General features: G+C 42.6%; 1 protein-coding gene across 1 annotated transcript; it reads right to left on the reverse strand.

Moving 5' to 3' along the window:
- Positions 1–15941: 15941 nt before the first annotated feature.
- On the reverse strand, positions 15942–46221 carry CD8B (CD8b molecule). Its single transcript, XM_040419274.1, has 6 exons — positions 46147–46221; positions 31552–31920; positions 28078–28167; positions 26838–26930; positions 19550–19586; positions 15942–16674 (listed from the first exon to the last, which is right to left on the reverse strand). The coding sequence occupies exons 1-6, from the start codon at positions 46214–46216 to the stop codon at positions 16662–16664; spliced, it is 672 nt and encodes a 223-aa protein (XP_040275208.1). The 5' UTR covers positions 46217–46221; the 3' UTR covers positions 15942–16661.
- Between the last annotated feature and the right edge of the window lie 25868 nt (positions 46222–72089).

Raw genomic sequence — 72089 nt, forward strand, 5'->3', positions numbered from 1 at the left:
CTGCAACTCTAAATAGAAAAGAGAGGCTTAAATGAGAACGTATAAGGTAAACAGAAAAATTAAACACGAAGCGCTAAAGAGATAAAATCCTTGTAAGTACCTGATATAGGCGATGGCAAAAGGATCATGTAGGTATACTATGTGCAAGGGTTCATGCAGGGGCATGGAGAGTGATCACCCCGGACCTACCTAGCTGTACAAAACACAATGAGCATAATGAGCCCTAAATGCATACATAACCCTAACCCGTATAACCCGAATAGGAGGATGCTGGATAGATACCTATTCAGTGCTCCAGGAAAATAATGACAAGGTTCGTAGCTCCTCAGGTATAGGGCTACCCGCCTGGAAAATGCCTATGGTGCACAAAGGCCTGGAGTAAAACACAGGAACTAGGCCATGTATACTATAAATGAACCATATATATATTGGATATAGTACAATAGTACTTACATGGTGACGCCGTCGGTGTGGAAAGCTGGGTCTGAGGCAGACGTACTGTGATGCCTCGCCCATTAAATACCCTAAGATCCCATGTCCTAGGATGAAACAATTACCCCCCCCCCCCTTTCCGCGGTTGTCCCCTTAGCGCTTGTGGCCTCAGTAGAAAAGATAGTTATTCCCTTAAACTTAGCCTGGGCACGTTAAGTACCCGAATGTTTACCTATTTGGGGTGTTCTTGTAACTTTCCACACCCTCTAGTGGGCGTCCTTGTTATCATCAAGGTAGCCCCAATTTTGCATCTAAGGATTTGTATATATGTAGTCATTTCTCCATTCTTATCTTTCCTGGTACATTATTTCCCCCCCGCCCATTCCCTAGTTTCCCCTTGTCCCTCTATGTTTAGCCCACTTCATTCATAATTATCTTCTTTAGCATTTACCCCATATGTGGCCTTGGTCTGGGTACATGAAGGGATGGGGATACCTTCCCCTGCTACTATATATGGCTTATAGGTGGGAGGATCATGTTGTCATCCTCTCAGTTGATTTATCCACCCTAATCCACCTCCTCTATCTATTGGAGGCATTCTTCCGATCCGGCAGTAACATAGGTGTGTCACTTCCGGTGTGCGTTCCATGCTGGAACGCACGCCGCATGACACATACCGCATTTCCGGTTTGTCAGCCATACGGGTACGTCACTTCCGGCGTGCGTTCCACGCTGGCATGCACGCCGCTCGGCAGCAACACTGGGCTGGTTGTAACACACTTACCGGATATCTGTCCAGCTAATCACCAGTGTGGACGCATCCCTGTGTGCGTTCCACCTTGGAACGCACTAATTATGGCGGCTGCACCTGAGCCGTCCCTCCCTCCCTCTCTCTCCTCCTCCCCCGTAGGGGTAATTGTTTCATCCTAGGACATGGGATCTTAGGGTATTTAATGGGCGAGGCATCACAGTACGTCTGCCTCAGACCCAGCTTTCCACACCGACGGCGTCACCATGTAAGTACTATTGTACTATATCCAATATATATATGGTTCATTTATAGTATACATGGCCTAGTTCCTGTGTTTTACTCCAGGCCTTTGTGCATCATAGGCATTTTCCAGGCGGGTAGCCCTATACCTGAGGAGCTACGAACCTTGTCATTATTTTCCTGGAGCACTGAATAGGTATCTATCCAGCATCCTCCTATTCGGGTTATACGGGTTAGGGTTATGTATGCATTTAGGGCTCATTATGCTCATTGTGTTTTGTACAGCTAGGTAGGTCCGGGGTGATCACTCTCCATGCCCCTGCATGAACCCTTGCACAAAGTATACCTACATGATCCTTTTGCCATCGCCTTTATCAGGTACTTACAAGGATTTTATCTCTTTAGCGCTTCGTGTTTAATTTTTCTGTTTACCTTATACGTTCTCATTTAAGCCTCTCTTTTCTATTTAGAGTTGCAGGTTGCATCTAGGCGGTCGAACTTACTATCCATGCCGCTGTTTGAACGTATGTTATCTGCCAATTGGCAACTCCTTACTTATTCTGGGTCTGCTGTAGCGTTATAAGTGTTTATATACACATGTATCTACGCGCATATCATGTGACTGCGCCCGTTATCTTTACTGTCACGGGCGTTCGGTCCAAACTCTACCTACCCCATATCACCCCCTGATGATCCCACTGCTGTGGGTGAAACGCGTCGGGGTTGTAGGTCATCTTTTTACATTGCTAGATTTATGTTTGTGTGCGTGTGTTTGTCTGTATAGTTTTATCCTCTCGGTGGACCCTGTACCTCCTGGCAAACTGTCACGAGGGCAGCATACAGGGGACATCTTCTCTATTTTCTAATTGTGTGCTGGGAATCTGTACGGGTACCACTCTTCACCCATCTCCCCCCACTGTTCACCTTACCAGGGACAGCTAGGAGGTTGAGATTAGGTACGTGGACAGGGCGTCCCCACCATCAGGAGACGTCCCTGGGCTGAGGACCAGTCTAGGGCATTAGTGCTAGGGACCTATTCCCCACCACTTACCCACTGCATCTGGTTTACACTGGCCCCTTACCCCGGATCCAGTTGTGAGACTTTCTTTGATTGTGTATTTTCTTACATTTCTTAATAAATTTAGTTATCTGATGTAATTACAGGGTACCCTTGCTGGACTTTTTTGTTTTCTACAATAATACTCTGTCTTGGTATAATCTTAATATTTATACTGCTGGACTTTGTTATCTCTCCTCATCACCAGCGGCATCAGTCTGAAGAAGGCCACATGGCCGAAACGTAACATTTAATGCCGCAGTAACCATACAATAAAAAGAAATCAAGTTAATCCAAATTACGCTGGAGTCTTTTTCTTCATTTATAATTGGGGCGGGAACCCTACTCCAAGCAAATCAGAACAGAGTGCGACAAGGTTGCAACAAGAATGGAGCGTCGTGATCCATTCAGTACTGCAAGTGAAATTGGACATAACCTTCCAAGCCTAGGGCGGCAAACAGTGTCTACACAAACCATCAGAAGGCATCTGCATGACATGGAGCTATGAGCCATATGTCTAGCTATAGGTGTTTCATTGACTTCATGCCACCGCTCTTAAGAGTTATCATGGTGCACAATAAGATGGCAATGAAAGCTGGAATGGAGGTCTGTGCAATTCAGCGATGAGTCCTGCTTTTGTCTGGGACGCAATAATAGTGATAGATTTGTCTGGAGACCATGTGGGCAATACCATGAAGAGACCTTCACAAGGGAACATCACACTGGCCTTACTCCCCTGATTATAGTGTGGGGTGGCATAATGTACAGTACCTGGACCCCTCTAGTGTTCGGTTCAGGTACACTAACATCTCAGCGTTACATTGATTCGGTGAATATGAGTATAATATTTCTTGCTGTCTTTGTGTGACACTCCATCATGGTCCTCCTGTGCGCCACGTCTGATACATATCTTCCATGACACAAGCAGTTCTGATGCACCAGCTCTGTGGAGCTGTTAAATGAATGAACATAGCAATGGCTGGATATTCATGACCTCCTGTAATTTTCCAGTGATATCATATGAGAGTACATTATGGTGGCTCAGTGGTTAGCCCTGTTGACTGGGGGTTATTCTGACCAAGAAAAACATCTACATGGAGTTTGCATGTTCTCCCCGTTTTGGCCTGGGTTCCATTCTCCTCCTCCGGCTGGCCCTGTCAGCATTTCAAATCCCGCGCCTGCGCCTTACGTGTCTTCATTTGGCGCAGGCGCTCTGAAAGAAGGACGCTCGCTTCCTCAGCACTCCCTCAGTGCGCCTGCGCTGATGACGTCACCTCTAAACCCGAAAGAGAAGACGTCATCAGCGCAGGCGCACTGAGGAAGTGCTGAGGAAGCGAGCGTCCTTCTTTCAGAGTGCCTGCGCCGAATGAAGACACGTAAGGCGCAGGCGCGGGATTTGAAATGCTGACAGGGCCAGCCGGAGGAGGAGAGCGCTCGCTGGCCCTGTCAATCAACAGGAGGAGGGGGCGTTTTTTTGAAAGGAGGATGCGGCGGCTACCAGCAAGTAACCGTCCTACTTGCTGGTAGCGAGGTAATTAGCATATTATAAAAGTGCGGTTTTTAAAGAAACTAAGCCACAGAAAAAGGTAAGATCACTATATATTGAATAATTGCACTATAAGGATTTTAATTTAAAAAAAGTTAATGACTGCCAAAATATGGAACTCCCAGCAAAAGGTTTATTCTCTGACCTGCTAGAAAGTGATGTCATGTGACCAACACTCTGATCTCCAACTGGCACAGGACAGGAAGTCAGTTACTTCTCTATTCATTTCTATAAGACTGACATTGAGGCTCCCATAGGAATACACAGAGAAACTGACTTCCTGTCCACACATAAGATGCTGTGTCAGTTGGTGAGTCTGATTGCTGGTCACATGACACAGATGAGAAGCAGAAGGGAGGTTATAACTCACAAATACAGCCACTGGTAAGAAAATGACATTCGCTATAGATTACATCATGTACATTTCTAGCAGGTCAGAGAATAACATTTTTGGCGGGAGTTCTTCTTTAATTTTTTATTTTTTTTTAACTGGTAAAATATAATCGATAATATATGTTTGGTATCACCCTAATCGTACTGACTCACAGAATAAGCTGTCACGTCATTTTTAGCACACAGTGCAGTAAAAACACAAAACACAAAATACTGTGGTGAAATTGTGGGGTTTTTTTTCGATTTCATCCCACAAAGAATTTTGTTTCTGTTTTTCAATACAAGATACAGTAAGTTAAAGCTATGCCATTAAAAATACAATTTGTCCTACAAAAAAATAAGCCCTTATGTGAACAGAAAATTTAAAACGTTACCGCTCTTGGAAATTGGAGAGGAAAAAAGAAAACACAAAAAGGTTGTATCTTTTTTTTTAAATGTTCACTCAGTTTTAAATTTAATCTAGAGGTCATTACAGCCAACTTAAGCCAAATGTGTTTTCATGGTTTATTTCTAAAATACATTTATGCGTAAAAGGGGTTTATACTTCCTTTTTTTATTCTTTTTTTCCACATGGAGATCTCTGTATTCCAATGTGTTAATGCCAGTCACTGAAGATGAGCGCATTTCTGGTACTTTATTTTGGGTCTGATTCTGACGAATCAGTTGGAAAATTAAATTTGGGAATTAATAAATTCGACCCAACTCAAAACTGCCCCAATTGCCCTTAAAATTGGTGTATGACTCATATTTCTTTCTCTCTTTTGTTTATTTTTTTCAAATTTTTTTTTGTCCTTTCAAGCTCTTTAACAGGATGACAGCGTTAGTAATATAGGAGTGGCAGGGACATACATAGCAATGGGTAAAAGACTGGTTGACAGTGATAACACGCTGTAGCAGCTTATTTATTATGCTTTTTAAAATTAAAAATGTTCCAAGAATTGCGCCTTATTGGGGGCAGATGACTGCTGGTGTTTATTGTAGTATTATAAAAGCAGTGGCTTGTTCTGAACAAGATGTCTTTTGGGGAAAAAGGCACAATTGGACAATCTCTGCAGCCAAAATATAATCCTGCTGGTGATGCACTAAAATACCCTTATTTGTACACTTATTAACTGTAGAAAATTTGCAGCAGATATTTTGGAAAAAGAGCGGAACTGGACAACCCCCTTGAAAAAAACGCTGTCGCTGAAACACTAAAAGAAACATATTTTTACAATTATTAACTGTAAAAATATTTGTAACAGGTTTTAGGGAAAAAGAAGTTGCAATTGGACAACCTCTGTGGCACAATATATGCTGCCAGTGATGCTGAAAAAGATGCTTATTACACACTTACATATCAACTGTAGAAGCTTTGCAACAGTTTTTTTGGGAAAAAAGGCTGGCTCCTGCACATAAAAAAGAGTACTGTCTCTTTAAAAGCTCATGTCTTGTGCAGTGCAACATATTTTCTATAGGAGCAACTCCAGCCCTGGCTACAGACACTAACTGACCCTATCCTGTCCCTAATGATAAATTCGCATAAAAGTATTTAGTATTAGAATGTATTGGCTCCGATGAGCCGAAGTTATTGGAACCGAACCCGAGTTTGGGAAATGTATTTTTACAGTACAAATTAAGCAATAACTTTGGGTCATCGGAGCCAATACACTCTAATACTGTACAGAGCTCCTGCTCCGTGTAGTATTAGAACAAAGTTTTATGAGAATTGACTTTGGATGTTTCAACTGAAGTCGATTCGCTGATCCCTAATTAGCACATATGTAAAGTCAGACAGTTTAATAACCATGTTCCTGATGACTGAAGCCCTTTAAGTTTCGTATGACCCAGAGTTAACTTGTAGACTGTACATCTCTGAAAGCGCTTTAAAGCAGCCTGTGCAGGGAGCCGGGAGCATCAGAAACATATTTGCTGACTGCAAATGAAATTTTAATATGCATTTGTGGTGATGAAATAAAAAGATTTTGACAAAAAAATGTTTGAAAGAGTAACTGCATTGAAATTCTTGAAAATTGAGATATGACGGTTGTGAACTCCAATATTTCATTGTTGTAATGTCATGTTCAAGGGACAACGAGAAGCTGGGACATGAAGAGCTGTTTAGAGGGGATCCTTGTACTGGGGAATCGGTTTAGCTATCACTTTGGTGCTCATGCACACAGACATGCAAAATAATAATATTAATAATATTAAAATAAAAAATAAGCAAATAAATAAAAATCATGCCCACAAGCAAAACAGCCATTTTTAAATATTGCTCTGGGTGTGTCTGTAATGGTTAAACTATGAACTATTGTATAAAAAAAAAAGAAAAAAAAAAAGAAGAAGATAAAGACGTCTGGCTTTCCTTTTACTAATTTTTAACTACCGTATATTTCCAACAATATAAATAATATACATTTTAATGCATCAAAATAACAAATTTCCCGGGAAATACAAGGTGCAGTAGAGCTATGTAAACCAAAACATAAAAAAAAAATGTATGTGTGCTAAGAAATGAAAGCTAAAAGAAGAAAAGATGGGCTGGTCGTATGACAAAAAATAGTCTTGCCATGTTGAAACTTTAATTAGAGGCAAATTTGTGTCATTTTAACACCTCATATGTAATAGTAATCAATACTTTACTATTTTTTTTTAAATGAAATTAATGATGTTGCAGGGGGTCCCAGCCAGGTGATAAGTAATCGTCTTTGTTCATCATCATTATCTTTGTGGGAAAATTCCTTTTAAGGTATTTGTAGGTTAAAAAGATTTCATTAAATAAAGGATTTTTCACAAAAAATACAATAAAAAATAATCAAAACCTATTTTTAAAATATAATAAAATAATGAATACAATATTTAATATTTAGATAAAATAAAATACATTTCACATATCTGGTCGTCCTATAATTGTAGCAACATGTCCTATGATATATATATATATATATATATATATATATATATATATATATACACATACATACACAAAAATAAAACAAACTTCTAAAAAAATTAAAAAACACCCAATAAAAAAATAAAATAAGGCAGTGAATTATTTTTTCCCCCCAGGTTCCTTCAAAATAACATCTTAAATGCAAAGGTGTATCTATAGGGGTTATGGATATAGAAGTCACATCTGGCCCTGGTGTCTGAGGGGGCCCCAAAACCCCTTTACCACCTAAGAAGATTCTTGTATTTTTACTAGTACATGGTGGTTGGGAATAGGGAGTTGAAGATTTGCATTAGGCACCAGCAGCCTCAGTTTACAGGTCAACTTAAATGCTAATAGATATTTGGCCTCCAAAGCAGCATTTATAGAAAAAAAAAAACAACAGGATATAATTTTGCTAATTTAATAAAAATATTAAAACATTTAGGGATAAGGTGATGAAAAAAATAAGTATAGTCCTGAAATAAAAAAAAAATAGCTCTATCCCATAGAGATTAATGTAATAGGTTGTAAAAATTACAAATGAGACATACAATATGTTGAAATTCTACACAAAAGCGCACAAAAATTCAATAATGTAAGAGTTAGCTCTTTACAGGTTCCAAAAACTTTTCATGTCACCATCTGCAGCCCCCCTAACTCCCAGACCACCAAGCAGCACATGATACCCGATATGCACAGCCTTCACCACATCACAGTACCCCGGGCTGCAGGTGTTCTGCGAATTCACAGAAGCTGGAACGAGGCTTTTATATTGTCTTTTTTGTTAATTTTTGTGTAGGATTAAAGAGTTCAAGAAACCAAGTAGCTCTAGAAGAAACTTCGGGTTTGAGGATGACACAGAATTTGGGCCATGTTAATTAAGAAAATCTTTTTATTTATATTTTTTTTTAAAAACCATCAAAAATAAAATGAGTTGTTGAAAAATAAATTCAAATATAATGGTCACTTCTAAAACATGGGGAAAAAAACCATAAAACAATTATACCATAAAGTAAATACTTTACTGATACTGACCAGTTTTGTCCAGTATGTCCACTTACCTAAAAGCAGGTTTAGGACAGCCCAGGTTCTGCTATGTTTTTTTTATTTGACTTTTTTGAAAGTCTTGTCTGAGTTTTCCTGTTGATATACAGTTGATGGCCCACTCATCTGAGCCACAACTAGAGAAGACATGACAGGGTTTACCCTTAAGCACAAAATTCTCAAAATGAATCATGTTCAATAAAGAGAAGACACATTTTACCACAGAGAGGGAAATTTTTAATAATAGAATGGCTGGGTAAGTCCTGACACCATCAGATATCTGACAACCTCAGGAATACCATAAAATAGTGCTGTAACCTGTGAAATTTGGAAATGGCCATGAATGACCTGCTTCCAATGGCAGGTTATCTGATGTCAGCTTGATGTCCATTGATCTAGTCCTTGTTCTCCAGTCTCTGTTCAATGGTGCCAGGTTCCAGTAGATTAGTTTAACAGTTCCTGATGACCAGCAGTGATTTTGAGCCAAAACCAGGTGCTGCTCAAAATACAGAACAGGTGCAGATCTTTTCTTTTATAGCTTATGTCTGTGGAGGCTCCACTCCTGTTGGCTCACAATCACTGATGGAAATCACTGACCAAAACACTGACGTCTGAATAAGGCTTTATCTGATAGATTACTAGTTGGCTGAGGAAGGCTATATGTGCCGAAACGAGTCCCGTTAGAGGACTACTTTTTTGATAATAAAGATATAAGATTCAAGCAAGCAAGGCAGCTGGGAATTTTTGATTTGGATAATGTGATAGATTAGGCAGCAGTTTTATGAAACAATCCCTTAGGTTTAGTGAACCATTATATGGTGTCCAGTGATGCCACAGTCCAGTTGATTAGTGTCCGAGTCAGGGGTGGACTTGGAATTTAAAGTGTCCCTAAAAAAAACCTTAATGTGGTCCTATGATGAAGGTAGATCCAAATTGACAGAAGGCAGGACCAACAAAAATAGACAGGGACAACAGAAGTAGATGAGGCTAGCAGTTTCGTAGTGTTGCACAAAATACCCGCCCAGCAAAACGAAATACCACAGTGCAGCTTAAAATACTGATGTCCCCGCCGCAGTATTCAACTGTATTACCATCCTGAGGACAGCAATACAGTTGAATGCAGGAGGACACCTGTGGCCATTAGCCAGGTGCACAAGTACCTAATGCTCCTAACAGGTGGCTATGAGGAGGGCTTGGGCAGCTCCCATGACATCTGCCCACATGCTAATTTCCCTGTAGAGTCTATTGCCAGTTCACCACTGGGCCAAGTCCATGGTATTCAGTAGTTTCATGACATAATCCCTGTTTTTTAGTGGTATAGTATCCCATTCTTTGGTGTCCAGTAAAGTCACAGTCCAGTAGTTTAGTACACAAGTCCCTGGTGATCAGAGGTTTCAAGACACAATCCTTGGTGTCCATTGGTGTGGTGCACGAGCCCTTGTCCAGTGATGTTGCAGTCTAGTAGTCATCTAGCATTTTGGACTCAGGTTATTGGGATCTACAGCCCAGTAAATAACCACAGCTAATATACACATTAGATAGTGGTCGGCCAAACAGCTATACCTCGCAACTCTCATATGCATGCACATTCTGCTCAAGTGAGTATGTATTCTTTTTTCAGTGGGAATAGGGAATAAGGTGATGGCAAACGCTGAAATCCAATATGCCAATCCCTCCCAACATCAGGGGACATTTGGGAGACCCCCATACACATTAATGGGTTCAGCTGACATTTATCTAATCTGTATGACCACACAGTGTCAAAGTCCTAAAATGATTTCCAGTAAATTAGAGTGTCAATCTCTTGTCTCCAGTTGTTCTTGTGCCTTGGTTCTTCAGTCCAGTAATTTACTAAATCACTTCCGTGTTGTAGTAGTATCATTATCCACCCTCATCCTCGTCTTTTTCATTACATTGGATTTGGAATCTTCTTATGATTGGTCTGTACTTCATAAAGGTGGACATCTGCATTTCTGGTGAACCTATACTCTACACATAGTTATTAGGAAGTTCTCATGGTGTGGTTCAGGTATAATTCCATGCTAAAGAATCTCATATCCAAATCAAATAGTTCCATGTTTTATCCACAACGGTCCTTAAAATCATTAGGACCAAATACAAAACATAAAATAAATAAAATCATATCAGGGGAGACACCTATTAGGATCTTTGCTGAAAGAGAAATAGTCTGGAGACAGGGCTCACCCAGGGGCTTCTCTTAAGTAAGATGAATCATTGGATCTAATAACAGTGTGCGAAGGACCATAGAACGGAAAAGTCAGAGACACAAGAGGGTCTGAGTCAAACTAAGAACTGTAAGTGCATTACATTTAGAGCAATGGATAAAATGTGAAACCTGCTACTCCCACCTTAGGCTTCAGACTTAAAGGCAATGCACAAGTTGTTTTCATTCAGTGAAATAAGGTGTTGAGATGGAAAGTGTTGTATGTTATGCAATAAGATGGAAAAATCTCATTGCTTTCTACACCATGACTATCATCCACTGTGTTTCCAGGTACGTTACTCCAGGTTTTATGGGAAATAAGTGAAAATTCAAGTAAGTGATGCTGGTCAGGTATGGCGAGTTCAATGTTGGCATCATCTTAGAAAATACCAGGATCAACTGGGCTTGGGGAGGGGGGGAGGTAGTTGATGAAGAGGAGTCCATGAACTAGTTAAACATCCTCTTTACTTGTTGACGTAGGCAGAGGACTCTCATTGGCCTTGTTGCCCAAGCTCCTTCATATGCTTGCTCTAGATCCCTGTTGAGATACTAGGTTTTTACTGAATGTACTGTATGTATTATCAGTCATGAGAAGACACAGTTAGGCTTTTTTTTTTTTACTTTGGTCTAGAAATGCAAGGATTCTGTCACCTGTGACCCCCTTATCCAACTGTTTGCATAGACACATAGCTGTGGTTCACCTGAGGAAAATTCTGTTCTTCTTTTGTTGATTTGGGGCTCCCTTCCCGAGTTACGATACTTAATCTTAAATGCAAATTAGGCCCTTGGTGCAATGAGGGCATCACCATTGCTATCGTAGCACCCAAGGTCCGCTTTACAAGGCCAGGCAGTGGCAAACCACCCAGAGAGGGGCTTGCCACAGAAAGGGGTGGTGCTTGGGTGCAACAAGAGCAATGGTGACACCCTAATTTGAATATTAAGAAAAGGTATTATACTTGTTAACGGAGAACTAAAGAGGTATTGGGAGGTCACCTGTTGAAAGAATGGAGTACATTGATCCTCATTCTTGACGTTTAACAGAGACTTCAATGGATATAAAGCTGCAGACATGTAGGGCCACCTCTTCATTAAGTCTCCATCTGGATGCAGTTGCCTTAGTTTGCAGAAGGAGGGTCAAAGGAAAGCTCTTCTTCCTTCTGGTGGGTCCAACTATCAGTCATTCATTGCATGTCCTGTGCTTTAAATATAGGGCTGGATCATAGATCACATGGGGAACCAATAGGGTCTGGGTCCCATAGGTGAGTACCACAAAGTTAAAGGTAAGGACATATATGATTTTTGGTCTATAACTCTAAATCTTTTGCCAATTTCAGTCAAAGATGAAATTTCCCCAAATCGTTCAGATCCATATTTATGGCAACAAATACAACTGCCGGTGGAATGGCGGTGTTGGTTTAGTAATGATATTCTGCCTCTGCGTATGTTATAGTCTCTAAGCCTGCTGATAACTACATTTTACTTCCTTTGAAGCTCATAAATATACATAGATCACTAGGCCAGCCTTAAGGATGTGAGTTTATTCGTTTTATTTACATATTGTTTAGTGCAGCAAGCCCAGGAGGAGCTGGAGTGGAGGATGGGAGTGGTAGTGGCTCTGGCTGTAACAGTCACACTGGCATTCCTCACATTGTTGCTCCCTAGGGCAGTGCACCCTTTCTTCCCTAGGGGCACATCCTGGTTCTGAGGCTCCTGCCTGATGGCAGCTGGGGTCCCCATGATGTTAAGTGTTTGCATGGGTGCAAGGCAGAGCGTGTAGAATTTAATGGCTAGTGTATGTTGCAGGAGTCAGAAAACCAGGCCAAAGGTAGAAGAATAAAGTCTCTCTTTGCTGTAGTGCAAAATAGGAGTTGTAGTACATCCAACTATAGCAGTCACAGTTCCAACTGTACACAGTCCAATTCTCTCCCAGATAGTGATGTATGGATTTAGGGCAAGGATGGGAGGTCTGGCCCTTTTTGTACACCATCTTTCGAAAGTCCTTCTCAGTAGAATGTATAGTGGGCAGTAAATACTCTTGCAATAATGGCTGTAATGTTCACTGTGGGATACAGGGTTTTGAAGGATGTCTGGTCAGGACGTGTCCACGAGGGATGGGTGTCTTAACAGTGTCCCTCACAGCAGCAAAGTCTGAATGGCTGTAGTTGCAGGTTACCCTGCTGATTCCATTGCTTGGCCATGAGGACTCCAGATACCCCTTACTCTGGGATTTTGCTATAGCACTGTTATTGCATAACTAAGTACAGAGCTGTTATTTGGTCACTTTGTATTGGTGTGATTTCATTGCTGTACGCCTATATTTATATTGTATGACACCTATATTTAGCCACTGTACGGTGTGTTGTTTTACCTATCTATGACGATGGCGGCACTCTGTTATTGTTATTAGGGCAACTAACCGAAAGTTTATTTGGCACAAATTTGGCACCAAGGAGTATGGCAGATTGAACACTGTATTATGTGGCAATTTGTACAGTATATGACAGTTCACCATATAGGGGTGCCCACAGGGCCGTCTTTAACAAGGGGCAGCTTCCCCAGGCCCAGTTGCTCCTGGGGGGCCCAAGGCAGCTGCCTCTTGAGCCCTGCTAGCCACTGCTCCGGGTGTCAGGCTGTCAGCTACACAGGGGGTTGCCCTGGTGGATTGCCATGCCGATCAGCTAAGCCCCAGCTAGTCCAGATGGTGACCATCATCAGTAAGGCTGGAAGCCAAGCCAATCCAGTTCCTGGCTCAGCGTCCAATCCCAAAGCTAGGCGGGGGATTTAAGACTGCAGTTACCTGTGATTTTATTTGTATCTTGGCTTTGTTTTGTGCTATTCCCTTCTAATGCATTAGAATTTTTGGTATCTGACTTTGGCTTGTTGTCTGGATTAACCCTTCTACTGCTGATTTGGTGTTTACCGAGTCTTCTGGTGTCCTCACCGTAGCTTGTTTTCTGGAATAACCCCTCTACTGCTAATTTGGCTTTTACTGATTCTCCTAGTATCCTAACTGTAGCGTGTTTTCTGGAATAACCCCTCTATTGCTGATTTGGCATTTACTGATTCTTCTGGTGCCCTGACCATAGCTTGTTTTCTGGAATAACCCCTCTACTGCTGATTTGGCACTATATGTCTCTCTATATGACTACACTTTGCACCCCTGGTCATTCTGGTAGTTCTGCTTCTAGGGAGCTTCCACCAGTTTTCTGCCACCTTACTCCACACATATAACCTGGGTCCCTAGCAGCTCCATCCGGCCCCACTGCACACTCTGGTGAAGAACCTAGAGGTAGCCTTCATCACCATGATTGATTAAGGGAAAACTGGTAACAGTTTCTGAGTTTGACGGCTACCATTGTATTTCCTTACGGTGGAGTTCCTGCACAACATACATTTTCTACTCTAACAGTAGTTATATGGAGCAAGGCTGTTTCATGTTAAATCCCACACAGTGTTATACCTACGGCACAACCATGGGAAGATAAAACTGTGACAGACTCCTTCATTACAAAGAACCACATCTTACTCTGAAACACTGTGTTTTTTAAAAAGGCTGGGCAAGGGCAGAAGTGTCCACTAGGTGGCTCCACTTCTTGCTCAGCTTGATTGACAGATCTCTGCCTATGTACATATAGACCAAGCCCCTCACACCATAGGCCCCATAGCAGTTTTTTGGTCTGCCTCTTGGTACCCAGGAATCATGGGACAATGGCAATGTCCTGATCAATCTATAACCACTGAGTCATAATGTTGCCTTTAGTTGTTTGCCGAGGGTCTTGAGAGACGCTCTTATATTAAACAGAATGTTTATTATGAGGCGGCCCCTTTAAGTAATGACAATAAAAGTGTATACAGATGCATATTTATATAGCTGTGGTCTGAAAATTGTTGGTTTTAAAACTTTATTTCTTTCTTTAAATAAAAGCCATAGCACATATATAGCCATATATACATAGCACATATACAATATAACAATTCTGATTTGGTCCTGTAAATGATTCTATTCTGAAAATAAGAGAATTGAGCATTAGCAGCATAAATCTATAAATCCTGAAGATAAATGTATTATTGAAAAAGTTAAAATGTGGATTTAAAGCACATCAACAGGATCAACCCTAATAAACCAGCCATAATGCCAGGTAGGGTTGATCCTTCTGATTAAAAGCATACCTTGTTATGCACATTGGTTGTGCCGTCAATAAATTATATGCAAATGAGGGCTTAAATACACTTAAGATCAGGCCCTAGCCCCTCGGTGCACCTTAGCTCCGCTGCTGTGCAACGATGGTCATTCTCCATCTCCTGGATTTACAGAGTCAGTGATCATCGCTGTCCTCTCATCTAGCCCTGTAGTCCTGATCCTGTGCAGTACATTCTGCCATCGGTGCATGCGCAGTACATCTGCTTCTGCTTACCCAACAGCGCATATGACTACTGAACATTTGCCGATGGTTGAATGTATGGCCCAGGCGTTCACAGGAAACAGGCGAGTGTATGTTAATGATGCCTGGCCGTGTCAATCAATCAAGGGGTGGCGGGAGAGCAGTTGCACTGAGAGGCTAGGGGCTACCCCTTGGGGCACTTAAGCCCTCATTTACATATATATACATATAAAGGGGGTGTCCTACTAAACACATTCTATATTTTTCAAACTAGCACCTGGATCTGAATACTTTTGTAATTGCATGTAATTAAAAATGTTGTAAGGCCACTGAGCTATTCAATAAAATGTATCTGCATAGAGCCACCTGCTGTTTATTCTTTTCCTTTTTTCTTGTCCACCTCACTGAGTTGGTCGCACGCGCTGTTTAAATCTTCAACTGCCATCAGCCATATCTTCAGTTAGAAGCTGTGACCGTTACAGGTAGAAGAGCTGCAACAGAAAGGACATCCACCCTGAGAAAAGACATCCACCCTGAGAAAGGACATCCATCCTGAGAAAGAAAGGACATCCACCCTGAGAAAGAAAGGACATCCACCCTGAGAAAGAAAGGACATCCACCCTGAGAAAGAAAGGACATCCACCCTGAGAAAGAAAGGACATCCACCCTGAGAAAGAAAGGACATCCACCCTGAGAAAGGATATCCACCCTGGGAAAAGACATCCACCCTGAGAAAAGACATCCACCCTGAGAAAGGACATCCACCCTGAGAAAGGACATCCACCCTGAGAAAGGACATCCACCCTGAGAAAGGACATCCACCCTGAGCCGCCAGCCTGAAATAAATCTAACAGCACAATCGGAGCAATGAATGTGGAGATCTCTGGATCCATGTGAGGTACAGGGCTGGTTCTAGCTTTGTTGGAAAAAATATATTAATTATTTATTTAATTAATTAATTATTATTAAAGGGGTTCTCCTATTTGGATAATCCCTATTTGTTGAAAGTGGGTTAATCACAGAGGGGGAGATTTATCAAAACTAGTGTAAAGAAAAATTGACTTACTTGCCCATAGCAACCAATCAGATTCCACCTTTCATTTTCCAAAGGAGCTTTGAAAAATGAAAGGTGGAATCTGATTGGTTGCTATGGGCAACTAAGCCAGTTCAACTTTAAACCAGTTTCGTAAATGACCTCATAAGTCCAAAACTAATTAAAATAAAAGGTGAGTGAGAATTGCCAACGATGACATCATCAAACAGATGCGGGTAAAATAGATTGTTTCAGTGGCACAGGACAAGCATTTCAGCAAGAGATTGAATGAGAGATAAGATGTTGACTGGTCTCCAGATGTGTCCAGATCTCTTCTTGGGTCCAGGTATGGTAATCACTGACCATGTTGTCCATGTCAAGAACTGTATTCCTGTATAAATCATTATGAGCAGACTACCAGGCTAAAAAATATCAGCCCAGGAGAGTCCATGGAATTGGTAACCATGAGGTAAGAGAAGATCAGAAGGGCGTCAGATGGGAAAATGGTCTCAGATTTATAAAAAGTTCCATATATTAACAAGTATTTACATATCATTATCATCCATGAGATCCATGTTGTGACAGTTATCTTCTATACGACTTCAGGGTTCGTGGAGCTTTCAGGTTTTTTTGTTTGTTTGTTTTTTACTTTGGAGAACTGTGAAGAAATGAAAATCAACTAATTAATCAATCAGTTTATTTTTATTGGGGCTCCTGCATTGACCAGAACAAATACCTGTCTCCCTGTAGCTCCTTAAATTCTATGTACACATTTAGGGACAATTTTATTTATTTATTATTGCATTGTACTTATTTTGAGCTTAAAATATATATTTTTTAATTGGTCTTTATTAAAAATATGGCGTCCTTTTTTCTGTACAGAGCTGACATGCTCTAGTACCAGCCTTTTGGTTTTCTGTCTTTTCCGTCAGACCAGAAGCTGACGGGCTCCTTATCTTTGTTCTCCGACATTATAAACACACATTATAGATCAATCCTTATCTTACTGATAAGAATGTGGCTTAAATAAGTGTTTATGACCTCTCAGTATTTTAGAGATCAAGTTTATTAGATGATCGGCACAAAGTGAAAGTACCAGTCGCACAGCTAGAAAAACAGTTAACCCTTTGTGACAGAGCAGGTCAAATATTTTTGATAAAGGCCAATTAAAAAAAGAATTTTAGCCAAAAATAAATAACATGTAATCATAAAAAAAATCCTCATCGTCCTCTCAGAGGAGCCAGTAGGGGTGGAGCCCAGCTGTATCACCCACCTGACCAGGCTCGCAGGATCAGGTCAGGAGAAGTTGAGAAACAGAAGTGAAGTAAGGAGAATTCAAGTGCCGAGACTGAGGGGTAAAAATGTGCACTGAAGCACTGTGGGGAAGGTATCAATTGTTTTTAAATTAATCAATATATGCAATGGTCTAGAACATATATATGTAGCTGCCCTTAACCCCCTTCCTGACATCCGCTGTACATGTACGGCGGATGTCAGGTGCTGAGCCGTCGCCATATCCTGTTTTATACAGCAGACACCTCGTAGAAGAAGTCTGTTCACAGACTGTTAACCCCTTAGATACCACGGTAAATTGTGACCACAGCATCTAAGCAGTGACCAGATGGCTCTCCACGATGTCTTTGCAGGACCTGTTAGGTTGCTATGGCAGCCTCAGCCTTCTGAAGGCTCTGGACTGTGCAGGACTTTCTATCCGACCCCCTTCTCTGCTATCTTCTGACTTGTACTGCATCACTCAGTCCAGATTTGGCATGATGATGAAATGCTGGTTACAGGGCTGGGAGGCCCTGTACCCTGCTTCTCACAGAAAAGTCAAATTACACTGCCAGATTTCTGCCCGTAATGAGCGCTGATCGACAGCATAGCAAATTGAACGCCTGAATGATTCACTAATGACGATCGTTCTTAAATTGGTTGTGCAGAATTTTAAAATTGATGGCCCATCCTCAGGATCGGTGTCAGAACATATGGGCTCCGACCCCCCGAACTCCCATTGATCAAAAAAAAATTTTTTTATTGATATTTATTGTTCACGTTTGTGGTTATTTTAACAAATTATTTTCTTGGACTCTTGTATATTGACATTTTATGTTCCATAAAAGGGGCTTTTTCTTTAAAATTTTATTTTTAGGATTTTCTGTTTCATATCTGTTTAGCTATCTCATGTCTATATCATGGCTGAGGCCATATTGGCTGCAGCACCCATTGCGCGACCAAGGATCCTTGTAAAGCATTGGATTGAAGGGGGTCTCACGCGACCCCAAAATTGCAAAACTGGGGTCGTACAGGGGTGAACCTAACCTTTCTGCTGCCTGAGGCGAAAACTGAAACGGCTCCCCAATCCCCCAATGCCAATTTCTTAACCAAACCCCTTCCCTCCAGCCCTACTGTTAAAGGGATCCTGTCACCAGGTTTTGGCCTATAGAGATACGGACATGCACGGCTAGATCGCCGCTAGCATGTCTGCAATATATCTGTCCTATAGGGCTGTGTGCTTTTAATTTCTTTAAAAAAGGATTTTATAGATATGTAAATGAGTCTTGAATGTGTCCAAGGGGCTGCACTAACCTTACTTGTGCCCAGCCGTGCCCAGCCATACCCGCCTGTGAAGGAGCCCAGCACCGCCTATGTCCTCCGAATCTCCTCCTTTCATCAACGATAGATAGCCGTAATCTCGCGATGAGCGAGATCGCGCATGCGCAGTGCCGGTATAGTGTTCCTTCCCTGTGCTGGCATCAGCCTCAGGGAAAGAACTGTGCATTATTTTGCTCCAAGGAAGTCTGTGGGTTGAGGGCAGGTCTCTCTCACGGTAGATACGTGAGACATGGCGAGCAGCAGCGATCTATGTGGTTACTTTATACCAGGGATGCCCAACCTGCGGCCCTCCAGCTGTTGTAAAACTGCAACTCCCACCATGTCCTGCTGTAGGCTGTCCGAGCATGCTGGACAAAGATTCTAGGACAGGATGCAGAGCATGCAGGATGTCACAGACCCCGTCAGCCGTCCTTCTGAAGTTTTAGCTGTGGGATCATCATCTCATAGATTTAATCTAGAAGCAATTAATTACATAATGTGTGAAGGTTTCTCATGGAGCATGCTCAGTGGCTGCAGCTCATGGGAGCAGCAATATTCTGCACCGCCACTAAGTAGGTGGCATACCGGTACGCAATGCAGAGGCTGCACCGCCATGAGCACTGCAACCCCCTTTCGAACAACTGATCAGCAGGACTGGACCCCCACCAATCTGATATTGATGACCTATGCTAAGCATAGACCATTAATAATGGAATACCCCTTTAATTCCAGGGAGTTCACCATGATCGCATGCATTGTGGAGATCCCGATCATGTACCTGATACCAGAGAGTTGATGATATCAGGATCCCCATGTAACGCAGGGGGTTGTACACAAGGTGCTGTTTGCCGCTCTTGTGTGCTCTCATGTGGTTTTTATACCCGGTTATCAGATCTCACTTACAACGCGTTGTCACCACAAACAAACACAAAAACACTTACTGCTTTCTGAAGTACATGTATGTTCTCCTGTACACGCCTGCAATACAGAATAACACGTTACAGGTTTTATAAAACCACCACAGTGAGGCATATATACAGTATTAATACCGCCTAACTGTACCAGTGTGTTATTTCGCTTGCTAGATGCCTAGTGTAACAGCGCCCCTACCTGCCCTAATTCATACATAGCAATGACTATCGTATTTCTGTCCTGACAATGGAAGGTTACTACTTTTCTTCAGCAGGCGACATGCATGCAACTCAGGGAGCACTTGTATAGCAATAATACGTATGTGATAGTGGCTGCCTTTAGGGGCTATAGGTCCCTAATGTAGCCTACAAGAAAATAACTATATGCAAAGTTCCCTCTAAGATGTTGTGAGTGGTGCAATTTGTGATGTGGCCCTGTTCGTTCTTTACGTGCAGTGTCCTAACAGATAGCCACACAGCAGTCGGATGCACAGGGTCACATAGAACTTAAAAGGTAGAGATCATTTTGTTTTTAATGATTGCATTTAACACATTTTGGGCTAAAAATAATTTTTTCAATTGGTCTTTATTAAAAATATTCAGCCGTTTCTGAGTTACAGGGGTTAAAAATCAGTCTGCTGTCACTTTCTGGTTTCTTTGAATCCCCTCTTCTGATGGCTAATGTGTAGCTCTCATATCTGATCTCCTGACCTCATAAACACCTATTTGAGCCATATTTTTAACAGTTTAGAATTTATAATAATTGAACTATAGTGAGTGTTTATGAGGTCAGGAGAGAAGAGATAAGAGCTATACATGAGCTGTCAGATGACAGGATTAAAAAAAAAAAAAAAGTGAGCTTGCAAATAGATTGATTTTTAAACCATGTATCTTAGAAACGGCTGAACACTTTTAATAAAGACCAATTAAAAAAATATATTTTTAGCCCAAAATGAGTAAAATACAATTTATTGCCCCAAAGATGTCCATAGTAGTGTTGATCGGGTGCTTTGGCCAAACACATCGGGATGCTCGGGTGCTCTATTGAGCACCCGAGTATAATGGAAGTCAATAGGAGAACCAGAGCATTAAACCAGGCACCCCCTGCTCTGAAGAGGGGAGGGTGCCTGGCTCACAGGAAAAGGTCAGAAATGGATGGAAACACCACTGAAATGGTTCGGGAACAGCATGGGGAGGATGTCTGGATGCACCTTGGACTCCCAGGTCGCTGCTGGGAACCATGTTGTCCGAGTAGTGCGCCACTTTTACAGGCTGAAAATAATACGCACAAAACAGTAGGTAAAATCGAATTTAGAGGAAAAATTGTTAGGAAACATTATTTCCTGTATATTTACTTGTATATAAAGTGCAAGGGCTGCCAAACATTACAAGGAAGAGGCACCCTGATACAACCTGTACATCACATAATGGAGGGCCTCATTCACATTGTGGTACAATTGTTCAGGTAGTGGGACTCCTACACTCATAAAGCCTATGCACTAAGTGAAAAGGCTGCCAAAAGTTACAAGGAACCGGCACTCCAATACACCTTTTATTACACATAAAGGAGGGCATCATACACAGATTTGAAAAATTATGATTGATGGCCTGCTGGTGACCCTCAAAAACATTTGGAGCAAGGGCCTGACCATCTAAAACATTATGGGCGAGAGCCTGCTGCCGCTTTGGTGACTCTAGATAATCTGGGGACGATCGCAAGCCCCCGTGACCGCGACGATTCATTTGGATGTCTGCCCTATCAGCTTTTGATGTTATTTCAGCTCAAACCATGGTGACCACGGGTAACGGTGAATTAGTGTTCGATTCCGGAGAGGGAGCCTGGTGAACTGACCCTCTAAAAGGTTGTAGGTTAGGGCCTGCAGGTGAGCTGACCCTCTAAAAAATTATATACGAGGGCCTCCAGGTGAACTGACCCTGTAAAAGATTGTAGGTGAAGACCTGCTGGTGAGCTGACCCTTTAAAAAAATCATATGCGAGGGCATTATATGTGACGAATAAGCATGTTGATATGATGGAAGAGGAGAAAGAGGATGAGAAAAGGAAGATTGAACCATAAACCCTTTTTTGTGGTGGAAGGGGTGCATGGGAATACAGTGTATTTAGTACATTATAAACAACACATATAAAGTGCCTTTATGTTCAGCCGCTTTCCTCTGGTGGAGTCGAGAAGTCAGGGGCAATCCAGGCCTTTTTCATTTTTATAAAAGTCAACCTGTCAGCATTTTCAGTTGACAGTCGGATGCGCTTATCTGCCACCAGCAGCACTAAATACCCGCTCAGACAAAACGCTGGCGGCAGGGCAGGCCAGCACCTCCAAGGTGTAGAGCGCCAGTTTGGGCCACGAGTCCAGCTTGGACACCCAGTAGTTGTAAGGCACTGAGGGATCATTGAGGACGCTGACACGGTCTGCTATGTACTCCTTCACCATCTCCCAAAATTTTTCCCTCCTTGTGGCAGTAGGCCGCACATAATGGTGAGGGTGCTGGCGGGGTGTCATGAAACTGTCCCAGGCTTTGGAGAGTGTTGCCCTGCCTCTGTTGGAACTGCTGTGTGTTCCCCTCGCCTCCCCTCCTCAGTTGGCCAAGGAAGCACGGACTCTGCCGCCAGCGTTGTCAGATGGAAATTTTTGGAGCAATTTTTCAACAAGGACCTTCTGGTATTTCTGGTATTGCACCATTTTGCTCGTCCTTTCCACCACAGGAATGAGAGCTGAGAAGTTCTCTTTGTAGCGGGGGTCGAGAAGGGTGAACAACCAGTAATCCGTGTTGTCTAAAATGCGTATAACGCGCGGGTCGCGGGAAAGGCAGCCTAACATAAAGTCAGCCATGTGTGCCAGAGTATCAACAGGCAAGACTTCGCCGTTGTCATCGGGAGGATCACTCTCAATCTCCTCATCCTCTTCTTCTGCCCACTATCACTGAGAAAATAACGACTTTTCTTCTTCATTGATAATAAAATAATACCCCACGATGTATACAGTAATTAAAAACGTATTGTGCCACGACGCGTTTCCACAGTCATGCGAGCTGGTTCATCAGGGGACCAAAAATAAATAATGCAATAGGCATAAATGATATTGACAGCTTGGTAATGTCATCCTGATGTGGTAAGGAGCACTCACAGACTGGGGATGAGGCCTTAAATTTGGCGCTAGAAGTTGGCCCCTCCTGTTGAAGCAACAAATCGCAAAGTAGGCATTGATATTAGCTCCTCTTCTGCCCACCCATGCAGAACAGGTGGAATTAAACTTCCATGAGTACTACCCTCTGTAGCGGAGGCAACCGTCTCCTGCTCCTCCTCCTTATCGTCCAAGTCGCGCTGAGAAGACGGACGGAGGGTGGTCTGGCTATCACCCTGTGTACTGTCTTCCCCCATTTCCACCTCTTCCACATGCAAAGCCTCATCCTTAGTTGTGAGCAGTGAGAGTTTGAGTAGACACAGAAGTGGGATGGTTACGCTGATAATAGCGTTATCGCCGCTCACCATCTGTGTTGATTCCTCAAAGTTTCTTAAAACCTCACAGAGGTCAGACATCCATGCCCACTCCTCGCTTGTGAATAGCGGAAGCTGACTGGAAAGGCGACAACCATGTTGCAGCTGGTATTCCACTACTGCCCTCTGCTGCTCGCAAAGCCTGGCCAACATGTGGAACGTCGAGTTCCAGCGCGTACTCACGTCACACAACAGCCGGTAAGCTGGCAATTTCAAGCGCTGCTGCAGCGCTGGCAGACCAGCTGAAGCTGTTGATGACTTGCGGAAATGTGCACACACGCTGCGCACCTTCTTTAGTAGCTCAGGCAAATTGGGGTAGGAGTTGAGAAACCGCTGAACCACTAAGTTTAAAACATGGGCTAGGCATGGGATGTGTGTGAGCTTGCCGAGCTCCAAAGCCGCCACCAAGATACGGCCGTTATCAGACACAACCATGTCTGGTTTTAGGTTGAGTGGCAAGAGCCACAGCTCAGTCTGGTCTCTTATCCTCTGCCACAGCTCAGTCTGGTGCCTTACCCCCTGCCACAGCTCTGCGGCAGTGTGCTGTTTGTCCGCTAAGCAGATCAGCTTCAGCACGGTCTGTTGACGCTTCCCCACTGCAGTGCTACTTCCAGCTACTGACTGATGGCTGACTGGTGCTGCATGCGGATAATTTGGAGGTGGAAGTGGAGGAGGAGGCAGAGGAGGCAGAGGAGGCAGAAGAGGAGATGTGGGGGTTGGAGCCACTAACATAGGTGGTGGCGGAAACCCTGATGGAATTAGGGACCGCAATCCTTGGCGTCGGTAGCACCTGTGCGATCCCAGGGTACGACTCACTCCTGGCCTCCACAACAATAACCCAGTGCGCCGTCAGGGAAATGTAGCGTCCCTGGCCGAGTGCACTTGTCCATGTGTCCGGGGTTAAGTAGACCTTCCCAGTAACTGCGTTGGTCAGGGCACGTATGATGTTATGGGACACATGTTGGTGTAAGGCAGGCACGGAAAACCTTGAAAAATAGTGGCGGCTGGGGACTGCGTAACCCGGGACAGTCGCCGACATCAGGCTGCGGAAAGCCTCAGTGTCTACAAGCCTAAATGGCAACATTACCAGGGCCAGTAATTTGGAAAGCTGCGCATTTAGTGCTATGGCCTGTGGGTGGGTGGCTGGGTATTTGCTCTTGTGTTCAAATGCCTGGGGTAAGGACATTTGGACGCTGCGCTGGGACATGTAAGTAGATGTGGTTGCTGATGGTGCTTGTGATGGTCCGGGTGCAGGGCGGGCGGCACCTGGGCCTGTGCCTTCGACAGGGGATTGGCCAGCACGTAACACAGGGGGAGAGGAGGCAGTGGTGTGACTCGCAGACACAGATTGTCGACCCAGGCATTCGTCCCACTTATTACGGTGCTTTGATGCCATGTGGCGGATCATGCTGGTGGTGGTGAGGTTGCTAGTGTTCACCCCCCGGCTCATTTTGGTACGGCACAGGTTGCAAACTATTCTTTTGTCGTCCACACTTTCCTTAAAAAAGCGCCAGACTGCGGAACACCTACCCCTTGACAAAGGAGATTTCCGCAAGGGGGTGCTCCGTGGAACAATTGTGGGCCTGTTTGGTGTGGCTTGCCTTTTCCCTTTTGCCACCCCACTGCCTCTTCCAGCCTGTTGCGGTGCAGAAGATCCCTTCCCCTCTGTACTGCTGTTCTCGCTCGGCTTTCCACCTTCCCAGGTTGGGTCAGTGACTTCATGGTCCACCACATCCTCTTCCACTTCCTCACTCTGCTCATCCTCCTGACTTGTTGACCTAACCACTACCTCAGTGATTGACAACTGTGTCTCATCCTCTTCATCAACCTCTTGAGACAGTAATTGCCATTGAGTTATTGGCAAGTGTGTCTCATCATCATCCACCTCATTAAACAGTAATTGCCGTTCCCTACTGTCATCTTCTTGTGACTGTGGATTCTCAAGAGTTTGGGAATCAGGGCACAAGATCTGTCCCTCTTCAAGCGTGCTTGGCGAGAGGGCCAAATCAAGGAATGGCGCAGAAAAGAGCTCCTCGTAATATCCGAGTGTGAGGATCACTTTTTTGCCCAGACTCTCCATGATGGGAGGAAGGAGGATCAGGGTGAGCAGACTCCTGGCTACTGAGACTGGACTTTGTGGAAGACAGGGTGGTGCTTAACCGACTGGAAGCATTATCTGCTGCAATCCAACCGACCACGTGGTCGCACTGGTCTGACTTCAAGAGTGGTGTCCTGCGCCGCCCTGCAAACTGGGACATGAAGCTAGGTATCGTGGATTATTGTTTTTCTTGTGCTCTGTCAGCAGGCACAGTTTCACCGCGCCCAGGGCCGCAGCCTCTGCGTGCACCATCAGCAGCACAGCCACTTCCATGTCCCTTACTGCTCGCCTTCTTCATATTAAATGTTATATATGGTTGAAAGTCTGTCACACGTACAGTAGTGTAGGATTTGGAAGTGCATGCGCAATCAAATTTAAAAAGGTATTTGGGATGTGGAAACGTCACACAGGAGAAATACTGCAGATAATGTCAATGCTGTCACCAGCGGCTAATAAAAGATTACAGGGAATGTCACAGGTATTTGGGATGAGGAAACGTTATACAGGAGAGGTACCACCGGTAATGTCACTGACCGCAGCGTCTACGCAAAAAAGTACACTGTATGTCTCAGATACATTTTTGATGACACGTTACACTGCAGATGTGGCCCTGGTAATGTCAGAAGCGGACATCGTCTATTGACAAAGTACACTGTATGTCACAGATATTTTTTGGATGCGCACACTTTACACTGGAGATGTGGCGGAGCTAATGTCACTGTTCGCAGCGGTCTAACTATTGTACGCTATTTAGCGCAGGATACGCTAAAAATAGATACTGATGCCACACACAACAGTCCTTAGAAGGACTTTTGAGTCTGTAAAGTTTTAGCAATTTAGCGCAGGTTGCGCTAAAAATATAGATTGCTGCTGCCACACACAATAGTCCTTAAAAGGACTTTTGGGTCTCTGAAAAATTTTAGTGGTAAAAATATTTTTAAATCACTCCCTACACTGTCTGTCCCTTCCTCAGCACAGCTCTCCCTGACTAAGAATGGGCCGAACATGCGTCATCGGGTGCTATGTATTCGGCCGAATACCGCTATGTGCCGAGCATCGAGATGCTCGAGCCGAACTGGTGTTTGGCCGAGCATGCTCGATCATCACTAGTCCATAGCCTTTAAGTAAAGAGCATTATACATAAAGCTAAGTATTCAAGTTCACCTGCCGGTCAACCTAAAACCTGCTGGAGCCAAGAGAAAGATCAAATATTTTCTGGATGCAAGTTTATTCAAGTAAAACTGTTGGAACTTTACCAAGTCTGGACTCGACATATTCTCCACCAACTGCAACTTTCTTTTTTGAATGCTACAGAGCCTAACCGTGGGGAGCGACGATATCTAGGTGGGAGCACCGTGACACACAAACTATTTAGGCAACATGACTACTCGGCATTCCTAACACTGGGAGCAGATCGGCCCTGGAGGCGGCTGTTATTTTTGTAAAAATTGTCTCTAATTATATAGAATTGTTTTTGTAATATTTTAGTGACTGGCTACATTGGACGATAACAAACAATTTTCATCAGGAGAAGGCCCATTCATGAAACCAATATATTAAAACTGTACTGGGTCCAGAAGTAACTTTTACACTGGAGCCCTGGAAGCTGTATTACTAAGTAGCATGTACTGTGTGTGTATTTAGATGTATCTGATCAGTGATACATAGCTATGAATACTGAATCCATATGGTAAGTGCAATACTTACGGTATGTATGAGAGGCCAACAGGTAAAGGCCTATCAGGAGCATGAGGGCCACTCCTGCGAGAGGGGCCCAGATCACAGGACTGCAGCTCACACCTAAACACAACATAATTATGGGGATTATGTAATCACGTATGTGTATATTTCATTACAAAGATTAGTCGATGTCTGCCCTTGGAAACCATTTTGTTTAGTTTCATCTACATTTGTAATATATCATTATAACAGTCAGAGCTGTGTCTTTCTGGTTTGGAACTTCAATTTTTCTGCCTACATATTGGGTGTTATTTATTAAAACTGGTGCAAAGGAAAACTGACTTAGTTGCCCATAGCAACCAATCAGATTCCCCCTTTCATTTTTCAAAGGAGCTGTGAAGAATAAAAAGTAGAATCTGATTGGTTGCTATGGTTTTCCTGTACACCAGTTTGTTACATTTCCCCCATAGTGTTAAAATATAGTTTACTGACTACCAGGAGTCACTACTAGGGGGAGCTTAGGAGCACACTGTGTACACATTGAACTCAATAAGGACACAGTATGCAGTAGGATCATTGACTCCCTCTAGTGGCGGCTTTAGGAAGCGAGAATGTTAGGTTTCAAATCCATGACGATGCAGAGAATTTGGACCACTATCAAAAATGCAGCCTATGATATATTAGGAAACGACAATGTCCAAAGGTGGGCATTCCCTTTAAGGCCTGGTTCACATAGGGCAATGAGCTAGTGGTTCCTAAAGAGAGTGTCCACCTGTTTTCTTCTCTGTTGGCTAATTTTTAGCTTGTCTGCACCATTAATACACAACTATGATGAGTGGCTACATTGTCTAATCAGAGTTGGTAGGTGGTACTAAATCTGCCTCATGTCTTATCACAGTCGGAAGTTACTGCCTTGTCTTTCCACCATGCTTTACACTGCAGCTCTGCTTTATTATCTAGTCACTACCATAATGGTCCTCCTTGTGTTCACCTGATGTCACATAGGGACAAGAGACAAATGGAATCAGAGGGTCAGGAGAGACAGCACCAGGGGACTGGGATAACTCTGCAAGAACACGCAGGACGGAGTCATTTTTCAGCAGGACATGCTATAGAACACGTGTCCAACTCCAGGAAAGGGCCATTGTGGACCACCTGCTGCCGACCCCCATCCACTGACTGGTACCTGCCGAGCATGTCCAATTACTTGCATCCTCGTTTAGACTGACACAAAATGAAGGCAATGATACGCTCGGTGTGCATTTACCTGGCGGAGATGTCTTAGAAATGTTCTGTTTCTTGCATTTGCACGGCGGCTTCTTTGTGGCCGGCTTTACAGTTGTAGGTAGAGAATCAACTACAAGATAAAACCAAATGCAGAAAATGTATATTGAAATATGGTGACCGTGCTAACAGGGCAAAAATGTAGACATACAGAAGGAGGAAGGAGATAGATAGATAATAGATAATAGATATGGGATAGATAGAGAATAGATAGATAATAGATAGATAATAGATAGATAATAGATAGATAGAGAATAGATAGATAGATAGATAGATAGATAATAGATAGATAATAGATAATAGATAGATAGAGAATAGATAGATAGATATGAGATAGATAATAGATAATAGATAGATAGATAATAGATAGATAGATATGAGATAGATAGAGAATAGATAGATAATAGATAGATAATAGATAGATAATAGATAGATAGAGAATAGATAGATAGATAGAGAATAGATAGATAATAGATAGATAGAGAATAGATAGATAATAGATAGATAGAGAATAGATAGATAATAGATAGATAGAGAATAGATAGATAATAGATAGATAGATAGATAGATAGATAGATAGATAGATAGATAGATATGAGATAGATAGAGAACAGATAGATAGATAGATAGATATGAGATAGATAGAGAACAGATAGATAGATATGAGATAGATAATAGATAGATGATAGATAATAGATAATAGATAGATAGATAGATAGATATGAGATAGATAGAGAATAGATAGATATGAGATAGATAATAGATAGATAATAGATAGATAGATAGATAGATAGATAGATAGATAGATAGATAATAGATAGATAGATAGATAATAGATAGATAGATATGAGATAGATAATAGATAGATAGATAGATAGATAGATAGATAATAGATAGATAGATAGATAGATAGATAATAGATAGATAGATAGATAGATAGATAGATAGATAGATAATAGATAGATAATAGATAGATAGATAATAGATAGATAGATAATAGATAATAGATAATAGATAGATAATAGATAATAGATAGATAATAGATAATAGATAGATAGATAGATAGATAGATAGATAGATAGATAGATATGAGATAGATAATTAATAGATAGATATGGGATAGAACAGAACGCCATCCTCTGTGTAATGGCCGCACTGGTGTACTGCAGTTCAGCTCCTGTTCTAGTTAATGTATGGCCATTACACGGTGAATGGAGCTTTCTTCTTCCAGTTCCATCCACTGTTCTGTTTCCGACACCAGCGCTGCTGATAACCTCTGACAATACTAGCTAATCCCTCAGGCCGATGTTAAAAGCCAATATCTTCCAGTCAGGAACATATCGGAGACCCTCATGCACCACGTCACGGTGTCTCAGCACGCATTATGTCCTACCACTCAACTGCCCGTAGTGTGTGAACAGGGTCTGAACAGTGCAATCAACTCACAGCCAGACTCTCACATGTCTCCATAGTGGTATCACCAATGCACTGTGAGGTAGGATAAAGCTGTGAGCCGCACCCACAACAGACCATGTGACACAGAAGCCGCACCCACAACAGACCATGTGACACAGAAGCCACACCCACAACAGACCATGTGACACAGAAGCTACGAGGTGCAAAAGAACGTTACCACCACAATGAAGCACATTCCATATACATAAGGACAAAAACTCACTGAAAAAAGTGGCCTAAACGGGTGGAAATGCTCCAAACCCAGACACTGTAGCGCGTCTATAACCGGATGAGCAATTCCTCTGCATGCGGTCCGCAGACAACCGCAATCCCCAGCAAAAAATGCGTACAATGGAGGATGCCGGGGCGAACCGCATGCACCACAAGGACATCTTACACAAAGTGATACATTGTGCAGATGGAAGGAATTGCTCCCCCGGTTATAGACGCGCTACAGTGTCTGGGTTTGGAGCATTTTCACCCATTTAGGCCACTTTTGTCCTTATGTGTATGGAATGTGCCACTTTATTGTGGTGGTAACATTCTTTTGCACCTGGTAGCTTCCGTGTCACATGGTCTGTTGTGGGTGCGGCTTCCGTGTCACATGGTCTGTTGTGGGTGCGGCTTCTGTGTCACATGGTATGTTGTGGGTGTGGCTTCTGTGTCACATGGTCTGTTGTGGGTGCGGCTTCTGTGTCACATGGTCTGTTGTGGGTGTGGCTTCTGTGTCACATGGTCTGTTGTGGGTGCGGCTCACAGCTTTATCCTACCTCACAGTGCATTGGTGATACCACTATGGAGGCCTGTGAGAGCCTGGCTGTGAGCTGGTTCAGACCCTGTTCACACACTACGGGCAGTTGAGTGGTAGGACCCCATGCGTGCTGAGACACCGTGACGTGGTGCATGAGGGGCTCCGATATGTTCCTGACTGGAAGATATTGGCAAAGTTCTCAGCTTTTAACATCGGCCTGAGGAATTAGCTAGTATTGTCAGTTTGCGTATCATTTTGGTGCATTTTTTGCAGTGATTTTTGTATATATATATTTTCATCTGCACAATGTATCACTTTGTGTAAGATGTCCTTGTGGTGCATGCGGTCCGCCCCGGCATCCTCCATTGTACGCATTTTTTGCTGGGGATTGCCGTTGTCTGCGGACCGCATGCGGAGGAATTGCTTCCCCGGTTCTAGACGCGCTACAGTGTCTGGGTTTAAAGCATTTCCACCCGTTTAGGCCACTTTTTTCAGTGAGTTTTTGTCCTGGGTGTGAGATCCCCCACTGATCTGATATTGGTGATTTATCCTAAGGATAGGTCATCAGTATCTGAACAGTAGAAAACCCCTTTAATTTCCCCTGCGGTGGATTTATTTAGTACTTTATTTTCCGCAGATTACTGGGGGCACCAGCTTGTCATGTAGGGATTCTCCAAAGTAAAGATCTCATTTAAAGAGCACCTATGACACCGGCTGACCTGTTACATGTGCACTTGGCAGGTGAAGACATCTGTGTTGGTCCCATGTTCATATGAGAAAAATGAAGTTTTAAGATATGCAAATGAGCCTCTAGGAGCAACGGGGGCGTCGCCATTACACCTAGAGGCTCTGCTCTCTCTGCAACTGCCAGTCTTCTGCGCTATGATTGATAGGACCAGGTGTGATGATGTTTACACTGCCTGGTCCTGTCAATCAAATTGCAGAGGACACGGCAGTTGTAGAGAGAGCTGATCCTCTAGGTGTAATGGCGACGCCCCTGTTGCTCCTAGAGGCTCATTTGCATATAATAAAACATTGTTTTTCTCAGCAATGCGGGCACATATGAACATGGGACCAACACAGATGTCTTCAGCTGCCAAGAGCACATGTAACAGGTCAGCCAGTGTCATAGGTACAAATCTGCTGACAGATGCCCTTTAAGAGTTTGGGGTCTGGGAGCCCACCCATACAGCTCTGATGCTTGGCAGATCCTACCATGAATGGTCTCAACATCCCAGAAGATTCACTCACCCACAGTTAGTTTCGTCCCATTTCCGAATGTGTACTTCACTGATGCCGCGGCCATACAGTAGTAGACCCCGCTGTCCGAATGATCCAGGCCGGTTATCTGGAGGGTAAAGTGACTACCATGGAAGGAGGCTCTTCTCATTAGGAACTTCTTCTCGTTAATGTTGGTGCCATAGAAATATTTCTCCAATTGACTTGGAGCGCTAACGATAAACTCTAGGTCTCCATTCTTCTTGGTCCGTCTATACCAGTAAAGTCCCAGTTGGCCAATGGTTTCTCCCTTGACGGTACAACAGATTTCTACAGCTTCATTAACTAATCGGATGGGAGATGACGGAGTTTGGCTTAACGTTGCAGACAATGTATTAACCCCTGCATGACAAGAGAATATAGGAAGAACATGAAGGACAAGTCTACTGCAATGGTCCAGATGCTGCTCAGTACATTAGATCCTTGGATATATCGGTCACCATTTAGGTATCTACCTATAGCGAAACCTTACATGGCACTGGAAACACCTTGTAATGGTATCTGAGTAGTGAACATCATCCTTGGTCCAACTCCAGATCTAAAACCCAGGCCCCCCAATCTTTAGGATGTCAATGGAGGACCTACAAAAAGCCATTGTCCAAATGAGACAAGCCCTTTAAAGAAGACCTCTCCTGACATGTCTGTTTAGTTACTACTTGCATTCCCCATGTACTAACAGATCTACAAGCTATGGATGAATTACTAGAAGTTTGCAGTAAAGGTTCAGATGGGTGTTACCAGTTAGGGGTGTGTCTGTGAACAGCCTGACACTAGCCAATCAGCACTGCCAGTTGGAGATGAGGGAAGTTCTTAAAAATTCGTTTTTGGCTGCTTCGCCGAAATTTTACAAAAATAAATTTGCTGGGTCATGAATTACTTTGTCATGAAGCGTATTTCTTTGTAAATAGCGGGCGCAATGACAGGGAACGGCGATTGAACCCCACAGATGCTGCGTTCATCACTGATTGCGGCATCTGAGATGAATATTAAGGCCTTTCAGGGGTTGATCAGTTTAAAGAAAAAAGTTAATAAAAATTCAATTGTACTTACCTCCATTTGGGAGCGAAGAGGCCACCGCAGCCATGTTAATTGAAGATGCCACATGAAACCTTGCGCGGTGCGTGCTGACGTCATCATGCTGGCCGGGGTGACGTCATACTCGATTTTGCGCGGGATCTTCAAGCAAGATGGCAGTGGCCTCTTCGTGCTCACATGGATGAGGTGAGTATGATTTCAGGGAAAATTGATTCGTTCTACCACGGAGCACGAGAAAAATCGGCTTCGTAGTGAATCCTATTTTCCCAGAAATTCAGATCGAAGTCCACTTTGGATAGTTCGATTCGCTCAACACTACTGCCAGTGTCAGAATGTGCAAGGACATAGCCTAAATGGTAACACCCAACTGGACCTTCACTGCAGACTGCTAGCAATTCATTTATAACTTCTAACAGGAATAATAGAGGAATGGCACAACATACAGTCATAGGAATAGAGGCTCCAGAATTGTGATTTTTTTTTTTATATGTATATTATGTATTTGATGTGAACAAAATCCTGAATCTGAGTGAATCTGAAGTATTTTATATATGAAAATAATAAAATAAATAAATAATGGGGGGGGGGGGGACGACGACGACTGTGTCCAAGTGTACCTAGAGGAACTGATGATGTTCTGAAGACAAAGGATGGTCACACCAAATATTCAGCTGATTTAGATTTTTCTTTTCTTCATTCACTTGGCATTTTGTTAATTGATAAAAATAAACTATTAACACTATCTATTATCTATCTATTATCTATCTATCTATCTATTATCTATCTATCTATCTATCTATCTATCTATCTATCTCTAATATCTATCTATTATCTATCTATCTATTATCTATCTATTATCTATCTCCTATCTATCTATCTATCTATCTATCTATCTATCTATCTATCTATCTATCTATCTATCTATCTATCTATCTATCATCTATCTATTATCTATCTATTATCTATCTCCTATCTATCTATCTATCTATCTATCTATCATCTATCTATTATCTATCTATCTATCTATCTACAGGGAGTGCAGAATTATTAGGCAAGTTGTATTTTTGAGGATTAATTTTATTATTGAACAACAACCATGTTCTCAATGAACCCAAAAAACTCATTAATTTTAAAGCTGAATATTTTTGGAAGTAGTTTTTAGTTTGTTTTTAGTTTTAGCTATTTTAGGGGGATATCTGTGTGTGCAGGTGACTATTACTGTGCATAATTATTAGGCAACTTAACAAAAAACAAATATATACCCATTTCAATTATTTATTTTTACCAGTGAAACCAATATAACATCTCAACATTCACAAATATACATTTCTGACATTCAAAAACAAAACAAAAACAAATCAGTGACCAATATAGCCACCTTTCTTTGCAAGGACACTCAAAAGCCTGCCATCCATGGATTTTGTCAGTGTTTTGATCTGTTCACCATCAACATTGCGTGCAGCAGCAACCACAGCCTCCTAGACACTGTTCAGAGAGGTGTACTGTTTTACCTCCTTGTAAATATCACATTTGATGATGGACCACAGGTTCCCAATGGGGTTCAGATCAGGTGAACAAGGAGGCCATGTCATTAGATTTTCTTTTTTTATACCCTTTCTTGCCAGCCACGCTGTGGAGTACTTGGACGCGTGTGATGGAGCATTGTCCTGCATGACAATCATGCTTTTCTTGAAGGATGCAGACTTCTTCCTGTACCACTGCTTGAAGAAGGTGTCTTCCAGAAACTGGCAGTAGGACTGGGAGTTGAGCTTGACTCCATCCTCAACCCGAAAAGGCCCCACAAGCTCCTCTTTGATGATACCAGCCCAAACCAGTACTCCACCTCCACCTTGCTGGCGTCTGAGTCGGACTGGAGCTCTCTGCCCTTTACCAATCCAGCCACGGGCCCATCAAGACTCACTCTCATTTCATCAGTCCATAAAACCTTAGAAAAATCAGTCTTGAGATATTTCTTGGCCCAGTCTTGACGTTTCAGCTTGTGTGTCTTGTTCAGTGGTGGTCGTCTTTCAGCCTTTCTTACCTTGGCCATGTCTCTGAGTATTGCACACCTTGTGCTTTTGGGCACTCCAGTGATGTTGCAGCTCTGAAATATGGCCAAACTGGTGGCAAGTGGCATCTTGGCAGCTGCACGCTTGACTTTTCTCAGTTCATGGGCAGTTATTTTGCGCCTTGGTTTTTCCACACGCTTCTTGCCACCCTGTTGACTATTTTGAATGAAACGCTTGATTGTTCGATGATCACGCTTCAGAAGCTTTGCAATTTTAATAGTGCTGCATCCCTCTGCAAGATATCTCACTATTTTTGACTTTTCTGAGCCTGTCAAGTCCTTCTTTTGACCCATTTTGCCAAAGGAAAGGAAGTTGCCTAATAATTATGCACACCTGATATAGGGTGTTGATGTCATTAGACCACACCCCTTCTCATTACAGAGATGCACATCACCTAATATGCTTAATTGGTAGTAGGCTTTCGAGCCTATACAGCTTGGAGTAAGACAACATGCATAAAGAGGATGATGTGGTCAAAATACTCATTTGCCTAATAATTCTGTACAGGGTGTATCTATCTATCATCTATCTATTATCTATCTATCTATTATCTATCTATTATCTATCTATCTATTATATCTATTATCTATATCTATTATCTATCTATTATCTATCTATATATCTATCATCTATCTTACACATACAGACAAAAAAAAAAACAGGGCAGCACTGTAAAAACTGTTGTAAAGTATACAGAGGGCCAGCGGCTGCGGATTTGACCAAACCTCAGGTACCGTAAGTAGAAAAAGTACTTGAAAAAATTGCTAGAAAAAGGTCCCAGTAAGAGGACGGAAACGTCGCATAGGGGAATAAAGGACACACTTTTTCTACTACATGTGGAGGTGCTGTGGAATTAGTTTTCTATCATCTAGTTATCTTTTGTCATATCTATCTATCTATCTATCTATTATCTATATATTATCTATCTATTATCTATCTATCTATCTATCTATCTATCTATCATCTATCTATCTATTATCTATATATTATCTATCTATTATCTATTATCTATCTATCTATCTATCTATCTATCTATCTATCTATCTATTATCTATCTATCTATTATCTATCTATTATCTATCTATATATCCTTCTAGTTATTATCTATTATCTATTATCTATCTATCTATCTATCTATCTCATATCTATCTATCTATCTATTATCTATTATCTATCTATCTATTATCTATCTATCTATCTATCTATCTCGTATCTATATATCTATCTATCTATATATCTATCTATCTCATATCTATCTATCTATCTATCTATCTATCTATTATCTATCTATCTATCTATCTCATATCTATCTATCTATCTATCTATCTATCTATCTATCTATCTATCTATCTATCTATCTATCTATCTCGTATCTATATATCTATCTATCTATCTCATATCTATCTATCTATCTATCTATCTATCTATTATATATCTATCTATCTATCTATTATCTATCTATCTCCTTCCTCCTTCTGTATGTCTACATTTTTGCCCTGTTAGCACGGTCACTATATTTCAATATACATTTTCTGCATTTGGTTTTATCTTGTAGTTGATTCTCTACCTACAACTGTAAAGCCGGCCACAAAGAAGCCGCCGTGTAAATGCTAGAAACAGAAAATTTCTTAAGACATCTCCGCCAGGTAAATGCACACCGAGCGTATCATTGCCTTCATTTTGTGTCAGTCTAAACGAGGATGCAAGTAATTGGACATGCTCGGCAGGTACCAGTCGGTGGATGGGGGTCGGCAGCAGGTTGTCCACAATGGCCCTTTCCTGGAGTTGGACACGTGTTCTATAGCATGTCCTGCTGAAAAATGACTCCGTCCTGCGTGTTCTTGCAGAGTTATCCCATTCCTTTGTAGAAGGTATCAGCCCTCCAGGCATGTGAAAAAACTTAGATTTATTCCACTGTATTCATAAAAACGCAACATTTCAGCTCCCACGTGGAGCTTTTTTCTAAATTTTTTAATTGCGGATGTATTTGAGGTTAGTTTTTACAGTGGAGATGCTATGCGCTCCTGTGACGATGGCGCACGTCGCAATAGGGTTGCGTCTATTTCAGTAAAAGTACGCCTGGGGGTGCCTGTTGTGGAGTGGCAACTTTTTAGTGTCATAAAAGTTTTCTACTCTGAAATTCTGTCCAAATTTTCATTTCAAATCTGTAGGTAGTCACAAAATGTAACTCAAAAAGCCGCCACACCTCTACTTTTGACTTTTTGGAGCCAGAATTCTGATAAATCTCCCGATCCCCTCATGTTTAATCATGTACAGTGTAGCAGGAACCCCAATGTCACATGCAGGAGGACAAAAGTCCCAAAATTTTGCACAACTGAAAAAGTGAGCAACATTTTGAAGCCAAAAAAACGCAACACATTTGATAAATGTCCCCCAATATGTTTACTGAAACTGACAGAAACCGTGATCACCATTACAGAAAGTGAGAGCTGAGGGCTCGGTGTTAGTCATCTCTGCGGGGAGATCTGTTTTCTCCTCGACTCCCACATGGATGGAAGCCCCAAGTTCTGCTTCACGTCACACATGATTCATGGTGAATAACAGCAAGGCTTCCCTGAGAAGACCCAACCATGTGTTATCTGCCATGACCTACCTTGATGAGTTCATCATTTGTAATACAAAGACTGGTGAAATACATTTTTACATTTTTGGGGGCATAATGGCTGCGGATTGGTGGGGCTGCATTCAACACATTTATTAAAGTTGCATAATTTTTGTGCCATTCTACTCCGCTACCCGGTTGGCGTGAGAATACTTGATGGAATTTATCATCAGAGACATTTTTCTGGCCTCTGTTTTTCTAGCAATAATAATAATACATTTGCCACATTTCATGCCGAAGAGGGTCGGCGGGGGATGTGGGGGCGCAGAAACCGAAACAAATGCCAGAAAAAAAGTATCAAAAATACCTCTAATGATAATTACCCCCTATGACTGCAAATCTATGGCTGATTCTCAGTGAGCAGCTACAGCCACGTAGATGGCTACGACGCCGTAAGCTCAGACCATTCTACCTGCATTCGGGCCAGCAGGATTCGTGGCCACACTATGGACATAAAAAAGCACATATATTTGGCTTGCATAAAAAGGTTCTTAAAGGCACAATTACTTGGGTATATTTTATTTGCCTATTTTGATTCTACTTAAAATGCTTAATTTAAAGCCAGTGTTGGATCACGATCTTTGCCGGTTTTTCCAACCTTTTAGGACATTTTTATGTTACAATCTGGGGCTCATCTCGTCTATGACGACGGAGTTTCAATATTTTTGACACAGTCTTGTTAACAAGGTCTAGGGTGAGTCTAGTCAATTCCCCACAGCAAACAAAATCTCAATTTTGTCCCAGAATAGTGTTGAGCGAATCGAAGTATCCGAAGTGGACTTTGATCCAAATTTAAGGGAAAGCTCGATTCGTCGCGAAGCTGAATTTCCTCGTGCTTCGTGGTAACTAATTGATTTTCCCTGAAACGGTGGTAAAAAATAAAAATGTAAAAAAATTCACACCTCATCCACTTGAGCATGAATCTTGTTTGAAGATCCCGCGTGAAATCTTGTGAACCCGCCATCGTGATGCCGTTATCACGCACCGTGCAAGATTTCGCACTCAATCTTAAAGCAAGATGGCCGCGGCCTCTTCACGCTCAAATGGGTAAGGTAAGTATAATTAATTTTTATTTTTTTATCTGATCAACCCCTGAAAGGCCTTATTATTCATCTTAGATGAACGCGGAATCTGAGGGGTTCAATGACGGGGAAGTGGGGGGATGGGCCGTTCCCCATCATCGTGCCCGCTACTTACAAAGAAATGCGTTTCGTGATGAAGTTATTCGTCACAAGACAAATTTGTTTGTAACATTCGGCGAAGCAGCCAAATTGAATTTTTAAGAAGTTCGCTCATCTCTATCCCAGAATAAAGCGGTTAAGCCACTCCTGGATTATTTTTTGTATTAATATAAAATGTATTGTTAGTATTAATATAGCAATATATCACTAAATAACCATCTTTTAGATCCATATTACCATCATATCATGTTCTCTGGGCCTTTAGGGTGTACCGAGGCTTTCCTTCACCTATGCCAAAAATTACATTCGGGTCCTTGGTGCCCTCCTTAGCAGCCAGCACCTGGGATAATGCCTCAGGTGGTGCATTGCTGTTCAAGATAAGAAATGTGGACTAACTGCAAAAATATAATTTGTTATAGTCACGTTAAGGCACTACTACTACAGTCTCACCATAGAAGTCTTTGGGGAATCCTAGCTTCAAGCTATAAGATGCTCTTGATGCTAAAGTTTAGATGTAAGGAAATAATTAAAGTGTACCCAAACTTTAGAATAACTATTAAAAATTATTTTAAATGCCATAACATTTTTGGAATAAACTTTATTCTTTTTCATGTTTTCCTTATATAATAGGAACCTGAAGTTCAGGTACCTATATCGCTTTAGAATCCATACACTCGTACATGTCAATAGTGTAGCGGTGTATGGGTTCCTCTGCAGGGTCCAACTGAGCGATGTACAGTCAGGAGCACCCTTCGCTGTTTCTGCCTGTGCCTACTCGGTCTGCTTCGCACAGGACACCCTGCACCCATGTGGTATGCCAGGCTTTTAGCAGAGCGGAGCTGGCACAGGTAGAAACAACGAAGTGTGCTCCTGCCTGTACATTGCTCAGTTGGACCCCGCAGAGGAATCCATACGCCATCCACATGTAAGCGCTATAGACACCCTGGACTTCAAGTGCCTATTTTGTAAGGAAAATGTGAAAAGAAACTAAAGTATATGACAAAATTTTACTTTATGGCATTTTAAATCCTTTTTTTAAATAAAGTTATTGAAAAGTGTAGCTACACTTTAAGAGAAAAAAACAAAACGTTCTATACACCACCGTAGTATGGCTCCCTTCTGTACATAGGCATAATAATTGCCATAGAGGTGCATGGGGCTTTTACTGTACCTCTGATTTCACATAGACACATTAAGGTCTTTGTTTTCCGCTGAATTTCACAAAAATCTGTGTAGCCACTTGAAGTCATTTCCTTTCTATGGGAGAACAAATAAGTGTACATGTTGGGTGTTGTTGTGAAAGGTTGCTGATCCTAGCAGCACACAACATCCCCGAGGCTCCTTAGTACAGAGCCATACCGGGCTCCGTGTGCCATCGTCCAGCCTCCTGTGCACAATAAATAATAGCTGCAGCTTCTCTGCCCTCTATGTACTAACACTGTGCCAGTTTAACATCTCACAGTGGTATGACACAGTAGGGTGACACCATATTTCTTAGAAACCTCTCCCTTGTCCTATAACAGATCCCTATGAAAATTAGCGCATCCTCCAACTCCCGCTTATCAGAAAAGAAACTTGAGGCTCCCAAGAAAATGTCCATGCCACAGAACCACTCTGAGCCAATATATGTACCTCCATATTCCCCCAGCTTTATATGTAGACCTAGGCCATACATCATATACCATACCATTTCTATTAGATGTTGTAATATGGAGGTATTCTACGCTAAAAACATTGGTTTTGGAGAAGAGTACCACCACAATACGGGAACATCTGGATCCCCGTATTGCGGCACATGACGTGCCTATGGTTTTTGGTACGAAATGGAAATATTATCTATTCACACAAGAGTCACGTGACTTTCAAATAAGAATACGTAGCGATACTTAGTAATTATAATACTTCTTCACATACGTAGATAGTGGTGACAAATTAATCCTATTAATAATGCAATGAACTTAATAATAATGCAATAATATTACAAATAATGCAAAAATCTTAATAATAATTCAAAAATCTTAATACTAATGCAAAAATATTAGTAATAATGAAAAAATCTTAATAATAATGCAATAATATTAGTAATAATGCAAAAATCTTAATAATAATGCAATAATATTAGTAATAATGCAATGAACTTAATATTTAAGGCAAAAATCTTAATAATCTTGTGAGAAATCTCAATTGGTATCATTTCTGTATGGTGCATGGCCACGGTATGGTATTAGGACGTAAGCGTGTTTTCCAAAATGTATTTTTCCCTCAGACCGGAGCTAGATTGTAAGCTATAACAGAAGGACTTTGATTCGCTGGCCATAAGGGCACGAGCTTGGCAAATTAAATATATTGTGGATAAATCCACAAAGGTCAAAGTAATTGTATTTCTGCATAACCATTAATGGTACAAAATGAACAAGAGAAGGACTTGAGTATTCTGGGTTCAAAGTAAGCTAAGCAGTAGCACTCAATGTCAGGCAGCATCTGCAAAAGCAAATGAGAATTTAGATTGATAAAAAAATAAAAAATATAAAAACCCATCATCTCAACATGATAATGTTACCCCACATCTTAGATACAGTATAGCATTCGGTTTTGGGCTCCATATTGTTAAAAGAATATAGGAGAGCTGAAAAGGGTTGAGAGGCAGTCGTGAAGATTATGAAGGTCTCTCTTATAACGAGATGCCTTAGAAGGGAACTTATTATCATGTATAAATATATAGGTCAGTGGTCAATACAGAAAAACAGGTTTATTCATTTCTGTACAAGAAACGGGGGACATTCATGGAGGAAAGGGGATTTAGACATCAATACAGGAAAGGATTCTTTACAGTTAGTGTAGACAAGCTATGAAACTCCTTACCGCGAGAGGTAGTGTTATGTTGGCAGAATCTACAGATTGTGACAAGATCTGTTACACTTAGGCTGCGTTCACACTTCAGTTATTAGGTCAGTTATTTCCATCAGTGAAGCCTCCACAGAGATCAGGTATAATGGAAAGATCTGCACCTGTTCTGTGTTTTTGACCCGCACCTGGTTTTGGCTCACAATAAGGGCCCACTCACACGAACAAATATTTCTGTCCGCATCCATTCGGCAATTTTGCGGAACGGGTGAGGACACATTCATTTCAATGGGTCCGCAAAAAATGTGGACAGCACACAGTGTGCTGTCCTCATCCAAATGTCCGTTCCACACCCTCGCTAAAAAGATAGAGCATGTCCTATTCTTGTCCGTAATTACAGACAACATTAGGCCTTTCTACATAGGAAAAAGACGATCCGATCCCTAAAATGCAGAACGCACATGTCCGGTATCAGTGTTTTGCAGACTCGCAATTTGCGGACCGCAAAAACTGATATGGTCGTGTGAATGAGCCCTAACTGATAAAAATAACTGACCAAATAACTGAAGTGTGAACTCGCCCTTAAATGTTTGGGGCCTTCTTATAGAGGAAAGAAAGATCTGACATGTGGGAGCATTCCTGCCCAATCCTTTTATTTCCCCAAAAGATAAGCCCCATCAGAGATGTCCTCCGTGCCTCTCCTGAGCTATACTGCAATAACATGGCCCGACCAAGGAATCGCGGGAAACAGGACGGTTAAGTGCGGCCCAGGCTACACGGCAACAGATCTCAAAATTTTCTGATAGTTACAAGGACATTTCTGATTTGCTTCCCCCTAAGGTACAACTGGAGTTGCAATTTTACAGGAATTCACCCCCATTTAATGTTTCCCTTAGCTGGCGCTACATGGGATCTCTCTTAAAGCTAGTTTCACACGTGCAAAATATGGCCATATTTATACACCCGTAATATGGCCGCAAATCCCAGCCCAACCGTGGGTCTAATGACCAAGACTGACCGCTTCACAGATCCTTATATTGCTGTCAGGTCAGCAGTTGGACTGGGACTTGAGGCGGTAATACGGCACATAAATCCACCGGTTTTACTCTGCCCTTGGAGAAGCTTTCCCACCACATTTCTCCTGTGGACTGCAGTGGTCACTCAACAGAGACAAGAAGTCTCCATGTAGACACTGGTCTAAAATATCTTATTATTATAGTCCTTCAAGGTAAATCTAAACGTGAATACTGTTTCTATTCAAGGAAAAATTCTAAAATGTCCCAAATTTTTGCACGTTATTGATCATGCCGATCAGAGGTCTTGGAGAAGAGGACATCCAAGAGTTGTACATCTCCTGATCACAGAGATGATCCACCATACATTATACTGATCTACCTCTGCCTGTCAGTTGATGCTGATTTTTGGCATCCTACTTTTCATCGCAGCTGTTACTTTGCGCTTTTGTTTTGTGCTTCGTTTTCTTTTTTGCTTTGTTTTATTTTATCTTGTGCTAGAAAGTAACTCCTGACCCACATTGATTGCCATCTGTTCTACTTTCTGTCAGTTACAAAAAACTTGCGGCATTTTCCATTGGATGCTTAAAAAATTCTCTCCTAGAGTATTGAGAGAATATGGTGCCTTGCAGTGCGCCGTATGGCAGCACAATGAGTGCCAATTGTGGACCTATAGGGACCTCGTGTGCTGCTGCCGTAGAGGCTCCTAAGCGCATGATTTTGCAGTATTCACAGGGATCAGCAACCTCCGCCACTCCAGATGTTCTGAAACTACAACTCCGAAAATGCTCCATTCACTTCTATGGGAGTTGTGAGAACAGCCGAGCATGTTTGCATGCTGGGAGTTGTAGTTTCACAGCAGCCGAAGTGCCGAAGGTTGCCGATCCCTGAGCTAGAGGCTTTATTCAATCAGATTTTACACTTTTTGTGAACAGGAATAATTTTGCAAAATAAAACCGCAAACTGTGCAAAAAATGGCAAGTGTCCTTTACATTATAAACGGAGTATAAATGGAGTCCAAACCTACTTTCCTACTGACCTCTGGGTCTCCTTCCAGGTCTGCTGGAATACAGATCACTAACCTAAAAACATACAGTTGTCTGAATGTGCTGTAAGACTATGACGCCGTATGGCGGTATATAGCCGGTAAAGATTTCCAATGCTTCCATGATTTCCTCGCCCTGATATATTATGAAGGAATAATGCACAAGGCAAAGTTGTTTGCACACAAGAGATACACCAGGTCTACAGTTTTGTACTACAGCGCCATATGTATGCCCCGTACCGCCATACAATGACTGTACGCCACCACATTGTACTCTAAAAGTAGTGCTTGCAGAACATACCACATATGCCTTTGTATAAAATCAGTGCCTTATGGAGCATGGGCACGTTTGTCTGTGCGCCATATTACGGATCATTACAACACCGGTACATCATATGGTTACACACATCCATATGATGTACCGGTGTTGTAATGATCCGTAATATGGCTAAAAATAACCAATTTATTATTTTTCTATAATCTAAAAAATGTTCCTATGAAAAAAACTGTTCCAATCATAGCAGGTCAGGGATTTTAATACCTAAGTTTCCCAAAATATGGACAATTCTCAGCCGAATATTGATAAATTCCACGATAAAGACAAAAAAATGTGTCTGTAAATTACAGTCTAGTCCTGATGATTGGTCAGTCACATTGATTGGAACACAACTGGCCCAAATAGCGCCCCGTGGCCGTGCTACGGCCCGCAGCGGATCGCGGACCCATTCACTTTAATGGGTCCGCGATCCGGCCGTTTCGCAAAAAGATAGGACATGTTCTATCTTTTTGCGGAACGGAAGTACGGGACGAAACCCCACGGAAGCACTCCGTAGTGCTTTTGTAGGGTTCCGTTCCGTGCTTCCGTTCCGCACCGTTCTGCATCTCCGGATTTGCGGACCCATTGAAGTGAATGGGTCCGCATCCGTGATGCGGAATGCACATGAAACAGTGCCCATGTATTGCGGATCCGCAATACGGCAATGGGACACCTACGGTTGTGTGCAGGAGGCCTAAATAAAATAATAAAAACACACAAATATATGAATACATTTAGTAATCAATAACCTGGATTGCACCCAAATTGTTTATAGAAAATATCATGGTTGGCACCAATTATTTGGGCTGAAAAGATAAACTTTTTTTTTTTACGGTGCATCATTTCTTCCCCAACTCTTTTCAAACGCTACAGAGGCAACATAAAAGATGGCGACCTCTAAGACACAGGGTCCTAGGAGCATATGTTTGGTTCTCTCGCTGTCTTTTTTTTCTTTTTTACAGCCTTTTCTTTTTTCATTTGTTTTATTATTTTTTATTATTTTATAGTCTATTAAAAGTAAATAGCATTAATCAGGGCCAATACCATTTTATTACTAAAAATCTAAAATACATAAAATATCTGAAAATAAAATGCATACAATATAGAGATATATTAGAGTTATATAGAGTGCTTAGACCTATTAAGACATTGTTATTAAGGCCATAGGAATGACGCCCATCGCTTTGAAGGGGTTTTGTTTTCACTCTCACAATGAGAGTGCCACTTTTATTAGGAAGGCCTGGTGCAGGAGGTTAGAAACTGCAATAACATTAGACCTTGTAAAATGTATTTCTTTTTATCTGCTTGAAAATGATTAAAAAAAAATCTTCATTTTTATTATCGGCACTGAAATATAACACATAAAACATTTCTTTCCCTTCCAGAGCAACACAAGACGCAACTAATAAACCTACACGTACAATTCCATTTCTCTTTCATTTTGCCAACATTCAAAAAAATAAAAACAGTTAAAAAAAAGTTTTGAATTTTCTTCTCAATACTGGATCCAGTTCGGACTAAATACAAATACTAGATCAACTAGAACATCTTTCTCTATTAATATTCTTTTTTGAGAATTTTTCTCAATTGTGTTACAAAACAATAAATTGCTCCTCGTCACCGGGATACACCGCCTTCTCTGATACTACTGTAAAGATTAGATATTGTTATTGGTGTGATCATTCCTCCGAGATTTGAAAAGTATGTATGTATCTATCTCATATCTATCTATTATCTCATATCTATCTATTATATATCTAGCTACTATCTAATATATCTATTATATCTAATATCTATCTAATCAACCATATACTTTATTGAAATTGCAAATTTAAATGGTCATTTAGAGGGTTAGTCGTCTGAAAGAAGACAGACAATAATCAGAGAAGACAAGAAAATAAAAAATTCAGCAGAGAAAAATATGGTCTTAATGGAAGGTAGTTTTCTTAAAGAAGTGGTCTTTTTGAGACGTTTCAGTTGTAGATTAATGGTCCAGAGAGAGACAGATAAAGTGGTCACCTTCAGGCCACCATCATTGTATAGGTCTCGCCAGTGCCACATAAGCAGTCTTGTCGGCCTGGGCACACACGAGTGACAATCACCATGATTACATTAAGAAACCCAAGAATTGTGCTTATTATATGGAGACCATATATACACTAGGTGGGATGGCTAAAAAGGCTGTTTTAGAACATGCAAGGTCAAGAAACTTAGCGCATCCAACTCTTTCAGAAGGCCACCATCATGCTTCCTCATGGCCCGTTTCTTGCCCAGCTTTACTATTGTGGCCATTCTCAGACTATAATGTATATCAGCTATATCACACTAGTCATACGGTAAGTAGAACTGGTTCCAATAAAACCTTACATGAGTTAGGATACATTACACTTTGTCACTTATGTCCTACATTTCTTACCATCTCACCCCCCGTCTGCTGCTTACCTGTGATATAGAAACCGATGAAGAAGAAGTAATATGTGCTGCAGGACACCCTCAGTCCAGGCTGCTTCATCTTTGCAGAACACTTGGGTGTAAGATTCCTGCAGCTGATTCTGTGTAAACCATGTACAACATCCTCCTCCAGTCACACATGTACTAGCCGGCAGCCAATTACATCTTCTTACTGGAAACCTCAACAAGTCAGCAACTCACATTACCAAGGCATACTGTATGGGTTTAGTCATTGGTGGCCTCATGTCTGGACACCAACAAAGGTCAATTGATCGCTTCTACCACCTCATGAAGCACCATATGTAGTGACATTACACCTTATAGAATTTTGCTCTATGAGGCCTCATACAGAAATGAGGCAGCACTCCAAAGTAGGTGAAAGGGTGTTGGACCCGCTTTATTCACCCCAACTGTAACATTTAAGCCCAGCACAATGAGGACTTTCTCAAGCAATGTGGCATGGAGGGACGGTCTTGGAGGATTAGCACACAGTTTTACCTGGATTGGCAAGTGCTGCTATTTTTCCTTTTTAAGATAGATAGATAGATAGCCAGACAGATTAATCTATGGTGGAGCTTGAGGACTACTAAATATAGGAAAATGGTGGTCTGTGACTACAAACTCCACACTGCCAAAAGTTTTGCTATTCCACTGTTGAAATGTATGTCATTCCACCGATCGGTTCTTCAAGGGCCAACACGTGTCATAACCTTCCCCAACCAACGAGTGGCCTCCTTGGGGCTACTTAAGGCACCATCCCAGTGTCTCTTGACCCCTGTGGGTCAAGAGTCACTTTAACAGAGACTACTCCGAGAAGTATTGGCCTGGTGGTTCCCCGGGAGCAGAGGCCAGATCCCTGTATGGGGTTAAAGGGTGAAGACCAGATGGGCCACTTAGAAAACGCAAAGCCAAATATTTTGAAGTTACATAGCAGATCGATATGCTCTTTTCAACATACACATTTCATAGTCACCATCATTGTTACTGAAGTGCAGGTCTTGGAGGTACTGCCTCTCCTTGCGGAGACTGAAATCTGGACTAGGGAGTCTTCCAGGCAATTAGCACATATTGCTGACACAGCAGGGCATCTAACGCCCACAGTTGCCCAGTAGCAGATCCAGGGGCTGTAAGGAAGAACGTTACTATCTACAGTATAAAGAAAAAGGAAAAAGTCTGGTACCGTGTTAGCCAATAGAAAATTAGTTTAGTGCTCTTATGAAGAGAAACAAAATAAGAGTATTGCAGGTTTGATACCTTTTAATGGCTAACAAAAATAAAAGTAATGATGTTACATAGAGAGCTTTCGAGACATCACCAGTCCCTTCATCAGGCGTACTACAAGAATATATGAAGAAACAGAAATATATATATATATATATATATATATATATATATAATATAAGAACAGAGACATGGTGAATGAATGGACAGAATATCATCGAATACAAGGATTCCACATCCATGGTGGCCAAGATTGTGCCTTTAGGGAGGGGACCTATGGTTGACAGTTTGTTCAATAAGTCAGTGGTGTCCTGTATATAACTTGTGTTCCTCACTAATGGTTTGAGGATGCCCTCTATCCAACCTGAGATGTTTTCAGTGAGGGTTCCCACACCTGAAATGATCGCCCTCCCTGGATTCCCTGCTTTGTGTATTTTGGGAAGCATGTAGAATTCTCAGATCCTGGGATTCTCAGGTACCAAGTCTAAAAGTTGCGTGGATCCTGCAGGAAGACCCCTGATGACCTTTTTTAACTCTCTCAAATATTTCAGAGTTGAGTCTGCCTACATTTGGATATAGTATTGTGTGTCTGTGAGTTGTCGGTGTGTTTCCTCTACATAGTCCAAAGTGTTCAAAAGGACTATAGAGCCACCTTTATCTGCAGGTTTTATGGTGATTCCTTTGTTGTTTTTTAAGATTTGAATCACACTCCTTTCCTGTATGTTGATGTTGAATGTTTCTTTTATATGTTTGTCCAGTATTGCAGACTGTACTACATTCCTACATATAAAAAGAAGCAATAAAAAAAAAAAATCATTGGTATTGCTGTGTCCGAAAACGTTTGAACTAAAATATAAAAATATTTTTCCTTGGCGATGAATGCTGTAATGGGAAAAAATAAATAAATTCCTTATTCGCCGTTATTTGGTCACCTTGCCCCTCGAAAAAAATGTAATAAAAATTGATCAAAAAGTTGTATGCATCAATAAAAAGTAGAGCTCATCCCACATAAAAGCCCTCACACAGCTCTGTAGAAGAAAATCTAAAAAAAAATTATGGCTGTCAGAATGTGATGCAAATGAAAATGGTTATTGTTTTCAAGGATAAAAAAAAAAAAAGCAGTAAAACAAAATAATAATAAAAAAAATATATAAATTTAGCACGCCTTCAGTAGAAGCTTGTCATGTCATTTTTAGCATATAGTGAATGCCATAAAAACAAAACCCAATAAACTGTGGTGGAAATGCATTTTTAGAAAAAATTTCACACAAATCATTTTTTTCACTATAGGATATGGCAAAGTAAATGGTGCCATTAAAAAAACAAATTGTCTTGAAAAAAAATGAGCTGTGTGAATGGAAATACACTGCTCAAAAAAATAAAGGGAACACAAAAATAACACATCCTAGATCTGAATTAATTAAATATTCTTCTGAAATACTTTGTTCTTTACATAGTTGAATGTGCTGATAACAAAATCACACAAAAATTAAAAAATGGAAATCAAATTTTTCAACCCATGGAGGTCTGGATTTGGAGTCACACTCAAAACTAAAGTGGAAAAACACACTACAGGCTGATCCAACTTTGATGTAATGTCCTTAAAACAAGTCAAAATGAGGCTCAGTAGTGTGTGTGTGGCCTCCACGTGCCTGTATGACCTCCCTACAACGCCTGTGCATGCTCCTGATGAGGTGGCGGACGGTCTCCTGAGGGATCTCCTCCCAGACCTGGACTAAAGCATCTGCCAACTCCTGGACAGTCTGTGGTGCAATGTGACGTTGGTGGATAGAGCGAGACATGATGTCCCAGATGTGCTCAATTGGATTCAGGTCTGGGGAACGGACGGGCCAGTCCATAGCATCAATGCCTTCGTCTTGCAGGAACTGCTGACACACTCCAGCCACATGAGGTCTAGCATTGTCTTGCATTAGGAGGAACCCAGGGCCAACCGCACCAGTATATGGTCTCACAAAGGGTCTGAGGATCTCATCTCGGTACCTAATGGCAGTCAGGCTACCTCTGGCGAGCACATGGAGGGCTGTGCGGCCCTCCAAAGAAATGCCACCCCACACCATTACTGACCCAATGCCAAACCGGTCATGCTGGGGAATGTTGCAGGCAGCAGAACGTTCTCCACGGCGTCTCAAGACTCTGTCACGTCTGTCACATGTGCTCAGTGTGAACTTGCTTTCATCTGTGAAGAGCACAGGGCACCAGTGGCGAATTTGCCAATCTTGGTGTTCTCTGGCAAATGCCAAACGTCCTGCACGGTGTTGGGCTGTAAGCACAACCCCCACCTGTGGATGTCGGGCCCTCATATCACCCTCATGGAGTCTGTTTCTGACCGTTTGAGCAGACACATGCACATTTGTGGTCTGCTGGAGGTCATTTTGCAGGGCTCTGGCAGTGCTCCTTCTGTTCCTCCTTGCACAAAGGCAGAGGTAGCGGTCCTGCTGCTGGGTTGTTGCCCTCCTACGGCCTCCTCCACATCTCCTAATGTACAGGCCTGTCTCCTGGTAGCGCCTCCATGCTCTGGACACTACGCTGACAGACACAGCAAACCTTCTTGCCACAGCTCGCATTGATGTGCCATCCTGGATAAGCTGCACTACCTGAGCCACTTGTGTGGGTTGTAGACTCCGTCTCATGCTACCACTAGAGTGAAAGCACCGCCAGCATTCAAAAGTGACCAAAACATCAGCCAGGAAGCATAGGAACTGAGACGTGGTCTGTGGTCACCACCTGCAGAACCACTCCTTTATTGGGAGTGTCTTGCTAATTGCCTATAATTTCCACCTGTTGTCTATCCCGTTTGCACAACAGCATGTGAAATTGATTGTCACTCAGTGTTGCTTCCTAAGTGGACAGTTTGATTTCACAGAAGTGTGATTGACTTGGAGTTACATTGTGTTGTTTAAGTGTTCCCTTTATTTTTTTGAGCAGTGTATAAAAAAGTTACGAGTCTTGGAAGGCGGGGAGAAAAAAAATCACCCAAAAATTAAAATTGGCTGGGAGATTATTTTTCATTGTAATTTTGGGGGGCTGTGGCAAATAAGGTTCACGTATTAAGGACTAGCATTTTTATGTACTATGATCAATTTGACATAATTTGCGGCAAATGAAATCACTAGTGTCCTCCTTAAAGCACTATTGACGGATATAGCCCAGTGTGTTTAAAGAGGAGGTAAAATACAGAATCCTGTCTTCACTGAACTGATTTGAGAGATGAATGTGCTGTATGTAGGCCGAGAGAGAGGAAGGCAGTGTTGAGTGGTGATAGCATAAATCTCTTATAATATATAATAGCAATATCATAATAATAAAAAATATATATCTAATAATAATTATATATATATATGACTTTGCTTGAGAAAGGTTCCGTGAGGGGACTGAAACGTCGCTGTGAGATATGTGTGAATAAATACACTTTTTTTCACCGTCTACAGAGGAGTGCCGTGGACTTTTTGCATATACGGTATATATTGCCTTCATAATATATATATATATATATATATATATATATACACACACATACAATAAAGGACACTATAGCTGTCTGTATGCTCATTTGACACGGTTTCTCATGTAAAACATCTAGGGCATAATATATCACAAACTTGTATGCCGTAATCCTGAAAATTTATGACCAGCAATCACATAATTTAAACACAAACTTTTTTTACATTAAGCACTATTAAAGGGATTCTGTCACCAAGTTTTGGGCTATAGAGCTGCGGACATGCACGGCTAGATCGCCGCTAGCATGTCCGCAATATACCGATTCTATAGGGCTGTGTGGTTTTAATTTCTTTAAAAAAGGATTTTATAGATATGTAAATTAGTCTTGTATGTGTCCAAGGAGCTGCACGAACCTTCCTGGAGCCCAGCCACGCCCGCCTGTGAAGGAGCCCCGCACCGCCTATGTCCTCCGAATCTCCTCCTTTCATCAACTATAAATTGCCGCGAGCTCGCGCCTGCGCAGTTCTTTCCCTGAGGCTGATGCCAGCACAGGGAAGGAACACTATACCGGCACTGCGCATGCGTGATCTCGCTCATCGCGAGATTACGGCTATCTATCGTTGATGAAAGGAGGAGATTCGGAGGACATAGGCGGTGCTGGGCTCCTTCACAGGCGGGCGGTGCTGGGCACGGCTGGGCTCCAGGAAGGTTAGTACAGCCCCTTGGACACATACAAGACTCATTTACATATCTATAAAATCCTTTTTTAAAGAAATTAAAAGCACACAGCCCTATAGGACAGATATATTGCGGACATGCTAACGGCGATCTAGCCGTGCATGTCCGCAGCTCTATAGCCCAAAACTTGGTGACAGAATCCCTTTAACTTGTGTAATTTACACTAGGATTTTTGGAACTTATTGTACACAAAGAACTCACAGTACTTAAGGATGTTTGCAACCCAGGCCCTGGCGTTTTAGGAGGCTCAAAAGCCCCTCTGCCACATAAGAAGCTACCGGTATTATGAATGGCACTTGGTAGTATGGTTGCTCTGCTAGATAGTTTGTGTTGGGTATAAGTCATGTCTCTGCTTGTAACTTACAGAAGAATTTTTGTAACTTACATGTTTTTGTAACTTAGACTTACCCCCTATAGCATGTATGACCTTCTTAAAGATTCATACTTTCCTGCTCCCCGTCGCTCTGGTCAGTAATCCCGGAAAACTCCTTTAAGGAATCTTAGTAATTGATACTAGGACTTTTGTATCTTATGCAATTTATTTTTACACAAGGAATTCTCTTTTTTTTTAAATCAAATCGTTTTTATTAAACAATAAATACAAATTATAACATAATACAATACGTTGACTTTTTCTTTCTTTACATTATCCACAATGCGGATTCAGTGAACAACATTACTCATATGTATATCACCACTCAGTATTATCATGAATCCATACAATACATATACCTTTGCTAAAACATATTATGAACAAAAAATTACCGGAAACTTGACCTTTCCAAACTCCCTCCCCCCCTTACCCTACCCTAACCCCCCAACCCTAACATTGGTCTTGACCATCACATGTCTATATAACCACATGGGTATGAGATAACCATTCAGTCCATATTTTTTCAAACTTCTGAGGGCACCCTCTCTTCACAAATACCCCTTTTTCGAGTACCAGCATGTCATGCACCTTCCGTTCAAACTCGCTCAGTGTGGGCGGACTCCCCTGGATCCACCTCATAGCGATCAGTTTCCTGGCCACATATAGCAATCTCCCCACAGCTACCCTGACCGGTTCATTCCCTCCAATTTCAGACACATACCTCAGAATACACACCTTAGGATCTTTTTGAATTCTTAATGTCAATTTACTATTAATCATCTCTACAACTTCCTCCCAATAATTACCAACTACCGGACAAGACCACAGCATATGCAACAAGTCTGCACCATGTTCCATACACTTTGGGCACTTGTCATCACCTCTTACTCCTATCTTTTTCAGGAACACCGGTGTTTTGTACACTCTGTGTATAATAAATAGTTGGGACAGTTTGCCCTGTTCACTTAGAGACACCTTGGGGACTGCTTCTAAAATATCTTCCCACATATCCTTAGACATATCCCCCACGTCAGCCTCCCACTTTTTCATTCTTGAAAGCGGATATCCCTCTAAGAATTTTTCCATTAGAAGAGCGTACACCTGTGATATTAACCCTCTTTTTCCCCCTCCCGACGGAAGAACAAGCTTATGAACCACCTCCATTTGAGCTATCACACATCCTTTTCCGCATCGTGACCTCAAGGGCATGTCTTATTTGAAGATATTTATAAAACCACTCCTTAGGGATATTAAATTCCTGCTGCAGGTTTTGAAATGACTTACATGTCCTGTCTTTAATTAATTGTCCGATTCTCGTCACTCCATAAATTTCCCAGTTCCCGAGTCCTGGTATGGCAAATAGTTCTGGCAACAAGTGATTCTTTCCAATAGGGGAAAGTACACTAATACCTCCCACTCCTCTTTGCAGCTTCACCTTTGCCCAAACTTTTTTCATAAGTTCAATAAGAGGAAGTTTTTCCCTCCCTGCATGCATTCCTGAACCTTCCAGAATGCCCATGAGGTCCCGACTACACAACCAATGCTGCAATATCTGCCCAGTCATGTCCGGAGCTTGTAGATCAATCCACCCCTTAAAATGCTGACATTGGGAAGCCAAAAAATAAATCCATGCGTTAGGGACAGCTAGGCCCCCTTCCGACTTAGAATACTGCAATGTCTCCAGTTTGATCCTAGCCTGTCCATACTTCCACGTAAGATCTCTAAATATAGAGTGAATTTTCTTAAATCTATCCAGAGGGATCCAAACTGGAGCATTATTCAGTATATATACAAGGAATTCTCTTAGTTTGAAATTGATTTTTTTTTTAGTTTATATAATCATTTTTATGAAGACTTTTTTGTGATATGTATGATCATTTTGTAATTTACGCAAATTATTTGTAATGTAAACAGTATAATACTCCAGGTATCCATCATCTAACTACCATAAAGATTTACCTACAGAAAGAGTGGAAAGGAACGTCTTCTGCATGCAGATGTATTGTGTATTTTTTGCATCAGACTCACTGACTCATTTTTGCAAGTTTTCTTGCAGTCCTTGTAAATACACAGATAAAGTCAGCTCTGCTACATCTATATGTTTCATTGATATTCTATATGTTTTGTATATATAGTATTGAACATAGAAACATTATAATTTAATAACATTTTTAAAGGGGGTCTTCCTTAGGGTAAGTCATTAATATGTGATAGGTGAGGGTCTGACACCCGACACTCCCACCTGATCAGCTGATTCCCGAAGCCTCCGATGCTGGGAATTGCATTTGAATGGAACAGGAAGCACAGCGATGTTCAAAGTGTAGTGGCCATGCCAGGTAACTGCAGCTCAGCCCCCATTAAAGCAAACGGTAGCTGAGCTGCAGTAACCCGCTACGGACACTATACTTTGAACGGCGCTGTGCTTCCTGGTCCATTCACAGTGCTATTCCCAGGTGGGGGTTCCGGGTGTCAGACGTCAACTATCAGATATTAATGACCTACCCTGAGGATAAGACATCAATATCAGGAGCCTGGAAAACCCCTTTACGAAGAACCAAGAAATTACATTTTAGAAACACTGTCTGAGGTGAGCATTTCTATATACAGTGAGGAACAGAAGTATTTGAACACCCAGCGATTTTGCAAGTTCTCCCACTTAGAAATCATGGAGGGGTCTGAAATTGTAGGTGCATTCCCACTCTGAGAGACAGAATGTAAAAAAAAATTCAGGAAATCACATTGTATGATTTTTAAAGAATTTATTTGTCTTGCACTGCCGAAAATAAGTATTTGAACACCTGAGAAAATCTATGTTAGTATTTGGTACAGAAGCCTTTGTTTGCAATTACAGAGGTCAAACGTTTCCTGTAGTTCTTGACCAGGTTTGCACACACTGCAACAGGGATTTTGGCCCACTCCTCCACACAGATCTCCTCTAGATCTGTCAGGTTTCGGGGCTGTCGCTGAGCAACACAGAGTTTCAGCTCCCTCCAAAGATGTTCTATTGGATTTAGGTCCTGGAGACTGGCTAGGCCACTCCAGAACCTAGATATGCTTCTTACGGAGCCACTCCTTGGTTATCCTAGCTGTGTGCTTCGGGTCGTCATTTTGGAAGACCCAGCCACGAGCCATCTTCAATGCTCTGACAATAAATGGCCCCATTCATCCTCTCCTTAATACAGTGCAGTCGTCCTGTCCCCTTCGCAAGAAAAGCACCCACAAAGCATGATGTTACCACCCCCATACTTCTTTTTTCTCCAAAAGAAAGTTTTTTCTCCACAAAAGTTTTACTTTGGTCTCATCTGACCACATGACTTTCTCCCATGCCTCCTTTGGAACATCCAGATGGTCATTGGCAAACTTCAGACGGGCCTGGACATGTGATGACTTGAGCAGGGGAACCTTCCGTGCAATGCACGATTTGAAACCATGGCGGCGTAGTGTTCTACCGACATTGACCGTTAAAACTGTTGTCCCAGCTCTCTTCATGTCATTGACCAGCTCCTCCCTTGTAGTTCTGGGCTGATTCCTCACCTTTCTTATTATCAGTGATACCCCATGAGGTGAGATCTTGCATGGAGCCCCAGTCCAAACGAAGACTGACTTTAGCCTTTTCCATTTTCAAAAAATTGCTCCAACAGTTGATCTATTTTCACCAAGCTGCTTGGCAATTGCCCCGTAGCCCTTTCCAGCCTTGTGGAGGTCTACAATTTTGTCTCTGGTGTCTTTTGACAGCTCTTTGGTCTTGCCCATGGTAGTAGTTGGCGTCTGACTGACTTGTAGTTACTGCAACTGCTAGTAACTCAATTATAACTTCTAGCAGGAATAATAAAGAAATGACCCAACATAGAGATAAGAATAGAGGCTCCAGAATTGTTATTACATGGGGAGTGCAAGTAGTTACTAAAACAGACATGTCAGGAGTGGGGACGGGTCCTCTTTAAAGAATTTCAGGTAATATAGCTCAAGTAAGAGATATAGCTAGTCTATTCCTGCCAGCGTGAAATATCCATCAAGTAATCTTATGCTTCGGGATCTGAAACAAATTATTATATTAGTAGAAAACAACTAGATAGAGATATATATGGAATAGCTTGATAGGAGAAAGATAGAGAATAGATATAAATGAGATAGATAGATAATAGATAGAAATGAGATGGGTAGATAGATATGAGAGATAGATAGATATTAGATAGATAGATAGATAGATAGATAGATAGATAGATAGATAGATATGAGATAGATGGATAGATAGATAGATAAATAGCTGTCCGGGCATGCTGGGATTTGAAGTTTTGCAACAGCTGGAGGACTGCAGGTCGGGCATCCCCGAACAGATGATAGATATGAGATAGATGGATTATTGGATAGATACGAGATAGATAGAAATATATTAGATATGATATATGATTGGATATATAAAGACAGATACTGTAGATGTGAGATAGATGACAGATATTAGATAGATAGAGACAGATTAAGATAGATAAATATGAGATTAATAGGTATGGCATAGATAAATAGACAGATATGAGATATAGATAGATGAATGGATATATATATATGAGATATACACTGCCTGTCCAAAAAAAAAAAAATTCCCACTTGATTTTTACTAAGCTAATAGTTATGAGCCTCCTATTGGATAATTACTGCCGGGTGATTATCTTTCAGCTGACAATAAGTTTTTTAACCCCAACTGGTGCAATGAGTTGCTTCTCATTTCTTAAACAGCCATGTCGAAAGACACATCTCGAGGTCGTGGAAAAGATGTTAGTCTGTTTGAGAAGGGTCAAATCATTGGCATGCATCAAGCAGAGAAAACATCTAAGGAGATTGCAGAAACTACTAAAATTGGGTTAAGAACTGTCCAACGCATTATTAAAAACTGGAAGGATAGTGGGGACCCATCGTATTCGAGAAAGAAATGTGGCCGGAAAAAAATCCTGAATGATCGTGATCGGCGATCATTTAAACGTTTGGTGAAATCAAATCGAAGAAAAACAACAGTAGAACTCAGGGCTATGTTTAATAGTGAAAGTAAGAGCATTTCCACACGCACAATGCGAAGGGAACTCAAGGGATTGGGACTGAACAGCTGTGTAGCCGTAAAGAAAACCACTAATCAGTGAGGCAAACCAGAAAAAAAGGCTTCAATTTTCTAGGGAGCATAAAGATTGGACTCTGGAGCAATGGAGGAAGGTCATGTGGTCTGATGAGTCCAGATTTACCCTGTTCCAGAGTAATGGGCGCATCAGGGTAAGAAGAGAGGCAGATGAATTGATGCACCCATCATGCCTAGTGCCTACTATACAAGCCTGTGGGGGCAGTGCTATGATCTGAGTTTGCTGCAGTTGGTCAGGTCTAGGTCCTGCAACAGTATGTGCTCCAAGAATGAGGTCAGCCGACTACCTGAACATACTGAAGGACCAGGTTATTCCATCAATAGATTTGTTCTTCCCTGGTGGCACGGACATAAGATGACAATGCCAGGATTCATCGGGCTCAAATTGTTAAAGAGTGGTTCAGGGAGCATGAGACATTATTTTCACACATGGATTGGCCACCACAGAGTCCAGACCTTAGCTCCATTGAGAATATTTGGGATGTGCTGGAGAAGGCTTTGCGCAGTGGTCAGACTCTACCATCATCAATGCAAGATCTTGGTAAAAAAATTTAATGCAACACTGGATGGAAATACAGTTGACACAGCTGAGACATGGGAAACATCCCATGGTCCGCTGCGTCAATGTGCACTAATCCAGGACCAGGACCATTGGCATGCAGGGCACATTGACGCAGCGGAGCATGGGATGTTTCCCATGTCTCAGCTGTGTCAACTGTAAACATATTTGCAAGGGCAAGACTTTTATACATCCGACGACGGATGTGTGGTACCCTATCTCTTTTTACCTCACATGCAATTCTAACTTTGTGATTTATGTCTTAAGTTGCCCCTGCAGATTGTTATATGTAGGTGAGACATCCACTGATCTCAAAACCCATTTAAACAACCATCGATCCACCATTAGGAAGAAACGCCATGATTTGCCCATTCCCAAACACTTTGTAGAGATGAATCATTCTGAGAAACAATCAAAATGTTGGATAATCGACCATATTCCCCTACCCAGACGTGGAGGCAATAGAATCTTGCTATTAAAAAAGAAGGAATTGTTTTGGATACATACATTAAATATCTTGAGACCTAATGGTCTGAATATAGATTATTATTTAGCGGTATATTCTTAAGGGATTGGTTTGCCCCGTAATGTCCTTTTGTATTTTCTGTTTTGTCTTTGTCCTGTAGTGGTGATTGATGTTAAACATAAGTGAATATATAAGATCTTACTCATGATCCTATTTTCTTTCTCTTGTAGAGATCCTGATACAAGAAGGCGAGCAATATGGAGAAGACACTAGCATACTATATGGATGAACATCGTTATCCCATGCCTGTCTAGTATAATGATGCTATGGTTATCCCCTCTTTTTTGTCCTATGGCCGAGGTTGAGCCTTAATAGATATTTTTAAAAGTTGTAGAATATATCCCATAGTTGTCAGGAGAACCCTGCCTTTGGCGGTGTCAGGAGGCGTGTATGGGGTGACGTCTGAAAGCACGATCGACACGGCATTGCCGATCGGGCTTATATTGCATGCCCATTATTAGGATGTTGTACCCCCTTGAACAGGAGTGTCCACCTCCTATTTTTTGCTTCCTGCGAGCTGTTATTATAAGAATAGTACAACTTTGGGTTACTTTGCCAGTATCCAATATGGCGCTTCCGAACATGGTCTTATGTGGGCATGCGCGTTGGAACACTGGCAGGTATTTCCGGTCTCGCGTCCGAATGGGGAGGAGATGTGCAGGACGTCTACCTCGGGCACGGCGTGACATCATACTATTGAGACGCAACCTGGCGCCTGCGCTTTGCTAAGTGATAGACGCCAAGTCTGGCCATCGACCGCATGTGGATGCACGATGGTTCTATGTGGTATGTTACTGGTCTTATCCTTTGCTCCTCCTGTTTTTATTCTAATGTAATTATGATGATACACAGCAGCTGATTTATATCGGTGCTACTTATTGAGTTTATTCATTGTTTGCACTTTATTATTATCAATTTTTTTAAATTTATTTATAATCATGTGTTGTATTATTACTGCTATACATTGTATCGTGTCACATCACTTTGTATTCACTTTTTATACATTTTTTTTTGTAATGATCATGTTGATTGATTGTTCCACCCCCTAATCATGTTTGCCTAGTTATACCTTGTGTTACTCGTTAATTTCTAACGACAATTTGTTTTCCCTTAGTCCTAACAGCAGCACAGATGGGGTTAACTGCCCCTGTAGACTGGTAGGACCGGCGAAATTTTAATGAGCCCAAGAACCAATAAACGATCTTCAGCTCCCTGAAAGGGAGGAGATCACCCCCCAGCCCACCGTGTTTTTAACAAGCATAATGTATTTAGGGTGGGATATTTGTGTGCTGCTGTTAGGACTAAGGGAAAACAAATTATCGTTAGAAATTAACGATTCCCTTACGTCCTACCAACAGCACAGATGGGGAGATAGCAAGAAGAATCCCCTAGGGAGGGTCCTCATGCCTGGCAGAACTAAGAACTGTCTGCCCAAAAGCCGAAAACTCTGCCATCCTAGCATCTATCCTATAATGAGAGATGAAGGTTGACTCAGAGCTCCAGGAGGCCGCCTTACAGATCAACTCTAAGGGGAGAAGTCTTCTCTCCGCAACGGAGGTGGAGACAGCCCTAGTGGAATGGGCTCTCACAAACTCCGGAGGATCTAGGGATTGGGAGACGAAAGCTTCCCTAATGGCCTGCTTGATCCAGCGACTAATGGTGGCTTTAGACGCTTTACGGCCTTTAGACTTACCGGCAAACAGGATAAGGAGATTCTCATCTATCCTGAACTCTCTGGATCTATCCACATAGACCTGGAGGCATCTTGAAATATCCAGCGGGTCTCTTGCTGGAGTATCAGAGGAGAAGGCTGAAAACAAAACTGGTAAAGAGATTACCTGATTGATATTTTGGAAGGTAGGCACCTTAGGCCTGAAGTAGGGTAAAAACTTCAGGAGTACTCTGTCCTGTAAGAAGATAATATACGGGTGGATTGCAGAAAAAGCCTGCAATTCAGAAATTCTTTTGGCTGAAGCTACAGCCAGAAGAAAAACCATCTTTAAAGTCAAAAATTTGAATTTCACCTCCTCCAAGGGCTCGAAGGGGGGAGATGCTAGCCCCCTGAGCACTACTGAAAGATCCCACTGGGGGATAGGTTTCAGTATAGTAGGCTTTAGTCTTTCAGCTCCCTTCAGGAAGCGTTTGATGAGTGGGTCCCGAGAATGTGGCCTGTTGAGGCAGGCCGAGATGGCACAAATCTGCACCTTCAAGGTAGCTGGAGAAAGACCCCTATCTAATCCATCTTGAAGCAACTGTAGTATCGCAGGAAGGGGCGGATCTGCGGACGCCACCTGCTTGGAATCACACCATGACATGAAGATTCTCATAATCCTGGAGTAGGCCTTCTTTGTAGACTCTGCTCTGGAATGCGACAAAGTTCTCAGGACCGACTCGGCAAGCCCTTCTATGTTGGGAAGGGACTGATCAACCTCCAGGCTGTCAGGTTGAACCTGTGCAGATCTGGGCAGAGGTGAGTGTCCGACGACATCAGGGTCTGCTCCGGGGGGAGTCTCATCTGAATGAGCTGGGTAAACCAGGATCTCCTGGGCCAGAACGGTATGATGGCTATTACCGAGGCCTGATCCTGACGGATTTTCATCAATACCCTCGGTATCATGGAAAACGGAGGGAAGATGTAAGCCAGCCTGAACCTCCACGGTATCGACAGAGCATCTATCGCCAGGGGGTTGTCTTCCCTGTACAGGTAACAGAACCTCAGCACCTTGGCGTTGAACCCGGTTGCCATGAGATCTACCTCTGGCATACCCCATCTGTGAACTAACTGCCTCCGGATGCAGAGACCACTCCATGGTCGGTAATCCTCGACTTAAGCGGTCCACTATCATATTGAGGGAGCCTCGAATATGAATGGCAGATAGATGGGAAAGGTTCGTCTCTGCCCACCGAAGAATTACCCCGATCTCTGACAGAAGGGGCAATGATCTTGTGCCTCCCTGCTTGTTTATATAGAGAACCGCAGTCATATTGTCTGACTGGACTTTCACTGCTTTGCCCCGGATCTGAGGGGCGAAGTGAAGGAGGGCTAGCTGGATAGCTCGCATCTCGCGAAGATTGGAAGAAAGACGCCGCTTCAGAGGGGACCAAGATCCCTGTACTGGGGATCCGTCCAGGTGAGCGCCCCAGCCTACAAGGGACGCGTCTGTAGTCAATATGACCGAAACTGGTTGGGTCATAGACTTCGCTGCTGGTAGCTGAAACCACCATCTGAGGGAATTCCGGGTTTGACCGGACAGGGAGCACAGGGAATCTAGCCCCGCAGGGCTGCCGTTCCATAAGTGTAAGACCTCCGACTGAAGAGGACGGAGGTGCCATAACGCCCAAGGGACTGCGTCCGCAGCCGCTGACATGAGCCCCAGCATCTTCATGAGAGTCCGGATAGAGACTTGACGAGGGACAAAAAGGACTCTTGCTAGGTCCTGAATTCGTGCTCTCCTTTCTAGAGTCAACCGGAGGGACATCTCCACAGAGTCGACCACGAATCCTAAATAATGGATTGAAGTCGATGGGCTCACATTCGACTTCTGCCAGTTGATAATCCAGCCTAGCCGGAGGAGAAAGGAGATTGCGATCTGAAGATGGTGGGTAAGAACCGGAATTGAAGAGGCTATGAAGAGCCAATCGTCCAGATAAGGAATAATAGTCAGTCCTTGAAGTCTCAAAGCCGCCACCACCGACACCACAACCTTGGTGAAGATAAGGGGGGCGGAAGAGATTCCGAAGGGAAGCGCGGTGAACTGAAAGTGCCTGCGAACCCCTAAAATCTGGACCGCGATCCTGAGGAATTTCCGGGAAGCGGAATGGATCGGGATGTGAAGATACGCATCCTTGAGGTCCAGAGTAGCCATGAAGTCCCCAGGGTTGAGGATATGACTGACTGACCTTATGGTTTCCATGCGAAACCTGGTTTTCCTTATAAATCGATTGAGGAATCTCAAGTCGATGATCATCCGGAGATCTCCAGTCTTCTTGGGAACCAGGAACACTGGAGAATAAATCCCTAGGCCTCTCTCCCCTGCCGGCACCTCCTCTAGGGCTCCCTTGGAGATGTAGTCCTGAATATAAGATTCTAGGATCCTTTGTTTGGCAGACCCGAAGTTTCGCGTGGCGATGAATCTCTCTGGGGGGAGAGAGATAAGATCTACCCGGTACCCGGCAGAAACTATGTCCTGAACCCAGGGGTCTGCCATCAACTGGGCCCAAGGGTCTTTGAAATGGGAGAGACGGCCCCCCACGGGAATCTGGGGGAGGGGTACGGGAAAATCTAGAGGAGATACTGCAGGGGCAGCAGGGCTTATCCAAGAGCCTCGAGGAGGCCCATAGTCAGGAGGGTTTTGCCTCCCTGGTGGGTTTGCGGGAGCGTCTCGAAAATTTACGAGACAGCCCCCCCCAATCTCTTCGCCTAGCCTGCTGCCCTGGACGACCTCCGCCTTTCTTCTCTTGTCTGGGGCGTCCCTGAAAGGGCTGCTGGGGGAGACTCTTCCCTTTCTTGTCGGAGAGTCCCTCCATTATCCTGTCCAATTCGGGCCCCCGAACAGCCTATCCGGTTCGAAGGGGAGCCCACAAAGATTAAATTTGGACGCGTTGTCCGCAATCCATGGCTTCAGCCAAAGTGGTCTGCGGGCAGCTGAAACTAGGGCCATAGTTTTGGAGGCCAGCTTCAGCTGCATCTGGGTGGAATCGACCAGGAAATCCATAGCCAGATTGGCTGATTTGAAGGCTGCCAAGATGTCATCTCTCGAAACGCTCTGGTCCACGTCCGTCTGGATCTGGTTGAGCTTGGAGCGTAGAAAGGAGGCTACTTCAGTGGCCGCAATTGAAGTTGATGCGGAGGCAGCAGCCGCCGCGTAACCCCTTCTGAGGGTGCACTCTGCCCTCCGGTCTAGAGGGTCCTGCAGACTAGACCCATCGTCTGCAGGGACTAGAGTGCGCCTGGACAACTTGGCTATAGCCATGTCCACCTTGGGAACGGAACCCCACGATTCCACCAAGGGTTTAGCCATCGGGTACATGAGCTTAAATTTCCTAGTGAGGACTGGGCCTTTTTCAGGCTTTCTCCACTCTGTACGCATTACAGAGAGGAGGGTCTCATCCGCTCTAAAGACACGCTGTGTCCGTCCGGCGGGATCGGAGGACTCCCTCATGTCAACATCCTGGTCCCCCGACCTGATGGACTTCAGCAACTTCTGCGTTTTCTCTGGAGGAAAAAAGCAAGAAGTTAATTCTTCTTCCTCAGAAGAAGACCCCACAGAACAGGGGGTAGGTCTCTCGACCGGTGCAACCACTTCCATGGGAGTCTGAGAGGATCCTGGTAGCCTCTCATTAAGCAGACGCACCACTCCCTTAATGGAATCATCCACGTAGGTTTTTGTCCACTGGAACATTTCTTGCATCGTGGGTTCCGTGGATGCCGTGCGACAACTCTCACACCTGGAGTAAAGACAGTTGTCGTCTAGAGGTGTGTTACACTCGTAACAAGCCAAATGCTTCCTCTTGGCCCCAGACTTCCGCTGATCCGAATCCTTAGGGGAAGCCATAATTCTGTAATTAGAAAGAATAAACAGGTCATAACACCTACAAACACCAGGAAGTGGTGAAACAAGACCATATGGGGGCCCACCAGCACTGAAGAAATTAGAGCTGTGGAAGAAGAAAAACAACCCAAGCCAAGCAATATCACTAGAATATATCAAGGCACAGGGGGAACTCTGGAGCTAGCTTGTGAAAGCGATGCAACCAGAGCACTGAATGACAGGCTCTGGGCGCTTAAAAGGAGGAAGCCCCGCCCCCTGGGCGGGCCCTCGATCGAGACCAGCCCAGAGAGGTAAGAGAGCCTATACTGGCTCAGCTTGACCCTATATGTCTCCCCCAATCAATCCTGGAGTCCAGGATGTCCATAAGGAGACAAATTAAATAGAGCGGTGAGGTTTAGAAACCTCACCGCATCGATATGAAAAAAACGGAAGTGACGTAGCGCACCTGGTGCGCGTCACTTCCGGAAGATGGCGGCGCCCATGGCGCCGCACACATGCGGCAATGGAGAGAACGGGACACCGCAACCCAGTGGAAGAAGAGGGGAGGGGAGGGGACACCCCCCCGACGGTACCCTAGAGAAAAAAATCGCCGCGATAAGGCCTATAATAAAGGCAATAAGAGCAAGGAAAGGGCGATCCTAGATTAGGAAAAAAAGAGCCCCTAAGCACTCTTCAGCTCCCTGAGGGGGAGCGACACGCCAGTCCACCTGTCCAAAGGACAGAAAAAAACACGGTGGGCTGGGGGGTGATCTCCTCCCTTTCAGGGAGCTGAAGATCGTTTATTGGTTCTTGGGCTCATTAAAATTCCGCCGGTCCTACCAGTCCACAGGGGCAGTTAACCCCATCTGTGCTGCTGGTAGGACGTAAGGGAAACTTATGTTTTATGCTTGAGAAAGGCTCTGTGTACGAGCCAAAACGTTGCCTCACTGTGCCACTGTGGCTGAATAAATCACAATTTTTTCTATTGGAAGTGTTGTCCGTTTCCTTCTACATTCTCTGGGTAAGCAGTGACACCCGGCCTAGGACATAGCACCTGTGACTATTTTTGTGAATTGGTGCTGCCATTTATTTATTTATATACAGTACAGACCAAAAGTTTGGACACACCTTCTCATTCAAAGAGTTTTCTTTATTTTCATGACTATGAAAATTGTAGATTCACACTGAAGGCATCAAAACTATGAATTAACACATGTGGAATTATATACATAACAAACAAGTGTGAAACAACTGAAAATATGTCATATTCTAGGTTCTTCAAATTAGCCACCTTTTGCTTTGATTACTGCTTTGCACACTCTTGGCATTCTCTTAATGAGCTTCAAGAGGTAGTCCCCTGAAATGGTTTTCACTTCACAGGTGTGCCCTGTCAGGTTTAATAAGTGGGATTTCTTGCCTTATAAATGGGGTTGGGATCATCAGTTGCGTTGAGGAGAAGTCAGGTGGATACACAGGAGAGTGATGGGGTGTTGCGCCAGATGACCTGGCCTCCACAGTCACCGGACCTGAACCCAATCGAGATGGTTTGGGGTGAGCTGAACCGCAGAGTGAAGGCAAAAGGGCCAACAAGTGCTAAGCATCTCTGGGAACTCCTTCAAGACTGTTGGAAGACCATTTCAGGGGACTACCTCTTGAAGCTCACCAAGAGAATGCCAAGAGTGTGCAAAGCAGTAATCAAAGCAAAAGGTGGCTACTTTGAAGAACCTAGAATATGACATATTTTCAGTTGTTTCACACTTGTTTGTTATGTATATAATTCCACATGTGTTAATTCATAGTTTTGATGCCTTCATAGTCATGAAAATAAAGAAAACTCTTTGAATGAGAAGGTGTATCCAAACTTTTGGTCTGTACTGTATATACTGTATATATATATATATATATATATATATATATATATATACACTGCTCAAAAAAATAAAGGGAACACAAAAATAACACATCCTAGATCTGAGTTAATTAAATATTCTTCTGAAATACTTTGTTCTTTACATAGTTGAATGTGCTGACAACAAAATCACACAAAAATAATAAAATGGAAATCAAATTTTTTAACCTATGGAGGTCTGGATTTGGAGTCACACTCAAAATTAAAGTGGAAAAACACACTACAGGCTGATCCAACTTTGATGTAATGTCCTTAAAACAAGTCAAAATGAGGCTCATTAGTGTATGTGGCCTCCACGTGCCTGTATAACCTCCCTACAACGCCTGTGCATGCTCCTGATGAGGTGGCGGACGGTCTCCTGAGGGATCTCCTCCCAGACCTGGACTAAAGCATCTGCCAACTCCTGGACAGTCTGTGGTGCAACGTGACGTTGGTGGATAGAGCGAGACATGATGTCCCAGATGTGCTCAATTGGATTCAGGTCTGGGGAATGGGCAGGCCAGTCCATAGCATCAATGCCTTCATCTTGCAGGAACTGCTGACACACTCCAGCCACATGAGGTCTAGCATTGTCTTGCATTAGGAGGAACCCAGGGCCAACCGCGCCAGCATATGGTCTCACAAGGGGTCTGAGGATCTCATCTCGTTACCTAATGGCAGTCAGGCTACCTCTGGCGAGCACATGGAGGGCTGTGTGGCCCTCCAAAGAAATGCCACCCCACACCATTACTGACCCAATGCCAAACCGGTCATGCTGGGGGATGTTGCAGGCAGCAGAACGTTCTCCACGGCGTCTCCAGACTCTGTCACGTCTGTCACATATGCTCAGTGTGAACCTGCTTTCATCTGTGAAGAGCACAGGGCGCCAGTGGCGAATTTGCCAATCTTGGTGTTCTCTGGCAAATGCCAAATGTCCTGCACGGTGTTGGGCTGTAAGCACAACCCCCACCTGTGGACGTCGGGCCCTCATATCACCCTCATGGAGTCTGTTTCTGACCGTTTGAGCAGACACATGCACATTTGTGGCCTGCTGGAGTTCATTTTGCAGGTCTCTGGCAGTGTTCCTCCTGTTCCTCCTTGCACAAAGGCGGAGGTAGCGGTCCTGCTGCTGGGTTGTTGCCCTCTTACGGCCTCCTCCACGTCTCCTGATGTACTGGCCTGTCTCCTGGTAGCGCCTCCATGCTCTGGACACTACGCTGACAGACACAGCAAACCTTCTTGCCACAGCTCGCATTGATGTGCCATCCTGGATAAGCTGCACTACCTGAGCCACTTGTGTGGGTTGTAGACTCCGTCTCATGCTACCACTAAAGTGAAAGCACCGCCAGCATTCAAAAGTGACCAAAACATCAGCCAGGAAGCATAGGAACTGAGAAGTGGTCTGTGATCACCACCTGCAGAACCATTCCTTTATTGGGGGTGTCTTGCTAATTTCCTATAATTTCCACCTGTTGTCTATCCCATTTGTACAACAGCATGTGAAATTGATTGTCACTCAGTGTTGCTTCCTAAGTGGACAGTTTGATTTCACAGAAGTGTGATTGACTTGGAGTTACATTGTGTTGTTTAAGTGTTCCCTTTATTTTTTTGAGCAGTGTATATATATATACACTGCTCAAAAAAATAAAGGGAACACTTAAACAACACAATGTAACTCCAAGTCAATCACACTTCTGTGAAATCAAACTGTCCACTTAGGAAGCAACACTGAGTGACAATCAATTTCACATGCTGTTGTGCAAATGGGATAGACAACAGGTGGAAATTATAGGCAATTAGCAAGACACCCCCAATAAAGGAGTGGTTCTGCAGGTGGTAACCACAGACCACTTCTCAGTTCCTATGCTTCCTGGCTGATGTTTTGGTCACTTTTGAATGCTGGCGGTGCTTTCACTCTAGTGGTAGCATGAGACGGAGTCTACAACCCACACAAGTGGCTCAGGTAGTGCAGCTTATCCAGGATGGCACATCAATGTGAGCTGTGGCAAGAAGGTTTGCTGTGTCTGTCAGCGTAGTGTCCAGAGCATGGAGGCGCTACTAGGAGACAGGCCAGTACATCAGGAGACGTGGAGGAGGCCGTAGGAGGGCAACAACCCAGCAGCAGGACCGCTACCTCCGCCTTTGTGCAAGGAGGAACAGAAGGAACACTGCCAGAGCCCTGCAAAATGACCTCCAGCAGGCCACAAATGTGCATGTGTCTGCTCAAACGGTCAGAACCATGAGGGTGATATGAGGGCCCGACGTCCACAGGTAAGGGTTGTGCTTACAGCCCAACACCGTGCAGGACGTTTGGCATTTGCCAGAGAACACCAAGATTGGCAAATTCGCCACTGGCGCCCTGTGCTCTTCACAGATGAAAGCAGGTTCACACTGAGCACATGTGACAGACGTGACAGAGTCTTGAGACACCGTGGAGAACGTTCTACTGCCTGCAACATCCTCCAGCATGACCGGTTTGGCATTGGGTCAGTAATGGTGTGGGGTGGCATTTCTTTGGAGGGCCACACAGCCCTCCATGTGCTCGCCAGAGGTAGCCTGACTGCCATTAGGTACCGAGATGAGATCCTCAGACCCCTTGTGAGACCATATGCTGGTGCGGTTGGCCATGGGTTCCTCCTAATGCAAGACAAAGCTAGACCTCATGTGGCTGGAGTGTGTCAGCAGTTCCTGCAAGATGAAGGCATTGATGCTATGGACTGGCCCGCCCGTTCCCCAGACCTGAATCCAATTGAGCACATCTGGGACATCATGTCTCGCTCTATCCACCAACGTCACGTTGCACCACAGACTGTCTAGGAGTTGGCAGATGCTTTAGTCCAGGTCTGGGAGGAGATCCCTCAGGAGACTGTCCGCCACCTCATCAGGAGCATGCACAGGCGTTGTAGGGAGGTCATACAGGCACGTGGAGGCCACACACACTACTGAGCCTCATTTTGACTTGTTTTAAGGACATTACATCAAAGTTGGATCAGCCTGTAGTGTGTTTTTCCACTTTAATTTTGAGTGTGACTCCAAATCCAGACCTCCATGGGTTGAAAAATTTGATGTTAATTTTTTTTATTTTTGTGTGATTTTGTTGTCAGCACATTCAACTATGTAAAGAACAAAGTATTTCAGAAGAATATTTAATTAACTCAGATCTAGGATGTGTTATTTTTGTGTTCCCTTTATTTTTTTGAGCAGTGTATATATGGACAGATCTAGATAGATAGACAGATTAAGATAAATATGAGATTCATACAGATAGGGTATATTATAGATATTAAGAGATAAATAGATTATAGATAATTAGACAGAAGATAAATATGACAGATTAGATAAATAAGGAATAAATATAAGACACTGATAACAGTTATGCTATAGATAGAACGAGATATGACAGATGAATATACCTGGACATCCCCAGCAATAGACAGGGCAGTCACATTGTACAGCAATCTAATCATCGCCATAAGACACATCACTATTAGAACTTTCCGCAGACGTACCGTAGTTCTGCACGCGGCAGGAGATGCAGTGATGTTCAACTGATATGCTGACCGCCTCACCACAGAATTCACCACATTAACATCCTATCTAGGAAACGTGAATGAAGAAACCTCACAGTCCCTGCTCCACCTAGTAGTAGAGGGTCTGTCTGCACACTTACATGTAATAACTTACCTGACTACACACCGATCAGCCGGAACATTATACCACTGGTTGAGGAATGTGTCAGATCACACAGGGCGTCACAGCATGCTGACGCAGACGGGTCAAAGTGCCCATACTGACCTCTGTTCATGCCAAAAGCACTTACAAAAGCCAAGTGAGCATCAGAACTGGACCATGGAGCAATGGAAGGAGGTGGTCTGGCGTGAAAAATCACATTTACAGCCAGGTGCATCACTTACCTGGGGAAAATGATAGCAAAGTGATGCACTAAGGGAAGTAGGCAAGCAGTGCAAGGCTCTGGCATAATGCGGATGTAATGTGCTACACATTAAAATGCAGAGGATGTATAGAGCAAGCTCACGGGTTGACCTTTCTCCATACATGGTGGGTGCTGGTTTATAATACAGCAGACACCGCCGGCAATGACAATCCTGATAATTTAATCCCTCAATTGCTGTGTTCAATATAGACTGTGGCATCTGTGTGGTTAGACAGAAGGAGATGGCTCCGCGTTCTCCTATCAGTTGCCATGACAGCCTGGTACCCTGTGAAGGTTGCCTGAAATGTCATGGCTAGCTGCCTGAAAGGCTGTGCTTCAGGCACGGCTTCTCAGGCAGGTTGTCAGAATTCCCATAGACTGCAATAGTATTCAATTGCAGTCTGAGGGAATGGCGTTCTCTAAGGGGACCGTGTAAAAAGTAAAAAGAAGTTCTTAACCCCTTAAGGACTTAGGACGTACCGGTACGCCATGTTTGCCGAGTCCTTAAGGACCCATGACGTACCGGTAAATCCTAACTTTAAAACTACATTGCGGCGCGGCGGGGGTTAATCAGAAAAGGATGTCCACTAAAATCATTCAGCGGGCATCAGCGATCGCAGGTCAATTCAGGTAATCGCCCAAAAACGGAAAAAATTATGGCTCTCAGACTATGGAAACACTAAAACATTATTTTTTTTGCTTCAAAAATGAAATCATTGTGTAAAACTTACATAAATAAAAAATAAGTATACATATTAGGTATCGCAGCGTCCGTGACAACCTGGTCTATAAAAATGTCACATAATCTAACCTGTCAACAAAAAATAAAAACCGTGCCAAAACAGCTATTTCTTGTTACCTTGCCTCACAAAAAGTGTAATGGAGCAACCAAAAATCATATGTACCCTAAACTAGTACCAACAATACTGCCACCCTATCCCGCCGTTTCTAAAATGGGGTCAGTTTTTTGGAGTTTCTACTCTAGGGGTGCATCAGGGGGGCTTCAAATGGGACATGGTGTAAAAAAAAAACGTCCAGCAAAACCTGCCTTCCAAAAACCGTATGGCATTCCCTTCCTTCTGCGCCCTGCCGTGTGCCCGTACAGCGGTTTATGACCACATATGGGGTGTTTCTGTAAACTACAGATTCCGGGCCATAAATATTGAATTTGGTTTGGCTGTTAACCCTTGCTTTGTAACTGGAAAAAAATTATTAAAATGGAAAATCTGCCAAAAATCAAAAATTTTGAAATTGTATCTCTATTTTCCATTAATTCTTGTGGAACACCTAAAGGGTTAACAAAGTTTGTAAAATCAGTTTTGAATACCTTGAGGGGTGTAGTTTATAGAATGGGGTCATTTTTGGGTGGTTTCTATTATGTAAGCCTCGCAAAGTGACTTCAGACCTGAACTGGTCCCTAAAAATTGGGTTTTTGAAAATTTCTGAAAAATTTCAAGATTTGCTTCTAAACTTCTAAGCCTTGTAACATCCCCAAAAAATAAAATATAATTCCCAAAATGATCCAAACATGAAGTAGACATATGGGGAATGTAAAGTAATAACTATTTTTGGAGGTATTACTATCTATTATAGAAGTAGAGAAATTGAAACTTGGAAATTTGCAATTTTTAAAAAAAAAATTGGTAAATTTGGTATTTTTTTATAAATAAAAATAATTTTTTTTAACTTCATTTTACCAGTGTCGTGAAGTACAATATGTGACGAAAAAACAGTCTCAGAATGGCCTGGATAAGTCAAAGCGTTTTAGTCCTTAGGGTGAAATAGGGCTGAGTCCTAAGGGGTTTAAAAAAAAAACAAGACAAAAATATTAAAAATTCTATTCAAATAAACCCCTTATTAAATTTTCACATATAAAAATAAACAATAAAAAACAGACATTACTGCCTCCGAAAATGTCCAAACTATTAAAATGCCATAATGGAAAAAAAAGTACATTTTTGTTCATCTTGTACTACAAAAATAAATAAACAGTGATCAAAAAGTTGTAATGTATGTCCCCCCCCCCCCGCAAAAAAAAATAAAAAATCTACAGCTCGTCCCACAAAAAACAAGCCCTCATATGGCTCTGTAGACAAAAATATAAAAAAGTTATGGATGTCAGAAAATGGTGATGCAAAGAAAATGTTTATTTTTTTTCAAAGGTTTTATTTTTTTTAAACGAAAACACAACTACAAATCTGGTATGGCCGTAATCATACTGACCCGCAGAATAAGACGGCCATGTCAACTTTAGTGCACAGTGAAATGTCAAAATGCAAAACTTGTTTTGTTTTCTTTTTTCATTTTCACCCCACAAAGATTTTTTCCTTATTTTCCAATACAAAATATGGTAAATTAAATGCTGCCATTAAAAAGATACAACTTCTCCAAACAATGGCTATGTGAAGAGAAAATTAGGGTACTTTCACACTTGCGTTTTTCTTTTCCGGCATTGAGTTCCGTCAAAAGGGCTCAATACGAGAAAATAACTGATCAGGTATATCCCCATGCATTCTGAATGGAGAGTAATCCGTTCAGGATGCATCAGGATGTCTTCAGTTCAGTCTTTTTGACTGA

Source organism: Bufo bufo, chromosome 2 (genome assembly GCF_905171765.1).
Source record: "Bufo bufo chromosome 2, aBufBuf1.1, whole genome shotgun sequence".
NCBI lineage: Eukaryota > Metazoa > Chordata > Amphibia > Anura > Bufonidae > Bufo > Bufo bufo.

Coding starts and splice junctions, on each gene's coding strand:
- CD8B (XM_040419274.1), bottom strand. CDS start 46,216: ATGAAGCAGCCTGGACTGAGGGTGTCCTGCAGCACATATTACTTCTTC. Junction 31,921..46,146: donor CATCGGTTTCTATATCACAG/GTAAGCAGCAGA, acceptor CTTGTCATGCAG/GGGTTAATACATTGTCTGCA. Junction 19,587..26,837: donor GTTGGCCTCTCATACATACC/GTAAGTATTGCA, acceptor TCTGTATTGCAG/GCGTGTACAGGAGAACATAC.